The sequence below is a fragment of the Bufo gargarizans genome, chromosome 6 (assembly GCF_014858855.1).
Source record: "Bufo gargarizans isolate SCDJY-AF-19 chromosome 6, ASM1485885v1, whole genome shotgun sequence".
Lineage (NCBI taxonomy): Eukaryota > Metazoa > Chordata > Amphibia > Anura > Bufonidae > Bufo > Bufo gargarizans.
The window spans coordinates 75,588,859-75,660,947 of record NC_058085.1 but is presented as its reverse complement, the minus strand read 5'-3'; the positions used below and the strand labels follow the sequence as shown (position 1 = coordinate 75,660,947).

The following is a 72,089-nucleotide window of genomic DNA, read 5'->3' as shown; positions in this document are numbered from 1 at the left end:
ATCTGTGCGCTTTCTGCAGAAGACTGGGTGGGAGATAATGTGAACGTGCTGGATCCACTGTCGGCCACCCAATTGACTAATGCCTGTACCTGCTCAGGCCTTACCATCCTTAGAACGGCATTGGGCCCCACCATATATCGCTGTAAATTCTGGCGGCTACTGGGACCTGAGGTAGTTGGTACACTAGGACGTGTGGATGTGGCAGAACGGCCACGTCCTCTCCCAGCACCAGAGGGTCCACTAACACCACCACGACCATGTCCGCGTCCCTTACTAGATGTTTTCCTCATTGTTATCGTTCACCACAACAACAAAAATATTATTTGGCCCAATGTATTGTATTCAAATTCAGCTGAATATAAATTTGAGGCCTAGTATTTAGGCGCTGGGTGACCGGTATGGATTTACTGACAGAATTAGACTTGGAAATGCACAGTAGCGTGTGTGTGAAGTTATTCTGAATGACCCTATGTGCACCTTGAATATTATATACCCTTTTAGGGATAGATTTCAAATAGCTCTGATACAGCAGAAACCACTAAATTATGAAATTGCTAAATTGGGAATTGTATTTCAACCCAGAACAAAAAATGTGCTTTGACGGACACTAAATAACTTGCCCAGCCAGAACAGTACAGCGGTAACGACAGATTTAGCGGGATATAAATTTGAGGCCTAGTATTTAGGCGCTGGGTGACCGGTATGGATTTACTGACAGAATTAGACTTGGAAATGCACAGTAGTGTGTGTGTGAAGTTATTCTGAATGACCCTATGTGCACCTTGAATATTATATACCCTTTTAGGGATAGATTTCAAATAGCTCTGATACAGCAGAAACCACTAAATTATGAAATTGCTAAATTGGGAATTGTATTTCAACCCAGAACAAAAAATGTGCTTTGACGGACACTAAATAACTTGCCCAGCCAGAACAGTACATCGGTAACGACAGATTTAGCGGGATATAAATTTGAGGCCTAGTATTTAGGCGCTGGGTGACCGGTATGGATTTACTGACAGAATTAGACTGGGATATGGCCAAAAAATAACCACACTATTGCTGGTTAAATGCTCTTGGTGTGACAGCTTGACCAACCACACTACTGAGGGTTAAATGCACTTGGTGACAGGCGCAGCTTGCCCCTGATGTAGTATATGGCCAAAAAATGAACAGACTATTGCTGGTTAAATGCACTTGGTGTGACAGCTTGACCATTCACACTACTGAGGGTTAAATGCACTTGGTGACGGGCGCAGCTTGCCCCTGATATAGTATATGGCCAAAAAATAAACAGAATATTGCTGGTTAAATGCAGTTGGTGTGACAGCTTGACCAACCACACTACTGAGGGTTAAATGCACTTGGTGACGGGCGCAGCTTGCCCCTGATGTAGTATATGGCCAAAAAATAAACAGACTATTGCTGGTTAAATGCAGTTGGTGTGACAGCTTCACCCTGATGTAGGCTTTAGCCAAAAAACAACCACACCATTGAGGGGTTAAATGCACTTGGTGACAGGCGCAGCTTGCCTCTGATGTAGTATATGGCTAAAAAATGAACAGACTATTGCTGGTTAAATGCACTTGGTGTGACAGCTTGACCAACCACACTACTGAGGGTTAAATGCACTTGGTGATGGGCGCAGCTTGCCCCTGATGTAGTATATGGCCAAAAAATGAACAGACTATTACTGGTTAAATGCAGTTGGTGTGACAGCTTGACCAACCACACTACTGAGGGTTAAATGCACTTGGTGACGGGCGCAGCTTGCCCCTGATGTAGTATATGGCCAAAAAATAAACAGACTATTGCTGGTTAAATGCACTTGGTGTGACAGCTTCACCCTGATGTAGGCTTTAGCCAAAAAACAACCACACCATTGAGGGTTAAATGCACTTGGTCGCAGCTTGTGCTGGCGCACCACAAGACACAAAATGGCCGCCGATCACCCCAGAAAAAAGTGACTGACAAACGGTCTGGGCAGCCTAAAAACAGTGAGCAATTGAGTATCAGCAGCTCAATGACCCACAGCTGCAGATCGATCAATTAATCAAGTCCTTTGGAGGAGTTAATCTGCCTAATCTCGCCCTACTGTCGCAGCCGCAACCTCTCCCTATGCTGATCAGAGCAGAGTGACGGGCGGCGCTATGTGACTCCAGCTTAAATAGAGGCTGGGTCACATGGTGCTCTGGCCAATCACAGCCATGCCAATAGTAGGCATGGCTGTGACGGCCTCTTGGGGCAAGTAGTATGACGCTTGTTGATTGGCTGCTTTGCAGCCTTTCAAAAAGCGCCAAGAAAGCGTCAAAAAGCGCCAAGAAAGCGACGAACACCGAACCCGAACCCGGACTTTTACAAAAATGTCCGGGTTCGGGTCCATGTCACGGACACCCCAAAATTCGGTACGAACCCGAACTATACAGTTCGAGTTCGCTCATCCCTAGTATACAACACTCCTGTAAAAAGAAGACGGTAGCCGTAAAAACAGATAAAAAATTAAAAAGTGCAACCCTTCTTGTTTTTGAATGTACACTTCTGGTGTTGAGGGAAATTCCGTTTAAAAAAGCCATGATAAAAGATTAAAAAGGGAGGGGTGATTGTCCTCTTACCCAAGCACAGCCTCAGCAATCCTCCACAAAGCCAGAGATCTCGCTGTCGCTCCCATCGCCATACATTCCAGATTCCATCGTACACACCGTTTTCAGAGACTCGGCCGGAGAGGAGCTGCCTTCGCTCAGCTGACCCCCCTCATATATGGCAACCTGCACGGGACCCCACACTGTATTTACAGCTAGCGTCTTGGGTGTCGGAGGCACAGTGTCACTCCCCTCCCTTTCCGGGGCAGGGGTTTCGTCCAGAGCCGTTTCCGGGACGTACTGCTCTAACGGAGGTTCTACTTGCTCCCCCTCCCCCCCAACAGGATGGGGGGAGTCTCATGTGGGTCAGGGGGATCAACGGCTGGTCCCCCAGCCGTATTCCTCCCGAGACCCGTTTTTAACGCACCTGCGTAATCTTTACGCTTTTTGGACACCGTGACTCCACCTAGTTCCTCTGCACAGTCCCCAGGTTGCCCGGGAACCGAGTGCGGGCCAGGCGGATCAGCATCACTCGGTTGGCCCCCACTACCCATTTCTGGGGGGGGCTTGTCCGTCCGCTGATCACTGGACTTCTGTTTATTTTTACCGCATCTCTGCTCTCTCGGTTCCCCTTGTTGAAGGGGTCTGCTGGTATCCATCTGTTCAGAATCCGCCTCCTGCTCCTCTCCTTGGGGGCCGGCTTGGTGGTCATCTCGTTTCTCCGCTTCCTCTGGTTGTGTTGGACGCTTTGGCCGTGCTCCGGGTTCCGCCTTTGGGTCAGCATGCCTGCTAGGACAATCACGGAAGAGATGCCCTATTAAACTACAAAAATGAAAAAAAAATTCCCGCACTGCATTCACTGGCATCATGCTCTGAACTTCCACAGTTTCTACAGGTACTAAAACAATTCTCCGCGATATGACCATAATTCTTACATCTCTTGCAGTATGGTGGCATATTGGAAAAAAACATATCTCCCACCATATCTCCCAACTTAAAACGTGCCAGAAGTAAAATAATCCCTACTGAAGAGTTTGGGTCATGGTAACATATTACTTTGTATCTCCACTTTGAGGTCCATATCCCTGGTCCATATCCCTGCTGAATTGATAATTTTCCCCATAAAAACAATTGTTTTAAAATAATTTGCTAAAAAGGATCTTACTACGTGTTCATCTGCAAAGGGGCAATACATTTTAATAACCACAATTTTACTATCATCAATTTCATGTTTATAAAATTCTATACCATCCACTCTAGGGTCACTTAATTTAGAAGGAAGGGCTACTACGAAATCCTTAAAAATACCTGTATCAGTAAAAGTGACATCATATACTCTACGTTTCGGGTAGTCTTGGATGGCAAGGATTTCCCTTTTCTGGATACTAAATACTTTGACTAAGACCACAATTACTAAATAATTTAAATCATACTCCTCTTTTTTCCTCGCTGTTATGTATAATCGCACAGAATTTTTAATTCGGACATACTCTGGTATTGCACTTTCCTCTGCTCCTCTGGTTTCTCGTCTTGGTTTTCCTTCTCTGGCTCTTTCTCCATCATCTCTGGCTCCATCTCTTTTATTTGCTCCATCTCCTCCGGTTTCTCTAGGTTCCTCTCCTCCAACAGGTCTCCCTCCTCCTCCTCCTCCAACAGGTCTTCCTCCTTTTCCTCCAACAGATCTTTCTCCTCCTCGGGCAGGTCTTTCTCCTCCTCCTCCTCCAGGTCCTCCTCCTGGGTCATCTGCCATAGTTGTTGCTTCGGCGCTTTCTTCTACGTCTAAACGCAAAGAAAAAAGTGCTCCCTCAGCAGTCCAGAGACTACTAAGGGTAACGGGGATCGCAACTCGATGCCCCCGGGACTAAGCCTCTCTCCCAATAGCAGCAGGGGGGTGAAGTCCAGGCAATGCACCTTGGACGATCCCCCCAGGCCGAGAGAGAGGGTACCCGAGAGCTACCTTCTGACAGCAGACCAAGTGCAGCACACAAGATTTTTTTTTTTTTTTAGTTGATGCGTCAGAAGATGCGGCATAATTGTATTAAACAAATTTATGCTCCACGCTTCATCATTCGTCTCCCAACTTTTATTTTTTACTTTTTATTTATATTTCTTATTTTCTTTAAAAAGCAACAAACATAAGGACAAAACAAACAAACATACAATTCTTCTTCCATATCAAATACAATAGCCGTTTTTGAGTAAACAGCCCGCCACCAAACGTGTAGTAACAGGAGGTAACCTCCCCCTTTCCCACTGACTCGCTACTCTTGTTTTAAGTCATGTCCATAAACTCTTCCCCAGCGTCAAGCAATTCTCCCCATACTTTCTGCTTCATTTCTTCAAAACTTTTGCTTCTACCACGTGTTTCGAATTCTTTCAGAAATAAATTTGACTCTTCTTCCATACTCAAAGCACTTGGACACTCTTTTTTTTCCCACACACTTTCCTCAACATCTTCTCTTCAGTTTTCCTTATCACAGTTCCTTCTTCCATTTTTCCAGATTCAATATTTTTCTCTTCTTTACTTTCTTTTTTCTTTTTATTTTCTTCTTCCTTCTGATTACTTTCTCCTTTCCTCTTTCTTTTTGTTTCTTCTCCCTTCCTTTTAGGGCAGGACCAAAAAATGTGACTGTCATCACCACATAGATTACACCTTCTGTTCTCTTTACATGTTGCCGCTTTATGGCCTTCTTTTTCGCATCTGGAACGCCATTGGTTGGTACAGATCTCTTTTCCATGACCATATTTTTTGCAGTTCTTACAAAATTCTGGCATCCCGTTGAAAAACAGATCGCCATTTATAGGCCCCAATTTAAACCGACTTGGGGGAAGAAGTACTTCTCCCCCAAAATCTTCTTTAAATTCCACCAAGAACTTCCACTTTGTGGACCAAATTCCGTATTTATTGTAAATTTTCCCTTTACAGTCAACTTTTTTGCAAAATCTCCTCAGAAACACCACAATATTTTCCTCAGGGACGTAAGGACTATACATCCTAACTGTCACAATTTTCTCCCTTCTTGGAAAATGCGGGATTACTTTAACCCCATTCAAGATAGGATTCAGTTTAAAATGTTCCAATCTTTTCAGAACCGTTGCACAAATATCTTCTGAGAAAAATGCCACGTCAAATAGACCCCGCTTGGGAAATTCAAGCATAGAAAATATTAGTTCTTTTCATACCTCAATAAGTCCGTACAACACCTCTTCCACCAAAAAGGTAAGGCCTTTTTCCTTCTTCTGAAGGTCCAATAACACAAAGCGTATACAATGCTTAATTTTTTCGTGCTCCGGAATCTCCTCCATCACAGGACTCGGAATTTCCATCTCTGGCATCGTCCAGGTAAGGATCACGGTACCAGGCTAGAAAACTCCCTACCACAAAGTAGTAGGCGTGTGATCGCTTCCCGTTGCCTGGGGACTAAGCCTCCTGCCCTATAGCAGCAAGAGTTAAAGCTCTGGCGATCAACCAGGAGCCGCCCTCAAGGCCGAGCAGTTGGGTACCCAGGCACCTTCTGACCAAGACCCGTGTATCCCTACACTTGATCTTAGCCAAAAGGCCGAGAAGCGATAACCAGAAAAGGGTTCGCCCTACAGGCCGACGGTCCCCAATGCAGAACACTTGTGATGGCGATAGCCTATACAGGCCCCAGCTGCAGAGACAGTCCGGGAGGCTTCTTTCTCTGACAAACCAGGAAAAACGTGCTTGCTACGCTCTGGAATCACCATAATGCTACACTTCGTGTTTTTCGTATCTGCATAGCTCCGCCCACCACTGTTGGTAACACCTTTCCTTCGCACGCAATTCCGGATGCCAAAGCACGCCAAGCAGAAAGACTAATAAGGAGTGAATGGAGAGTACTGAGAAAAAAAAAACTAAACAAAAAAAAAGGATGTAGGCATTGTTGATTGTGATGTCATGGCCCCATTGTTGAGTGTTCCATCAGGGCCCTTGTGATGTCATCCACTGACCTGACCTTACAAGCCGCTTGTGACACTTGCAGTGTTTCGTCCATTGGCCAGACAAGGTAGGTCCAGCTATTGCTGATACATAGGAAGTGCTGGACTACTTTTTAGCCTCCAAGTCATCCATCCAGTTTACAAGATCCACAAGAGGGAGACACAGGCAAACAAATTTTACTTATTTACTAAGCACTACAAAAGATATATTGGTTACATCCAGCCAACTTGCTACAAAAGGGGCAATTCACAGGAACAAGTCAGCAGCCTGCACAGGTGTGCACAACAGGCCCAAATCAAAGCCATGGTGCGTGGAGTGGAGGTAGGTGCGTGGAGTGGAGGTCCAAACAATGCAGTCCGGTGATATCAAAACAATTCATTCAGGTGATAAGCCAATTACCCTAACAATTAAGCCATCAATCTTAATTGGATTTGGGGTGTTTGGAGAGGTGACTGGCTGGCTGGGTTGCTTGGTGCTGGAACAAACCCACACACAGCTGATGCAATTAGGAGATTGACAGGCTAGATGCAGGTATGCAGAAAGCAGCACAGCACAACCCTCACAGGGGAGAAGCTGAAGTGCAGACTCCTGAGGCAGGACACAGCAACTTCACACTTGCTTTCTGGCAGGATGCTTACAATCCATCTCTCAATTTCATTCTGTTTTTTCATACTGGAATAGAAAGGGTGCACCGGTCCCGGAGGTACTGCAATACCAGGTCAATGCGTGGAGTGGACAGAGCAAGCTCTTTTTCCATCTCCCTGTTCGAAAAATCCATTTAATATATGGTCCCCAGATAGGGGACGTATCATATATTAAACTGATAAGAACAGATTTTTTTTAAGTTGACTACCCCAAGGGGGTATATTTTATTTAAAACAATTTATACATACAGAAATAACTTATTATCTCATAAAAAAATTATTTCTCAAAACATAAATAGCATGTATAAAGTCATATAATAGACCCCCATTCTCGTAAAAACAATTTGTTGCACATAAAAGGAGCGTTTTTCTTGTCCAATAAATAATACTTGTACATTTCTAAAATATTTTCTACAGAGATAACTTCGTGCTTAAAACATAAAATGTTCCTGGCCGCCCAAAGAGCTGCTTTAACGCAATTGGTGATCTTCCATGCCATCGTCTTCTTGGTCCTTGAGGGGGACTCCAGACACCCATAAAACACACCGTCCATGGTTAAAACTTTTAGTCCAGTTATCTTCTTTATTAAGGGGAGCATTTTAGTCCATACCAATTATGCAAAATAGCAATTCCAGAAAAGATGAAAGACGTCCTCCTCCTCTCTGCATGCTCCCCTGGGACATTCTGCGGTGCCAATCAATCCTCTTCGGTGCTGGAATGCCCGGCATGGAAGACACTCATGTGCGCAGCTCCAGGCCAGGTCCTTCTGCAAATTAAAAAGATAATTAATATTGACCTCCTTCCATGCTTGCTTACATTTTGCTTCATTAAAATTCCTTATGGGGGCCATCAATTTTTCGTCACTAATCTCTTTTAAAATTGCCTTATTATTTTTTAAAATATCAACCCTTTTCTGGCTTAATTTAAAACAAATCGTTATTTTCTCTAAAATCTGATAAGAATGTGACAGGTTAAAAGAATATGGAGAATTTAAAACTGTTTCAAACCACGCATTCTTTCTCATAAAAAACCTGTAAAATAACGAATAAAATAAGACCAATAGTTATCTTTAAAAAGGGTATTAAGACAAAAACAAAAATACTTTATTAAAACAAACGCTTTAATATCCGGGAAATCCTTTCCGCCTTTGAACTTGGGAAGCATCACCGTATTCCTCTGTAGCTTATCCATTTTGGAACCCCAAAAGAAATTAAAACAAGCTTTTGATTTTTTTAAGAATACGGTCCGATAGAGGGAACACCATGCTTAAATATAATAAAATAGGTAAAACTATCATCTTGATAATTAAAACCTTTCCCTCCATCGTCAGCTTCCTCAAGTTCCACATGCACAATTTCTTATTTACCTTTTCTGTCACCGTGTCCCAATTCCTGAGGCCATCATTAGACTCACTGAAAGAGATACCTAAAATCTTTACAGACTCTGACTCAGGAATGTCACCAACATTTAAAACGCTGCTCTTATTAAAATTAACTTTAAAACCGGAGGTACAACAAAAATGTTCCACCTGTTTTGAAGCTTTCTGAACTGATGGGGTGTCCCTACAGATTATCGCAACATCGTCCATGTACCCCACTACTTTGGCCTCCAGTCCCGCCCCCACCGGACAGGGGGACTCCACGTATTTGTTTGTTTTTCCGTAACATAATTAAAAGAGGCTCAATGGCGCATATAAAAAGTAGAGGGGACAAGGGACACCCCTGCTTCACACCCGATTTTAAAATAACATCCTGAGTCTTAAAACCATTTATTAAAATTTTGCTAGTACAATGGTCATAAAAAGCTTTTAAAGACTGTAAAAACCCTTCCGGTATACCCATTTTCTTTAAAACTTTAAAAAGGTAAAAATGAGACACTCGGTCAAAAGCCTTTTCAAAATCTAAAGATAAAATGGCAACTTTTGCTTTTCTTTCATTTGTATCATTAATAATATCTTTTAAAAGGTTTAAATTATCCCAAATACATCTCCCGGGTACCCCACAAACTTGATTCTGGTGGATGATTTTGCTTATTATTTTCTTCATCCTGTTGGCACAAATTTTGTCCATTATCTTATAATCACAGCATAGAAGGGTGATGGGTCTCCAATTTTTGATGTCCGTCTTATCGCCTTTCTTATATAATAGAGACACCTCACCCTTCTTCCAGGATCCCGGGAGAGTCTTGGACCTAAAAACCTATTTAAAAAGATAAAACAAGTCTTATTTTAAAATGCCATAAAAGGTAACATAAAACTCAATAGGTATACCGTCAGGGCCAGGAACTTTCTCCTTCTTAAAACTCTTAATAGTTTCTAAAACCTCTTGTTCGGTAACGTCCTGTAATAAAAATTGTTGAGATTCACAGTCTAAAATACTTTCAATCGCTTTCAGTGAGTCCTTTAAGAAAACCTTATCTATTTTCTTTTCACTGAATAAATTAGAATAAAAATCATGGGCTATTTTTAAAATTCCCTCTATATTTTTCTCACACCCGAGCTCCTCAATCTGGGTACGTTTGTCTTGTACTTTTTTTTAAAAAAGTACCTGGAGCAGGTCTCGTTCTCCTCTAAATGTTTGATTTTAGAATGAAAAATTATTTCTTTTCTTCTCTGCTCCAGGTACTGAGCTATTTCTTTTTTACTATCTGAAATCTCTTTCTCCATGTTTATACCCAGATCTCAGAGCTTATATTGCGTCTGCAGACGGGTATTTAATTTCTCATAGTACTCTCTTTTCTCTTGGGCTCTGCATTTCCCTTTATTGATAAAAAAAGTTTTAATTTTAATTTTCATCATTTCCCACCATTTAACAATAGATACATGGGGATTTCTTACCCGTCTGCAGTGCTTATAAAAGGTGGTAAAATCTGATAAAATCTTTGGATCTTTTAAAAGGGAGACATTTAGTTTCCATGTTCTTTTCTTTTTATAGTTGCCGCTATACTGCACCTTAAAAGATAATAATTTATGGTCCGAGAAGAAATTAGATAAAAGCTTACAATAAGATGGCAGTATCTGATAAGAGCAGAGGATAAAATCTATTCTTGACTTACAGTTTGCGCTACTCCAGGTGGCGCCGGCCTCTTCCGGTAAAGTATTGTTACATTTTTTTAAAACGTCAGTAAGTTTAAAATCTAAAATAATATTTTTTAACAGAGAGGAGGAGGCGTCATAGTTTCTACTTACTGCGTTCGAGAACCGGCGCTCACCTCTTAAAATACAATTAAAATCCCCTGCTAAAATCAAAGGTTCAGAGTCATTAATAAAATAAGGTAAAATTTCTAACATTTCCATTCTTTTCTTTTTCTCTGTAAAACCATAAAAATTTAAAAACTGCCACTTAATGCCATCAATAAAAGCTTTTACTAATAAAATTCTTCCCGGTAAAATTTCTTCAACATGGTCTATTAAAATATTCCCCTTAAATAAAATGGCTACACCCCCCGACCGGCCTTCGTTTGACCCGGACCAGACTGATGGTCCGAGTTTCCAGTCTTCTTTGTATTTTTTATAATTTTGTCTGTGGGGGATGCAGCATTCCTGTAAAAAAAACACTGAAGCAGTAAAAACAGAAAGATAATTAAAAAGCGCAGTTCTTCTCGTCTTAGAATGAACACTTCTAGTGTTTAAGGAGATTCCTTCTAAAATAGCCATGTTAAAAAAATAAAAAGGGGAATTATATTCTTCTTACCTGGGCACAACTTTAGACAGCATCAGCTAAACCAGAGGAGTCACTTTCGCTCTCGCTCTCGCCGCCTGCTGCCCCAGAGGTCACCGATATCATTGTACTCGCAGGAGAGGAGCTACCATCACTCAGCCGAGCCATTTCCTGCAGCCGTTCACCCGTCCAGACTGAGCCTATCCGCATCCCCTCAGGTAACAGAGCCACGGCGTCGAGCCCCCCCCTTTCCAGGGCAGGGGACCCTTCCAGAATTGTATCTGGGATAGTATACCTGGTTAACTCTTCCTCACCGCCTGGCTGGGGAAGAACAATCTGCGGGGTGCCCTCGGCGTCAGCCTTGGGCCCCCCAACAGCACTCTCCCCCGGGCCCTTTTTTACCACCACACTGCTGTTTTTCCATTTTGTTGACGCCGCGGCCCCACCTGGGTCCTCTGACGGGCTCACTGGCTGCCCAGGGACCGAGTGCGGGCCAGGCCGATCAGCATCATCCGGCTGACCCATAATCTCCGTTTCCGGGGAAGGTTCAGCAGTCCGCTGATCACTGGACTTCCGCTTTTGTTTCAACCGTCTCTCTCTCGGTTCATCTGGGTGTGGGGGTCTGCTTGATGTGTCTATCCGCTCAAGCTCCTCTCTATTCGTCTGCGACTCAGCTGTTTCCTCTCTCCGTTCCTCTCTTGGGGGTTGTGGTTCCGCCCGCTCCTCTGGTCGCGTCTGCTGTCCTGGTTGTGCCCTAAAATTGGTTTTACGGGGACAGTCCCGAGCAAAATGACCGAAATTTGCACAATAAAAGCATTTTTTCCCAGCTGTGCAATTACTGCTCTCATGATCTGTGCCCCCACATCTCTTACATGTACCTGGACAATTAAAATTGTTATGTCCGTATAACTTACAAATCCTGCAGTATGACGGCATCTTATCAAAGAACATGTCACCTACCATGTCCCCCAGTTTAAAACGGGCTGGGGGTAACCTGACGCCTGCAGAATGTGCTGGATCACGGTGACAGATCACTCTGAATACCCACTTGGAGGTCCAAATCCCGGCAGTATTAAGAACTCTTCTCACCGACACAATTTTCTTAAAATAAAGAGTAAAACATTTTAAAACATTGTTAAGATCAGCGAAGGGACAATACATCTTAACAACTATGTTTTTAACCTCATCCATCTCATGTTCATAGATCTTTAATCCTTGCAACCGACTATCATTTGACTTTGATGGGATTTTTGCAATAAAATCTTTAAAAACACCACCTTGTTCAAAAGTTACATCATATACCCTTTTAGGATAGTCTTGGATAGCTAGGATCTCATTTTTTTGAATGTTAAAAACTTTGTATAAGACAGTCTCGATTAAATACATTAAATTATACTCCTCTTTTTTCTCTTCTGTAACACATAACTGCACTGTGTTTTTTATCCTCGCATAATCTGGGATTTGGTAGACATCTCCATCAACTTTATCATCTCTGGCTCCTCCTCCACTGGTTCCTTCTCCTCCTTGGGCTCTTCCATCAATAGGCTTTTTCTTTTGGGGTTCCTCTTTCTTCTTTCCTGCTACTGTTGCATAACTTCTGTTTTCCGAAACATTTCCTCCTCCGACTTCTCCTCCGATTCCTCCTCCTCCGACTTCTCCTCCTCCTTCCTCCATAGGGTCCCCTCCTCCTCCTCCGGGGTCTTCTGCCATGGTGTTATTCGGCATTTGTGTTTTTTTCTCTCTGTAGATCAAAAAAAACTAATGCTCCCCTAGCCGTCCGGAGACTTCTAGGGGTAACGGGGATCGCAACTCGATGTCCCCGGGACTAAGCCTCTCTCCCAATAGCAGCAGGGGGGTGAAGTCCAGGCAATAAACCTAGGACGATACCCCCAGGCCGAGAGAGAGGGTACCCGGGTCCTACCTTCTGACGCAGAAACAAGTGCAGCACCTCACAGTACTACACTTGATCTTAGCCAAAAGGCCGAGAAGCGATAACCAGAAAAGGGTTCGCGCTACAGGCCGACGGTCCCCAATGCAGAACACTTGTGATGGCGATAGCCTATACAGGCCCCAGCTGCAGAGACAGTCCGGGAGGCTTCTTTCTCTCACAAACCAGGAAAAACGTGCGTGCTACCCTCTGGAATCACCAGAATGCTCCACTTGCAGAAAGCAGCACAGCACAACCCTCACAGGGGAGAAGCTGAAGTGCAGACTCCTGAGGCAGGACACAGCAACTTCACACTTGCTTGCTGGCAGGATGCTTACAATCCATCTCTCAATTTCATTCTGTTTTTTCATACTGGAATAGAAAGGGTGCACCGGTCCTGGAGGTACTGAAATACCAGGTCAATGCGTGGAGTGGACAGAGCAAGCTCTTTTTCCATCTCCCTGTTCGAAAAATCCATTTAATATATGGTCCCCAGATAGGGGACGTATCAGATATTAAACTGATAAGAACAGATTTTTTTTTTATTTTTTATTTAATTCATTTACAACACTAAAAACTTACATACAGCACAAACAAATAGAAGAAAATACACACCGTATTAACATTACATCATTAACCTTAATATTTAATCAAGGATCACCATTTCGTGAATTTCCAAATTCCCTCTGAGTCTATCCCACCTCCCTTTCTCCTGTCCCACCAATAAATCACATAAAGCCTAGATAAGAAGATTTTAACACATTCTTTCTCAGACACCTTTTCCCTTTTAAACACTAACAAATTCCTCACATCCCACAGACTTTCCATTACACATACGATAATGAACCATAGCATTCTGTTATTCACCCTTCCACACGCACCAATACCACACATAGCCACCTTCCAATTCATATACTCAACACCCGTCAAAGCTTTAACTAGTCCTCCCACTCTTTTCCATACCTCATTCGCATACGCACAATTCCAGAATAAGTGTCTTACTGACTCAGTCTCTCCACAACCTTCTCTTGGGCAAACTTCTACCCTGATCAGAACTCTTTTCTTCTGAACCTCACGCACCGGCAGTATATTCTGTAGACCCATCCATACAACGTCTTTTTGTCTGTTTGTTACACCTGTTATTGCCAACTTCTTCCACACAATTGACGCCTCACCCGACCTTAGGCCCACTATATCACATACAGTTTCCTTTTCTCTAAATTTAGCCAACACTCTCCTCTTATCCTTAAACTCATTCATTCCAATTGACCATAACTCATGCTTTCTTATAAACCTCTCAATCACTTCATACCACACAGGACATTTAAACGACACAGGCACTTTCACATCCCTTTCACGCCACTTCAAACCATACATCATCCACCCAGCCATATATCGCACCATATAAGCACTTTTGCTCTGTTTTTCTACCAAAGTCACAAACATTTTAATATAATTTAAACCCAGAAATAATTCAAAATTAGGAAAATCCAAACCTCCGTTCATTCTTTTCTTGCACACATATTCCCTCTTAAGCTTTTCCATGCGACTCCCCCAGAGAAAAGTAAAAACTAGTTTCTCCGCCTTCATAATTTTCCTTGAACACCCTGGAAATACCCCTGCCACAAAAAGAATAATGGGCAAAATGACTGCTTTAATAATTAGTATTTTACCAGTTAGCGACAGCTACCTCATCCTCCAGAAATTTAGCTTCTTCTCGATCTTCCTACCACATTCATCCCAACTCTCGTTCCCTTTCAAATCATCATTCAGCCAAATCCCTAATACCTTCACCTCATCCTTCTCATTCTTCACATCTTCCAGACACACACTCTTATCCCCAAAACATTTAAACACAGACTTACTCCAGTTGACCTTAAACGCAGATGCACTACAAAACATATCCAACCATAATTTTCCTCTCCTCATAGTCGCTAAGTTAACACTTTCACACATTTACCCATGCTCCCTGGTATCAACAAACCTTTTACCACTTTGTCCTTTCTTATTAAACATAATAATATCTCAATCACACTAATGAAGAGTACAGGAGACATCGAGCACCCTTGTCTCACTCCACTACGCACTTCCACCTTTTTACTCAGCCACCCATTTACCAAAAATTCACTCGACACATCATCATACAAACTTTTCACACTATCCGCAAATTTCTTAGGAAACCCCATTTTCTCCAGGACCACAAACATGAAATTATGTGCCACTCTGTCATAGGCCTTTTCAAAGTCTATTGCCAGCAACATACACTTCTGTTTTCTAGTCAAGCAGTCACCAATCACATCTCTCAGCAAAATTAAATTTTCACACATCCTTCTTCCTGGCACCGCACATACCTGATCTTCATTCACAACACTACCAATCACTTCACGTATCCTATTTGCTAAAACATTACTGAACACCTTGTAATCCGCGTTTAGGAGGGTAATAGGCCTCCAATTTTCTAGTCTATTCTTCTCACCTTTCTTCTTCAAAATCAGAACCACAACTCCTTCTTTCATTGAGGTACTTATTACCCCCTTCTCCCACATGTATTGACATACCTTTGCAAAGTCATTACCAATCAAATCCCACACTTTCACGTACAATTCAATTGGAAGTCCATCCTTTCCAGGTGTTTTGTTTCTTTTACAGCTCCACACAACCTTCTTTATTTCTTCTATAGAAACATCTTCGCACAAACACTCTTGATCTTTCACACTTAATCTTTCATCCAAAACTTTCAACACCTCCAACATTAAGCCCTATCAATCCATTTCTCACTATACAGATCACTATAGAAATCCTCAACCACCCCAATCACACTTTTACCCTTCACACACTAACCTTTATTATTAATTACTTCCTGCATATCTTCCTTCTTACCACACACCTTCTTAACCTTCCTAGCGGTATTCCCGAGCATGACTCGGGGTTAATTTTCGCTGCCAGGAGCGGTAACCCCGAGTCACGCTCGGGGTAACATTGAAAAGTTGTCAGCGAAGTCCCCTTACCTTCTCCGCTGTGATCGCAAGCGAGTGCGCCGGCCGGCATCTGACTTCCTGGTTCCGTTCCCTGCGAGCACCTGCGGCGCATGGGAGCGGAACTGGGCGGGAAATTCAAAATTTTAAAGTGACACACACACATAAGAGGTAATACATTGTAATCTGAGAGAATTGCACTGTATCACCTCAGATCTGACAGTTGATTACTGTAAAGTGCCCTTTGCCTGCCATTTTACTGCCATTTGTGCTTATTTATAACATACAATACATAACACCAAATTTCCATGCAAAAAATGGTACCACTTTTGGTACAAAATTCCTGACATAATCATACCGCCAGGGAGGTTAAAGAAGAATCTCGAGCATTTTTCATTCTTTTCAATATTCTCGACCTTGGACCTAAACATTATCTCTTTCCCTTTTCTCTCTATGATCAACTTCTTTTCCCTTTTTGCTTCCTCCAACAAATCTTTAACATCCACACCCATTCCATTCAGTTCTATCATTCAATCCTCTTATTTAATTCAGTATATTTATTCTTCAGTCTCCTTGCTCTCTTATATCCCTGTCCCCTAAAAAAAAAATTTATTCTAGACTTCACCCACTCCCACCACCGTAACACATTCACAAAATCATTCTTCCTCAACTTCCATCTTTCATACTGATACCTAACGGCTTTCATTATTCTCTCATCCTCCAACAAAATCATATTTAGCTTCCATACCCCTCTACCATACACGCACTCTTCCTCACTTTCCACACAAACAGACAAACACATATGACCAGTAAACAAAGCATCATACTGTACCATTTTTGTACACTTTACATTTTTTGAAATAAAAACATAATCAATCCTTGAGGTAATACCACCTTTATCCGAAATAAAGGTAGCAGGTAGTGGCTTTCCTAGAACTCAAGCAGAATCAAAAAAGGAAAAATCAGAGATTATTTTCTGTAACTTACTTCCCGTTACATCCATCTTCTCTCCTTCAATACAACAATTAAAGTCACTTAAAATAAAGGTCGGGACTCTACCTACTAAAAAGAAATACAATTTGTCCAACAATTCTAATCTTTCTTTTTTCTCGGTTGGACAATAAACATTTATTACCCTAAACCGCCACCCTTTATAATTAATAATAGCTATAATACACCTCCCCACCTCCACCACAGTGTTACTTTCAATAGAAAGGTCTTTATGTCCCAACACAATCCCCACACCATCATTCCTGTTAGTACAAGAACCCGACCATATTGATTCTCCATATGGCCATTCATTTGCACAAATAGAATCATTAATACCACACTTTTGGAGGCATGCTACATCAGGACTGTGGTTTCTGATATAGTCCAAAATTGCAGTACGTCTTGACCTGGTCTTCAATAGTCTTACATTTAGGGATAAGACATGAACTGCAATTTGTCTCCCCATTGCATAACTGGGTGCGTCCTGGAAAAAAATAAGTTCTCTGTCCTTACCCAGAGTAAAACATTGAGGTGGATGACTCATACCACCCGGCCCCGAGGGGTCAGGACGGAACCGAACAAAGTATTTATGTTTCTCCGTCCAGAGTCCATGAGTACCCATCACTTTGTGGGAGTAGACAACCCTCTCGCAGAACTTGGACAAAAAAAGGTAAATATCATCTTTATCCACATAAGGATTAAACATAAAAACGATCAAGTGGACATCTCTGTTATACAGCACAGTAAATGTTAAACCGTCCAATTCAGGATTGTTCTTATTTGCCTCCAAAAAAAGATAAAGATTGTGACATGCAGCCGTAGATTGCAAAACCAAAGTCCGTCTTCCTCCAATACGGTCTTGTAAACACAAAATGTCAGATTTGTTGACGTGCAGTATCTTTAAAAGCACCTCCTTGACCAGGAATTCGTCAGTAAACTTGGCTCTCTTTTCTTCCTCCACGTAGATTCCGAAAGCATTCTTGACCCGGCAAAGTCTATCCTCACGCCCATCTTCGCTTGGTGATCGCCTTCCCAGGTAATTCGGGACTAAGCCGCTCCCCTATAGCAGCAGGGAGGTAAGACGCTGGCTATAAACCAGCGCCCCCCTCCCAGGCCGAGGAGTCGGGTACCCTCACCACCACCTCTGACTAGATTTTTTTTTTTTTTTAGACTTTTCAGTACGTATTCAGCACTCAGTATAATCATCATGGCATCTTTAAAAACACCAAATCTATAAAGAGTACTTTCACGTCATCATCATAGTCCCTTTTTTTTTTTTATCAAACAAGAATGAATCTCCACTTCTTATATTTCCACACCCCCTCACTGTCTAAACCACCACCGTACTCACTATCCCATTTATAAACAAAATACAATTTAGAAACAAAAAGTTTCACACACTCCTCCACGTCTACAGCCTCTCTCTTAAATACCCACAAATTCCTCACATCCCATAAACTTTCCATCATACAAAACATTATAAACCATAATAATCTAGAATTCTGTTTACCACTCGCTCCAATACCACACAACGCCACTTTCCAACTCATCTGCCTAACACCCGTCAATTCTTTCACCAAACCTCCAACCCCTTTCCATACTTCTTGTGCATACTTGCAGCCCCAAAACAAATGTCTTACACTTTCACTCTCACCACAACTTTCTCTTGGACACACTTCAGATCCAATCAACCCTCTCCTCTTCTGAACCTCTCTTACCGGTAACGCATTCTGCAAACTCAACCACACTATATCTTTTTGCCTATTTGACGTACCTTTAATTGAAAAATTCTTCCATACCCTTTCAGCCTCACCCGAACCCAACCCCACAATATCACATGCAATTTCTCCCTTTCGCCATACATTCAACACATATTTCTTATTCTTAAACTCATTCATCTTAACACTTAACAGATCATACTTCTTAATAAAAACCTCTATTACCATGTACCATTTTGGACATACAAAGGCCACCGGAACTCTAGCATCCCTCTTCTCCCATCTCAACCCATACAACATCCACCCTGCCATGTATCTCATCATATATGCACACTTACTCTCTTTCCCAATCAGAACCACAAAACTTTTAACATAACTTATACCAAATGACACCTCAAAATTCGGAAGATCCAACCCACCGTTCTCTCTCAACTTTTGCACATACTCCCTTTTCACTTTCTCCATTCTGCTCCCCCATAAAAAGGAAAACACAATTTTCTCCACCTTTTTAAACATCACAACATTCATAGGATACACACCAAACACAAAGAGTATAATAGGCAATACCACTGCTTTCACTACTAAAATTTTCCCAGTCAACGTCAACTCTCTCAATTTCCAAAAATTCAGCTTCCTTTCAATCCTTTTCCCACACTCAATCCAACTTTCATTTCCTTTCATATCATCATTAAATAACACTCCCAGTATTTTAATCGGCCCTTCCTCATATCTTACATCCTCCATTCTTACTCTATTATCCCCAAAACATTTAAACGAACATTTATCCCAATTCACTTTAAACCCTGACCCTCCACAAAACAAATCCAAAATCAGTCTTCCTCTCCTCATTGCAGCCATATTATCACTCAATATCACTATATCATCCATATAACCTAATACATTTACACACTTCCCCATACTCCCTGGTATTAACAACCCTCTCATCACTTTATCCCTCCGTATCATACACAACAAAACCTCAATCACACTAATAAACAAAACCGGAGACATTGGACACCCTTGTCTCACTCCGGATGCCACCCTTATCTTACCACTCAGTTCCCCATTTACCAGAATCTCACTTCCCACTCCTTCATACAACATCTTCACACATTTCAAAAACCTCTCTGGATATCCCATTCTCTTCAATACTTCAAACATAAATACATGTGCTACTCGGTCAAATGCTTTTTCAAAATCCACTGATAACAACATACATTTACTTTTCCTTTCTTTGCAATCTCCAATCATATCCCTTAATAAAAACACATTCTCTAACATACTTCTCCCAGGTACCGCACACACTTGGTCCTCTTGCACCACCTTACCAACCACCTCACGCATACGATTCGCCAAACATTTACTAAAAATTTTATAATCTACATTCAACAAAGTGATCGGTCTCCAATTACTCAAACATCTTTTGTCACCCTTTTTAAACAACAACACAACCACTCCTTCTTTCATTGAGTCACTCAGGACTCCATTTATCCACATATATCTACATACCTTACACAAATCCTTCCCCATCCAATCCCATGCAGCCACATACAATTCTATCGGAATTCCATCCTTCCCTGGAGTTTTATTCTTTTTTATCCCACACACAATCTTCTTAATCTCCTCATCCGTAATATCCTCACACAACACATCCTTATCTTCCTTACCTAGAGTACTTTCAATACAACTCAATGCATTACCCATCAAGCTCCTGTCTATCCCCTTATTTGCATACAAATTTGCATAAAACTCCTCCACTTCTCCCATCATTCCCTCTCCACTCACACATACCCCAGCCTTATTCAGAATTTCACACATATCTTCCTTTTTCCCACACACCTTTTTAAAGAAAAATCTCGTACACTTCTCATTCTTCTCCATCCATTCAACTTTTGACCGAAAAATAATTTCTTTCCCCTTTCTCTCAATAAACAGTTTTTGTTCTTCCTTAACATTCTTGATTAAATCATTCACTTCCACACCTAATTCCTTCAGTTTTCTCAACCATTCCAACCTCATATTCAATTCATTATACTTATTCCTTGTCAACCTCGCTTTTTTACATCCCCAACTCTTAAAAAAAACTCTTATCCTCCCTTTCAACCATTCCCACCACTTCAGGATATCATCAAACTCCCCCATTCTCCTCTTCCACTCCCCATATTGAAATCTGAAAATACCCATAATCCTTTCATCCTCTAACAGACTTACATTTAGTTTCCAAACACCCTTGCCATACATATTTTTGCACCCACCTTCCACTCCAACTTTCAAACATTCATGATCTGTGAAAAACACCCCACTCTGTGAAAAACTTATACAATTAAGATTTTTTGAAATAAAAATGAAATCTATCCTAGATTCTATGCCCCCTCTATCCGAAATATATGTGCTTGGTGGTGGTTTCCCCATTACCGCTTCAGCCGTATCTAAAAGAGAAAAGTCACTTGTTACTTTTTTTAATTGCACACCTGATATATCTCTTTTCTCACCCTCAACCGCACAATTGAAATCACCTACTAACATACACGGCATCCTCCCCACCAAAAACACCCCCAATTTACTCAATAAATTCACACGCTCTTCTTTTTTTGTTGATCCATACACATTCACCACTTTTATCCTCCACTTTTTAAACTTCACCACCACCATCAAACATCTCCCAGGCTCCACCACCGTATAGGACTCCACACTCATACTTTTGTTATTTAACAAAACCCCCACCCCCACATTCCTATTCCCACTCGCCCCAGACCACACAGATTCGCCATACGGCCACTCATCAGCACTTAAAGGTGCTGTAATCCCGCACTCCTGCAGGCAAATAATGTCAGCGGCTTGGTTTTTGACAAAGTCAAGTACTACCGCTCTTCTGGCTCTTGATGTCAGTAATCTCACATTCAGGGATAGGAGATATAAGGAAGATCCTCCTTCCACTTTTTGAGCCATCTAATAATGTACCTCCCGATCCTCCACCTAGCAATCATCCGAACCCTTCGGGATTGTGGCCACTTAAGGTACAATCCCCAGTCCCGGCTCCGTCTAAAAAAGCGACCTCATTAGCGGCGTCGGACGGGTAAACACGCTCATCCCCGGAGCTACCGAAGTCGCTCACCGGGGACCAACCATATCTGGCTTTTTTCAAGGCCGCCTGATCCTCCTCCTCCTCCTCATCAGACCCTCTGCCTCTGGTGAAATCACCCTGCTCGCCTGTGACTCCCACCGGACTCTCGTCACTCCATACCAACGGCGTCACCGGGACAGCACTCTCTGACTCCCCAACCCCCCGGAGGCCAGTCGCCTCATCGGACGGAAGGGGAAGATTTTCCACCTCATGGGAGCACTCCATCACTCCCTCCTCCTCACCCACCTCCACCCGCTCTGGCACCGGAGCTGGGCGAGGTTCCTGAGACCTCCGAAATCTCTCCGGGACCTGGGCGATTACTGTAACGGCTCCCCCAGCGCCTCCTTGGGCGGCATCCGCATAGGTCTTTTTCCGCGGCCGCGGATTCAGCGGACAATCCCTAAACATGTGGCCCGACCTCCCGCACATATTACATATCACCGGGTTCGTACAGGCATTAGCAAAATGCCCCTCCTTATTGCACTTGGCGCACACCTTAGCTGTAACACTACAGTTCTCCACAGTGTGGCCGTATACTCGACACCTCCGACAAAAGCTCGGCGCCCCCTCAAAGAATAGTAAGCCTCTGTCTCTTCCTATTGAGAATGATTCGGGTGGGTAGCACATTCCACCGGCACATGAAGTATCACCTTTGAACTTCACAAAGTACTTGTGCTTTCCAGTCCATAGACCTTCCGAGTTTAGGATTTTATGTGAATATCTCACCACCTCACAGAATCTCGACAGGAAGAGCATAATTACATCCACAGACACATACGGGCTATACATATACACAACAAGCGGTACATCGTCATTGTATAGTAATGTGAAGCACAAACCATCCAAGGCAGGATTGTTCTCATGACTTTTCAGCCACATATGCAAATTATGGCAGGCCTGAGCACTTGTTAACACGAGGGTATAGCGTCCCTTCCTTGGGTCCTGCAGGCATAATATGTCCTCACGGCTCACATGTAATAAATTGAATAATACCTGCTGGACAAGGTGCCCCATCGTAAAGATACTTTTCTTCTCCTCCGCCACGTCTATCCCAAAACCATTACGGACCCGGAAATCTCCGTCCCCTGCCGAGCGTATGATGACGCCCATCCTTCAGCCGTACGCCGTCCGTCCGTCCTCCACCGCCTATCGTCCGCCGTCCGTCCGTCGATCGCCCTCTCAAGCCTCAGCCTTGGCTGCGTCCGGACAAGCCATGATCGCAGCCAAAAGGCCGAGAAGCGATAACCAGAAAAGGGTTCGCCCTACAGGCCGGCGGTCCTGAATGCAGAACACTTGTGAAGGCGATAGGCTACAGGCTCCAGCTGCAGAGACAGTCCGGGAGGCTTCTTTCTCTCACAAACCAGGGAAAACGTGCGTCCTACGCTCTGAAATCAACAGCATGCTCCACTTCGTGTTTTTTGTATCTGCATAGCTCCACCCACCACTTTTGGTCACGCCTTTTCTTCGCACAAAATTCCTGGTGCCAAAGCGCGCCTAGCAGAATGACCGATAAGAAGTCAATGGAGAGTAGTGAGAGAGAGAAAAAAAAAAAGGTATCTATGCATTGTTGATTGTGATGTCACGGCCCCATTGTTGAGTGTTCCGTCAGAGCCCTTGTGATGTCATCCAGTGACCTGACCTTACTTGACCTCTGACCTGACAGGCCTCTTGTGACACGTGCAGTGTTCCGTCCATTGGCCAGACAAGGTAGGTCCAGCTGTTGCTGATACATAGGAAGTGCTGGACTACATTTTAGCCTACACAGTCATCCAGTTTAATAGATCCACAAGAGGGAGACACAGGCAAACAAACTTTACTTATTTAATAAAGAACTAGGAAAACAAAATTGGTTACATCAAGCAAACTTGCTACAAAAGGGTCAATTCAAAGGAACAACTCAGCAGACTGCCCAGGTGTGCACAACAGGCCCAAATCAAATAAGAGGTGCACAGAGTGGAGGGAGGTCCAAAAACTGCATTCAGGTGATATCCTAACACTTCATTCAGGTGATAAGCCAATTAACACAACAATTAAGCCATCAATCTTAATTGCATTTGGCCTGTGAGGAGAGGTGACTGGCTGGGTTGCTTGGTGCTGGAACAAACCCACACACAGGTGATGCAATTAAGAGATTGACAGGCTAGATGCTGCAGCACCAGGGATGCAGAAAGCAGCATAGCAAAACCCTCACAGAGGAAGGAGAAAAAAGCTCAAGTGCAGGACTGCTGAGGCAGGGCACAGCAACTTTCCACTTGCTTGCTGGAAGGATCCTTGACATCCATTACTCAATTTCATTCAGTTTTTTCTATACTGGAATAGAAAGGGTGCACCGGTCCTGGAGGTACTGCAATACCAGGTCAATGCGTGGAGTGGACAGAGCAAGCTCTTTTTCCATCTCCCTGTTCGAAAAATCCATTTAATATATGGTCCCCAGATAGGGGACGTATCAGATATTAAACTGATAAGAACAGATTTTTTTTTTTTTAAGTTGACTACCCCAAAGGGGTATATTTTATTAAAACCAATCAATTTATACAGGAATAAAAACTCGTTATAACATTAAAACATTAATCATCACATGTTATAAAAAAGAGTTTTAAAATATTATATAACCGAGCCCCATTCCCTTAAAAACCATTTGTGACACATAAAAGGAGCCCGCTTTTTATCGATTAAATAATATTTATACATTTCGTCTAAAACCATCTTTAAAACATTTTCCACAGAGATAATATCACGCTTAAAACATAAAATGTTCCTGGCCATCCATAGAGCTGCTTTTACACAATTCGTGATCTTCCATGCCATTGTCCTTTTAACTCTTGAAGGGCATTCCAGACTTCCATAAAATACACCGTCCTTGGTTAGAGTTTTTAATCCTGATATTTTTTCCATTAGAGGGAGCATTCTTGACCATATTCTTTGTGCGAAGAAGCAAAACCAAAACAGGTGGAACACGTCTTCATCTTCTCTGCATCCACCTCTTGGGCATTCGGCGGTGCCAATCAAACCTCTTCGGTGCTGGAATGCCCGGCATGGAAGACACTCGTGCACGCAGCTCCAGGCCAGGTCTTTCTGTGGGTTAAAAAGATAGTTAATATTTACCTCCTTCCATATTTGTTTGCATTTGGTTTCATTAAAATTTTTTATCGGGGTAGTCATCTTGCTGTCTTTTATTCCTTTTAAAATAACTTTACTATTTTTCAGTTCTTCTACCCTTTTCCCGCACAAGTTAAAAGAGACCACTATTTTTTCTAAAATATTATAATAATTAGGCAGGTTAAAAGCATAAGGGGAATTTAAAACCGTCTTAAACCATTGATTCCTCCTCATAAAATAACCTGTGTTGTATCTAATAAAATATGACCAGTAGTTCTCTTTAAAAAGGGTATTAAAACACATAGTAAAATATTTAATTAAAAGGAATGTCTTAAAATCAGGGAAATCCTTACCACCTTTTACCTTAGGAAGCGTTACTAGGTCTCTCCGCAGTTTATCCATCTTCGAGCCCCATAAAAAATTAAAACACACTTTGTTAATTTTTTTTAAAAGCCGATCAGAAGGGGGAAAAACCATGCTTAAATACAATAAAATCGGTAAAATGACCATTTTTGTAACTAAAACTTTCCCTTCCATTGTTAGCTTCCTAAGGTTCCACATGCATATTTTTTTATTTATTTTCTCTGTTACCATGTCCCAACTTTTCAGCCCGTCATTTGACTCATTGAAGGTGACGCCTAAAATCTGCACGGATTCAGACTCAGGAATAGAAACGTCTCTTAAAATCATATCTCCAATTTTTAAAATACTGCTTTTATTAAAATTAACTTTAAAACCAGAGGAGCCACAAAAGTATTCTATTTGCTTGGAGGTTTTTTGAACCGACGGGGTGTCCCTACAGATCACTACCACATCGTCCATATACCCCACCACCTTTGCCTCTAGTCCCCCTCCGCCTGGCAGGGGGACACCGCGGATCTGCTTGTCTCGTCTTATCGCACACAGAAGAGGCTCGAGTGCACAAATAAAAAGTAGTGGGGATAAGGGACACCCCTGTTTAACTCCAGATTTTAAAAAGACGTCCTGAGTTTTAAAACCATTAACTAAAATCTTACTCGTGCAGCCGTCATAAAATGCTTTCAGGAATTTTAAAAAACCATCCGGTATACCCATTTTCTTTAAAACCTGAAAGAGATAAAAATGTGATACTCTATCAAAGGCTTTTTCGAAATCTAAGGATAAAATTGCTGCATTCCCATTTCTTTCATTAATATTATTTATTATGTCTTTTAAAAGATTTAAATTATCCCATATACTCCTCCCGGGTACCCCGCAAACTTGATTATGATGAATAATTTTTTGTACTATTTTTTTCATTCTATTAGCGCATATTTTTGCCATTACTTTATAATCGCAGTTTAGCAAGGTAATCGGTCTCCAGTTCCTTATGTCATCTTTATTTCCTTTTTTATATAAAAGAGACACTTCCCCTTTTTTCCAGCTACCCGGGAGGATTTTGGTATTAAAAATTTCTCTAAAAAGGTAAAATAAATCTTCTTTTAAGACACCATAAAAAATAACATAAAATTCAATGGGTATACCGTCCGGTCCAGGAACTTTTCCTGTTTTAAAACTTTTAATTGTCTCTAAGACTTCTTTTTCTGTGATGTCCTGTAATAAAAACTCCTGAGATTTATGATCTAAAACATTATCAATCACCTTCAGTGAGTCCTTTATAAAACATTTGTCAACCTTTTTCTCATTAAAAAGATCCGAATAAAAATCATGTGTTTTATCTAAAATACCTTTTATATCCTTTTCTCCATCAAGCTCCTCGATCTGGGTACGTTTATCCTGGATTTTTTTAAAGAAATACCTGGAGCAGGTCTCATTTTCCTCTAGAAACTTTATTTTGGAGCGGAATAAAATTGCATGATTTTCCTATTCTATGACGTAAAGTCATGATTTTATTAAAGACACGGAGGCGAGTATTGCATCACTCTTTCTTTACTAAATCCTCAGCAGCAAAGAGTTAACATAAAAAATCAAGGACAAACCCCCAAGTAACCCCTCCCATAAACAGTCCATAAATAGGTCTTCCCACTACATATCTTCCTCTTTCTTTGATGGGAATAGCCAAACCAAACACGAAACTCGAACACTCTTCCAAGCGAACTCTGGTCCGGATCCGTGGAACTGGAAACTGAACCTCAGAACCTATCCGGAATAGCGGTCAACTGGAACGACAACCTTCACGGAACCATAACAGGACGAAGAAACCAAACTCAGCCTAAGGAAACAATAGAAACAGAAGACGGTAATACGTAGAAACCGAAAAGCGTCCCAATCATGTAGTGAAAGGCATCAAATATAAAATACAAACGGAATCAAATATAAAAAATCACAATACAATATAATATAATGTAAACACCAGATAAATAAAATAAATAATAATATAAATAATATAAATAATACCTGGTAAAAAGAAAAACCCCGAACCCGAACTAAAAGGGTGGGCGAAGCAGGGTGGGCAATACTCGCCTCCATGTCTTTAATAAAATCATGACTTTACGTCATAGAATAGGAAAATCATGCAATTTTATGACAAGACACGGAGGCTTCGTATTGCAAGTTTAAAGCTACGACATTACCGAAGAAAAAGCGTGAGGGGGCAGCCTGAAGTAGAACTCCCGAAACGTAGAAGCCCTAGACCAGTCCGCCAACCGAAGGACATCCTCCAAGCGAGCACCAGCAACAGTCATGGAGGTAGCAGAGGCTCCCCTAACCGAATGAGCCGTGAAAATAGAGGTATCAATTCCGGCCAGAGACAAAATCCACTTAACCCAACGGGATAAGGTGACAGCCGAAACCGGCCGAAAAGGCCTACGGAAAGAAATGAAGAGTGGAGGAGAGAGCGGATCCCGTAAAGAAGATGTGCGGTTTAAATATTCCTGCAAACAGTGCACCGGACAAAGGGAAACGTTATCCGGGAAAGCCGGATAGGAAACCGACCGGATATTAGTTTTGGTGTGGCGAGAGATGTTAAAGGACACCCCGCTAGGAGTAAAAGATAAGGCATTGAAATCCAAGGCTCGCACGTCCGAGACCCTTTTGCAGGAAATCAAACAAAAAAGGGTGACCAGCTTTGCCGAAATCTGGCGAAGGGATAAATCCGAATTGAGGGGCCAACCCGAGAAAAAACGAAGGACCAGCATAACATCCCATGAAGAAGTGAAACGGGGCCTGGGCGGGCGAGGTAACCGAGAGCCTTTAAGAAGACGACAGACCAAGGGATGACGACCCGCGGGACAGCCCGCAAAACCCTGGTGGCGAGAAGATATGGCAGATTGGAAGAGGTTAATGGACCTGTAGGCTTTACCTTCCTCGAACAGGGACGACAGGAACTCAAGCATGTCCGTCACAGGCGCCGAAAAGGGATCCAGACACTGGCCCACGCACCAATCAGACCAGCGCCTCCAGGCCGACTGATAAGCCCGTCGGGTGCCGGCGGCCCATGCGTTTTCCAGTAGGCTATGAGCTGTTCTCGATAAGCCTGAGACCATCCATTGACCCCCGAAACCCTGCATGCAAGGAGAGTGAGAGAGCCGTCAAATACCAGCGGGTGACGTTGGCCCAGGGGCCCTTGAAGGAGATCCGGAAATGATGGAAGGAGTCGGGGATCCTCCCCTAGAAGCTCCAGGAGCTGAGGAAACCACGACTGGGCCTGCCAAAAGGGCACCACCAACACCAAGTCCGCCAGCTGACGACGCACCTGCGACAACACCCGTGGGATGAGAGCAAATGGAGGGAAGGCGTATGCTCGATGATCCGACCAATCCTGGAGGAGGGCGTCCACCGCTTCCGAAAGGGGGTCTGGCCTCCAACTGTAAAACCGTGGAAGCTGCGCGTTCCAACGAGACGCAAAGAGATCTATAGACAGGGGCCCCCAAATCGACGAAATGGATGAGAACACCGTTGGATCTAACCTCCAGTAGCTGAAATCCGATGAGTGGCGAGAGCTCCAGTCCGCGAAGGTATTGTGAAGCCCCGGAATATGCTCCGCGACCACCGTGAAGCCCTTGTCGAGGCAAAAGGCCCAAAACTCCTTCGCCAGATGGGTCAGAATCGAAGAATGGGTGCCCCCCATGGCATTCACATAACACACAGCCGACACGTTGTCCATCCTGAGCTTGATGCACGCCGAAACCCTGTCGCTGGTGAAGCTGCGAATGGCGAAAGATCCTGCCAATAGTTCCAGAGCGTTTATATGGAGGTGAGTTTTGTTGCCTGACCAGGACCTCCGGTGGAGACTCCATTGCAATATGCACCCCAGCCGAGAAGACTGGCATCTGACTCCACCACCAGATCGGGTTGTGGTCCCACGATGGCCTTGCCGTTCCACGCGTCGAGGTTGGATATCCACCACGCCAGTTCGTCCCTCGTCTCGCGATCCAGAGTCACCAGATCCGCATAGGAAGCTCCCGCTTGCAAGTGGGCAATCTTCAGTCGTTGCAACGCTCGGTAGTGAAGAGGAGCCGGAAATATCGCCTGGATGGAGGAGGAGAGGAGACCGATAATGCGAGCTAAGTGACGAAGCGACAACTGAGAAAGCGTAAGAGCGTGACGAAGCTCCTTCCGTATGGACTTGATCTTGGTTCGTGGCAGGAAGAGGGAAAGTTCGGTGGAGTTCACAACAAAACCCAGAAACTCCAATGACCTGGAGGGCTGCAGACAGGACTTCTCGGTGTTGATGACAAAGCCCAGACCTGTAAGGAGGGACATTGCCGAGTGCAAGTGAGACAGGAGCTCGGAAGGGGATTGAGCCATGAAGGGGATATCGTCTAAATAAATCACAAGACGAACACCCTGACTGCGAAGCCAAGCCACTACCGGTCTCATCAACTTGGTAAAACACCAAGGGGCTGACGAGAGGCCAAACGGCAGGCACGTGAACTGCCAGAGGAGGCCGTGCCAGCGAAATTGCAGGAGAAGTCTGGACTGGGGGGAGACCGGCACCGTCAGGTAGGCATCCTTCAGATCTAACTTCGCCAACCAGTCTCCCGGAAGCAGAAGGTCCCTGAGTAGATGAATCCCCTCCATTTTGAAATGGTGGTAACAGACGAATCTGTTCAGACTCCGTAAATTTATCACCGGATGGAATTGGCCTCCTTTCTTTTCTACTAAAAAGATAGTGCTGATCACCCCGACCGTATGGGGAGGGGCTCTCTCTATCGCCCCTTTGACCATAAGGGAATGGAGTTCTAGGTCCATGAGAGATCGGGCCGAGTCCGCCAAGACCAGCGGATGAGGCTCCGGAAGTGACAGCTGAGCAACTACCAAGTCTATCTGGAAGCTTTGAACCGTGGCCAGCACCCACGGGTCGGATGTGACACGGCTCCAAGCGGGCAAAAAATGTCGGAGTCTGCCCCCGATACAATGGCTGGAAGAAAAGCATAGATTTTGAGGACTTATCGAGTGGACGTCTCGAGCCAACAGCGCCTCTGAAGCCTCTGGGACGGTAAGACTGACCCCTGGAAGGGAAGAAGGAGGAGGACTGCTGCCTCTGGTCTTGGGATGAAGAACGTTGATGGTAGGAGCCTCGAGCGTTTCCACGCGACTGGAAGTGGACACGGCCGGACAGACGGCCCCTGAAGCTGCCGGCCCTGCTAGAGACACGCCCCTGGAAAACCCTGCGCATGGAGCTTTGCGCCTTGTCAAGAGCGGTAAACGCTCCCACAAACTTCCCTAAATCTTTGATGAAGCCATCCCCGAAGAGGAGCCCCTGAGCCTCTTTGCCCGCCTCAGTTAGCGCCATATTGGACAATTTGGGCTCAATCTTCCTCCGTTCAATGGAGAGAGAGGAATTGACATTTCCTATTAAACAAATGGCGCCGGAAACCACAATAAGGTACAAGGACAAAACCAAGGGGGGGAAAAAGGGGGGGAGCGATAAGAGGACAAAAGCGCTCAACGAGCGAAGGAAACAAAAGGTTGAATTAGGCAAGAAGATAAAACTAAATAAGATAGAAAATATTCTGGACAAGGGAAAAAAGGGGGGCAAAAGACCAAGAAAAAGGGGTCAAGATAAACCCCCACGTCCCACACAAACAATGATAGTGCAATATAACTAAGAGGTACTATCTAATCCAATACCATATAATAAGAGAACAATACAAATGAGAGGTACTTATCTGCTGGGGAGCAGCAAAGAAAAAGGAAGATATGTAGTGGGAAGACCTATTTATGGACTGTTTATGGGAGGGGTTACTTGGGGGTTTGTCCTTGATTTTTTATGTTAACTCTTTGCTGCTGAGGATTTAGTAAAGAAAGAGTGATGCAATACGAAGCCTCCGTGTCTTGTCATAAAATCTCTTTCCCTCTCTGCTCCAGGCATTGTGCAATTTCCTTTTTGCTTTCCAAGATCTCTTTCTTAACATCTATACCCAGATCTCGGAGCTTGTACTGTGTCTGCAGGCGGGTATTTAATTTTTCAAAAAAATCTCTTTTTTCCTGAGCCTTCCTCCTCCCCACCTTAATAAAAAAGGATTTCATTTTAATTTTCATTTCTTCCCACCATCTTGTTATGGGTATATAAGGGTCTTTTACCCGCCTGCAGTTCTTATAAAAGGTAATAAAATCAGATAAAACTTTTGGATCATTTAAAAGGGAGACATTCATCTTCCAAGTTTTTTTCTTTTTACTTTTGCCACCATTCTGTACTTTAAATAACAATAACTTATGGTCAGAAAACACGTTAGATAAAAGCTCGCAATTAAAAGGCAGTACTTGATAAGAACAGAAGATAAAATCAATACGGGATTTACAATTTGCATTACTCCAGGTAACGCCGGCCTCTTCAGATGAATTTCTATTACATGTTTTAAAAACGTCAGTGAGTTTAAAATCTAAAATTATATTTTTCAACATGAAGGAGGATTTATCATAATTCCTACTCACTGCGTTGGAGAGCCGGCGTTCCCCTCTTAAAATACAATTAAAATCTCCTGCTAAAATCAAGGGTTCGGAATCATTGATAAAAAGAGGTAAAATTTCTAGCATGTCCGCTCTCTGCTTTTTATCAGTAAAACCATAAAAATTTAAAAACTGCCATTTAATACCATCTATACAAGCCTTTACCAATAAAATTCTCCCCGGTAAAATTTCGCATACATGCTCTATTAAAACATTCCCTCTAAATAAAATTGCAATACCACCAGACCTAGCTTCGTTTGATCCTGACCACACTGAGGGTCCATGCTTCCAATCTTCTTTATAATTTTTATAGCTTCTTTTGTGTGGAATACAGCATTCTTGCAGGAAAAAAACAGTAGCAGTAAAAACAGATAAATAATTAAAAAGAGCTACCCTTCTGGATCTGGAATGAACGCTTCTGGTATTAAAAGAAATGCCTGTTAAAAGAGACATGATAAAAATGTAAAAGGGGAGGTTTGTCTTCTTTACCAGAGCATGGCTTCAGGCATCTTCAGCAAGGCCAGATAACTCGCTCTCGATATCGGCTTCACCACCTAACGCCCCCGAATCCATTGTATCCACCGTATCCATCGTACCGGCTGGAGAGGAGCTGCCATCATCACTCAGCTGACCCCCCACGTCTCTCGGGAAACCTTCCAGGCACGAACTCCAAACCGCCCTCTCGCACTCACTATCGGGTATCTGGGCCGTGGTGTCGCTCCCCTCCTCTTCCGGGGCAGGGGTTCCATCTATGATGGTTTCAGGTACGACCTGTTGCTCCGTGGAGTACCCAGTCAGCACCCCCTCCCCACTTGAATGAGGAGGGAGACTCTGATTTGGAGCCGGGGGATCTGCCGCTGGTCCCCCAGCTGGCATCCTCCCCGGATCCCCTTTTACCGCTCCAGCATAGGTCTTTTCCTTCTCTTTTCTTCTCTTTGACACCACGGCTCCACCCGGGTCCTCGGCGGAGTTCGCTGGTTGTCCAGGGACCGAGTGCGGGCCAGGAGGATCAGCATCATTCGGATCACCCTTTGCCTCCATCTCTGGAGAGGGGCCATCCGTCCGCTGATCACTGGACTTCCGCTTGTGTTTTGCGCGCCTCTGTTCCCTCGGGTCCTCTGGTTGGGGGGGGTCTGCTGGTATCCATTTTCTCCTCGGCTCTTGGCTCCTCTCCTTGGGGTTGTGGTTTCGCTCGCTCCTCTGGCCGCTTCTGATGCCCTGACCATGCTCCGGTTTTTTTAAAAGGGCAGTTCCGAGAAAGGTGGCCTAAGCGTAAACAAGCATAGCATTTTTTACCAGCTGTACATTCACTAAAATCATGCTCAGAACTGCCACAGTTTTTACAGGTACTTATGCAATCTTCTTTATAATGACCATATATTGCACAGCGTCTACAGAATGGTGGCATTTTATCAAAAAAGATGTCTCCCACCATTTCTCCTAATTTAAAACGGGCTGGTGGTACTCTATATTCCCCAGGAAAAGTTGGGTCATGGTCACATTTTACTTTATATAGCCATTTGGAAGTCCAAATCCCCATATTATTATAAACTTTTCTTACATCTAAAATTTCCTGAACATGAGATAATATAAAACTGGTTATAATTCTTTCTTCAGCAAACGGACAATACATCTTTACAGTCAAAATTTTTGTCTCACCAAACTCATGCTCCTTAATTTTTAAGCCTTCTACCCTATCTACCTGCGGAATTTTTGTAACAAAATCTTTAAAAATACCTGGTTGGTTGAAAGTAATATCATAGATACGACGCCTAGGGTAGTCTTGAATAGCCAAAATTTCTTTTTTCTATATGCCAAAAATATTATATAAAACAGTTTTTACCAAATATTCTAATTTATATACTTCTTTCTTATTCTCGGACACAACGAAACGTACTGTGTCCTTAATTTTGGCATAGTCGGGGATTGAACATTCCTCCTCTCTCCTTGGTACATTCTCCTTTAGCTCCTCTGTTCCGCCTCTTGTTCCTCCTCCACTGGCTCCTTCTCCGGACTTTCCATCTCTAGCTTCTCTTCTCTTAGATTCCTCTTTCCCTTTTGCTTTTCCTCTGTCTCCGTCTCCTTCCTCCTTAGAATCTCGTCTCTTTGCTTCTTCTCTTTTCTTGTCTCGTCCTTTCCGGATCACCTCTGAATATTCTCCTCCATCCTCGTCTCCTCCTCCTCCTCCTCCTCCGGGGTCCTCTGCCATGATGTTACTTGGCGTTTTTGTGTTTCACTCTGCAATCAAAGGAAACGTGTGCTCCCCTAGATGTCCAAGGACTCCTAGGGGTAACGGGGATCGCAACCCGACGCCCCCGGGACTAAGCTTCTCTCCCAATAGCAACAGGGGGGTGAAGTCCAGGCAATGAACCTAGGACGATCCCCCCAGGCTGAGAGAGAGGGTACCCGAGAGCTACCTTCTGACAACAGACCAAGTGCAGCACACAAGATACTACACTTGATCTTAGCCAAAAGGCCGAGAAGCGATAACCAAAAAAGGGTTTGCCCTACAGGCCGATGGTCCTCACTACAGAACACTTTTAAAGGCGATAGGCTACAGGCCCCAGCTGCAGAGACAGTCCGGGAGGCTTCTTTCTCTCACAAACCAGGGAAAACGTGCGTCCTACGCTCTGAAATCAACAGCATGCTCCACTTCGTGTTTTTCGTATCTGCATAGCTCCACCCACCACTTTTGGTCATGCCTTTTCTTCGCACAAAATTCCTGGTGCCAAAGTGCGCCTAGCAGAATGACCGATAAGAAGTCAATGGAGAGTAGTGAGAAAAAAAAAAAGGTATCTATGCATTGTTGATTGTGATGTCACGGCCGCATTGTTGAGTGTTCCGTCAGAGCCCTTGTGATGTCATCCAGTGACCTGACCTTACTTGACCTCTGACCTGACAGGCCTCTTGTGACACGTGCAGTGTTCCGTCCATTGGCCAGACAAGGTAGGTCCAGCTGTTGCTGATACATAGAAAGTGCTGGACTACATTTTAGCCTACACAGTCATCCAGTTTAAAAGATCCACAAGAGGGAGACACAGGAAAACAAACTTTACTTATTTAATAAAGAACTAGGAAAACAAAATTGGTTACATCAAGCAAACTTGCTACAAAAGGGTCAATTCAAAAGAACAACTCAGCAGACTGCCCTGGTGTGCACAACAGGCCCAAATCAAAAAAGAGGTGCACAGAGTGGAGGGAGGTCCAAAAACTGCATTCAGGTGATATCCTAACACTTCATTCAGGTGATAAGCCAATTAACACAACAATTAAGCCATCAATCTTAATTGGATTTGGACTGTGAGGAGAGGTGACTGGCTGGGTTGCTTGGTGCTGGAACAAACCCACACACAGGTGATGCAATTAACAGATTGACAGGCTAGATGCAGCTGCACCAGGGATGCAGAAAGCAGCACAGCAAAACCCTCACAGAGGAAGGAGAAGCTGAAGTGCAGGACTGCTGAGGCAGGACACAGCAACTTTCCACTTGCTTGCTGGAAGGATCCTTGAAATCCATCACTCAATTTCATTCTGTTTTTTTAGACTGGAATAGAAAGGGTGCACCGGTCCTGGAGGTACTGCAATACCAGGTCAATGCGTGGAGTAGACAGAGCAATGCTCTTTTTCCATCTCCCTGTTCGAAAAATCCATTTAATATATGGTCCCCAGATAGGGGACGTATCAGATATTAAACTGATAAGAACAGATAAGGTTTCAACATAACTTTATTAAAGTATAAGATTATACAAAAAGGAAACCAGATGTATCATAAAAGCATAAATATTACATTACATTAAGACAACGGTAAAGAATAGAAATTATAATACAATTGTGTTCCAGGCTGCTAAACACCAGTGGCGTACCTACAATAGAGGCAGACCACGCAGCTGCTATGGGGCCCGTGAAGGGGGGGGGCCCGGAGTGGATGGAAGGCCCCGCCCCTAATTACACTAACATAGCTGCTGTGACTCCACTATCACTTCTCCTGTGCTCAGGGCCCCCCTCCCCTTACATATTTTTATCAATCTTCCTGCCGGCTCCTGCAGTGACAGACAGTCCTCAGCCAGCCTATGACAGTGCGCTTCTCTCTGTCTGTCTGCCGGGTGTTGAACTGGCCAATCAGCATTTAGCAGCGTTAATAGCCTGCTGCTGATTGGCTAGCCTAGCTCAGTAGAGTAGACAGAGACAGGACTGAGCGGGCGGGATGCTGGACTTCAGAAGTTCACAGCACTGCCTGCCCGGCTCAGTGATTTATAACCACCCAGAGACGAACTCCAATCCCCACAGACTGATAATGGCGTGCCCTGCACAGTTACAGACAAAGTAAGTGCTGTGCAGCTGTGCACTGTCAAAAGTTAAAAAAAAAAGTTAATGGGGGGGGGGGGGGGGCACACTGCCCTCTACATAATCTTATCATATAGAGAAGAGACTCAGTGTGCCTCAAACGGCCCCCCCATGAACGCTGCTCGCTATTGATGCTTATATAGACAATGATGCCCCAGCAGCCACCCCCCAATAAACTCTGTTGCATTAGCATTAAGAAGAGTTCATGGAGGGGGGGTGCTGTGCAGAGTGGTCATAAGCAGGAGGAACGATGCTATGCAAGCTCCTGCCCTGCGCTCCTTCAGCTCTGCTCTCATATAAATCACTCTTCCTGCCTGTTCCAGGCTTTAGCAGACAGGCAGGAAGAGTGATGTGTGCTGTACATCGCTCGCTGCAGCCCTAGTGAAATCTGTACTTCTGTACACCACTGTCATATCAGCGGTGTATGAAAGTATGGGAGAAAGTAATCTTATGGCGCTTATAATAGGTACTAATAAACTTCATTTAGTTTATGTGTACTTTAAGTTAGGGTTGTCCAACCTGCGTTCCTACAGCTGTTGCATGATGGAATTTGTAGTTTTGCAGTAGCTGGACGGCTGCAGGTTGGACATCCCTGCTTTAAAGGGTTATTCAGGTTCTTTCAAGTTATCCCCTATCCACGAAAATGGAGGCCCTGTACTCTCTGAAGCCTGAAATGAACTGAGGGGCCAGTTGCACATGTGCACGGCCGTTCTATAAATTTCTATGGGAATTCCGGAGATATTTGAGCAGTGTACACATCCTGTGGATAGGGAATAGTTTGAAACGAGAATACCCCTTTAAGGATTTATATTGTCAGTAGTAGGCTACATACGCATGGAACCATGTCTACTTCAAAATACGTTAATAATTTCCAGAGCAAAACCTTACGGGAAAATATTATTTTAGTTTGTTTTTAAGTTATTTATCCCTAACGGTTTAATTAGTAGTGGAATGGGCCACAGGTGGGTAGTGGGTGGGGTTAGGGGGGCCCAATTCAGATTTTTGCTATGGGGCCCAATGATTTCTATGTACGCCCCTGCTAAACACCATAAAGAATTAGCTTCTTTTGTGCCCATATTTTTCTTATCTCTTAAAAAATAAATATATAATTCGCTTAAAGCCATTTTCATACAATTTCTTACATCAATGTTATCACGCTTAAATATTAAAATATTTCTAGTCTTCCAAATGGCATTTTTAAAACAGTTAATAATCATCCAGCAAACTCTTTGTTGCTTGGGTGTAGGGCAAGTAAAAAGTCCATATAAAACGTATTTGTGATTAAAATCTTTAAGACCACATATCCATTTAAAAAGAAGGGCCGCTCTCTTCCAAATCTCCTGAGCGTAGTGACAGTTCCAGAACAAGTGTAACACCGTCTCATCTTGTCCGCATCTGTCCCTTGGACATCTGGCTCTCGCCACCAGCCCTCGCCTATATTGAAACTCACGGGTAGGGAGGCACTAGTGAGCGATTGCCCAGGATAGATCCTTGTGGATATTCGCCAGGAACTTCCCGTACACGTTCCGCCACACTTTTTTGGATCTATCCTGTGAAAAATTGGAAACTGTCACTACCTCTTCATTCCTTCGACACAGTTTAGACACTTTTCTCTGGTCCCCCAAAATGTCAGGCTCTAATTCTTGGAGGCGTAGGAGCCTGACAGTTTTTTCTAGGACCGCATAATGTTTAGGGGGACACAGAAGAACAGGAGCATTTAGAGAGATACCGAACCATCTTTTAAAAACCATGCCCGTTGCATATTTTAAAAAATAACTAAAAATGCCATTGGATTTAAACATCTTAAAACAGAAACAGAAATATTTAATATAAAAGAAGTTAAAAAAATTAGGAACATCTTTACCGCCATTGAATCTACTTTTATACTTACTTTCACGTTTTAATTTTTCCATTGATGAACCCCATAAAAACTTAAAACAGATACGAGTTACTCTTTTAATATATAAAGTTGAGGGGGGAAAAACTATTGCTAAGTATAATAAAATAGGAATTAAAACCATTTTTATTATTAAAATTTTCCCCTCCATTGTAAGACTTCTCATGTTCCACATTAAAACCTTTTTCTCTATTTTATTAATTGCAATGTCCCAAATCAAACTCCATTATTAGCCTGATTAAAAATAACCCCTAAAATTTGTATTTGGTCTTGCTGCATTTGGATTCCAGGTGTTATTGAAGAATCCCAATCCCCTATATAAAAACAGTCACTTTTATTTACATTTAGTTTAAAACCTGATGCTTCACAGAAAAAAGCGGTGTTCATTAGTGTACGTCTTAGTGTCGGGGAGCTTGGACATAATACTGTAACATCGTCCATATAACTTAAAACCTTCAATTGATTGCCCCCTCCCCCCGGGATGGGTACCCCCCTCACCATCTTGTCTTGTCTTAACATGGCCAGAAGGGGTTCTATTACACAAAAAAATAGAAAGGGGGATAGGGGGCATCCTTGTTTTATCCCTGATCAAAAAGGGACACCTTTTGTTAAAAAAACATTAACGGAAATGTGACTAAAACAAGAGTTATATAAAAGTTTAATTTTGTTTATTATAAAATCAGGCAAACATAATTTTTTTAAAACTATAAAAAGATATTCATGGGACACTCTGTCAAAGGCTTTTTCGAAGTCAAGTGATAAAATGGCAAGGGTCTGATTTCTATTTTTAAAATACCAAATTACATCTCTTAAAATATTTAATGCCTCAGCAATTGACCTACCAGGTACACCACAAACCTAGTTAGGATGTATTATTTTATCAATAAAAGGTTTAAGACGTAATGCTAAAAGTTTGGCTAAAATTTTATAGTCTACGTTTAAAAGTGTAATGGGTCTCCAATTTTTAAGCTGATTTTTGTCCCCTTTTTTAAATAACAAAGAAACTATCCCTTTCCTCCAGGACTGTGGCAGTTCTTCAACAGTAAAAGTTTCTTTGTATATTAAAACCATGTTGCTTTTTAAAATTTCCCAAAAAGTTAGATAAAATTCTACAGGGAGTGCAGAATTATTAGGCAAATGAGTATTTTGAGCACATCATCCTCTTAATGCATGTTGTCTTACTCCAAGCTGTATAGGCTCGAAAGCCTACTACCAATTAAGCATATTAGGTGATGTGCATCTCTGTAATGAGAAGGGGTGTGGTCTAATGACATCAACACCCTATATCAGGTGTGCATAATTATTAGGCAACTTCCTTTCCTTTGGCAAAATGGGTCAAAAGAAGGACTTGACAGGCTCAGAAAAGTCAAAAATAGTGAGATATCTTGCAGAGGGATGCAGCACTCTTAAAATTGCAAAGCTTCTGAAGCGTGATCATCGATCAATCAAGCGTTTCATTCAAAATAGTCAACAGGGTCGCAAGAAGCGTGTGGAAAAACCAAGGCGCAAAATAACTGCCCATGAACTGAGAAAAGTCAAGCGTGCAGCTGCCAAGATGCCACTTGCCACCAGTTTGGCCATATTTCAGAGCTGCAACATCACTGGAGTGCCCAAAAGCACAAGGTGTGCAATACTCAGAGACATGGCCAAGGTAAGAAAGGCTGAAAGACGACCACCACTGAACAAGACACACAAGCTGAAACGTCAAGACTGGGCCAAGAAATATCTCTGGACTGATGAAATGAGAGTGAGTCTTGATGGGCCAGATGGATGGGCCCGTGGCTGGATTGGTAAAGGGCAGAGAGCTCCAGTCCGACTCAGACGCCAGCAAGGTGGAGGTGGAGTACTGGTTTGGGCTGGTATCATCAAAGATGAGCTTGTGGGGCCTTTTCAGGTTGAGGATGGAGTCAAGCTCAACTCCCAGTCCTACTGCCAGTTTCTGGAAGACACCTTCTTCAAGCAGTGGTACAGGAAGAAGTCTGCATCCTTCAAGAAAAACATGATTTTCATGCAGGACAATGCTCCATCACACGCGTCCAAGTACTCCACAGCGTGGCTGGCAAGAAAGGGTATAAAAGAAGAAAATCTAATGACATGGCCTCCTTGTTCACCTGATCTGAACCCCATTGAGAACCTGTGGTCCATCATCAAATGTGAGATTTACAAGGAGGGAAAACAGTACACCTCTCTGAACAGTGTCTGGGAGGCTGTGGTTGCTGCTGCACGCAATGTTGATGGTGAACAGATCAAAACACTGACAGAATCCATGGATGGCAGGCTTTTGAGTGTCCTTGCAAAGAAAGGTGGCTATATTGGTCACTGATTTGTTTTAGTTTTGTTTTTGAATGTCAGAAATGTATATTTGTGAATGTTGAGATGTTATATTGGTTTCACTGGTAAAAATAAATAATTGAAATGGGTATATATTTGTTTTTTGTTAAGTTGCCTAATAATTATGCACAGTAATAGTCACCTGCACACACAGATATCCCCCTAAAATAGCTAAAACTAAAAACAAACTAAAAACTACTTCCAAAAAAATTCAGCTTTGATATTAATGAGTTTTTTGGGTTCATTGAGAACATGTTTGTTGTTCAATAATAAAATTAATCCTTAAAAATACAACTTGCCTAATAATTCTGCACTCCATGTATAGGGAGCCCATCCTCCCCCGGCGTTTTCCCCTTAGAAAAACTTTTAAAAGCAAATAAAAGTTCCTCTATGGTAAGATCTAAAATATCTAACTTAAAATCAAGGGAATTAATAACATCATTTAAAAAGGACATGTCAATAGATTTTTTGTTAAAAAGAAGTTGATAAAAATTAAAAGTTGAGTTTAGCATTCCATTTACTGTAGTTTCCCCTTCTAGATTTAAAATTACATCACGCCTTTTATTTATTTTTTTGAAAAAGAAACTGGAACACTTTTCATCTTCTTCTAAATATTTCACACGGGAGTTAAAAATTATTTGTTTGCCTTTGTCTTCAATACATTTTTTAATCTCAGCTTTTAAATTAACCATATCTAGATCTACCTCCATACCAACTTCTTTTAATTTAAACAGGACATTAAGATGTTTGTTAAGAACATTATACCATTGTTTCTTTTCCTTTGCTTTCTTCCTACCTGCTTTAATAAAAAATAATTTAATTTTAGGCTTTATGCCCTCCCACCAGTGCAGCACCGATTCACGGGGGTTTCTTTCTTGCTGCCAGCACTGGTAGGTCCGCACAAAATCTGCCTTAATTTCAGGATCTTCTAATAGTAAAACATTCAGCTTCCAATAACCTTTATTTACCTTTTGTTCGTCCTCTGTTTCTAGCTGTGTTGATAAAAGCTTGTGGTCTGAGAAGATATTGTCAATCAGTTCACATTTCAAGGGAGAAAAATTATTGGAAGCGAACATAAAATCGATTCTGGAGTTCACTCTCCCATTGGACCAAGTGGCACCTGGGTCCGCCGGCAAGAGTGACCTCCAGCAATCCCTTAAATTAAAATCCTCAATAAAATTTTTAAGCAGGTCCTTCCTATTCCCATCACCCCCTTGCCTGGTTTCGCCTTCATGAATACAATTAAAATTACCTCCTACCAGCAAGGGGGCGGAACCTGTACAAAACAATAGTAAAATGTTAAAAAGCGTATATATTTAAAACACGGCATAAAAGACCCTTAAAACATAGATGTATTAAAATTGCTCTGCCTGGTAAAATTTCGATAACAGATAGTACTTGTATAAAATTACCACGACACAGCACACCAACACCAACGGATCTATTATTGTTTGCCCCGGACCACACTAAAGGGCCCAGCTTCCAGTCTTTTTTAATATCGTTATACTCCATTCGATTTGGGATTCCGCATTCTTGTAATAGGCAAATGTCAAAGTCCAAAGTCTCTAAAAAAGAAAATAAAACCGCCCTGCGAACAGGACTCTTTAATGACCTCACATTCAGTGAGGAAATTTTTATGGACAATGGTGACATAAATATCAAGGAGAATCCGTTTCTAGCTCCGAAGATTCTGCCTCCTCAATTTCTTGGGAGCAGGAGACACCATGGTCCGGACAGATAGAAAAGAGGTCGCTTTGGTCAAGCTCGGAGATGTGCTGTGATCCAATATTATCTCTAACCTCCTCCTCTTTTGAGCTACGAAGTTTGGCTTTTCTCTGTGATCCAGATCCTTCTTCCTCTCTTGTCCTTTTCGTGGTACAGGAGGTGTCCATTGCGTCGCCCACCGCTCTCTTTACTTTGGCATTGTCATCTTGGACCTCTTTTTTCGTCTTTCCGCTCGGCCTCTGCGAAGTTCCCGTATCTCTCCGATTATCTTTTACCGGAGTTCCCTCCACCACCGTCGTAGAGGGACTTGACTCCGGGTATCTCTCCGAATGCTGCCGTTCAGCATCAGAGGTCCTCCGCATCAGACCCGACTTAAATGGGGTCACAAGGCCCGTCTGGGAAGCCTCCGCGCCTTCCGCACCTTCCGCACCTTGGCCTTTCTTTGCCCTGCCCTGTACCCGTGATGTACCAGGGCTAGGCTCAGGGCCGCTCCACAAGCTTTCGGCTTGTGCAATAAGACCTTGGGGACACTCCTCCCTCGTCCTCAAGGAGTGTCTTCTGTCCGACCTTCCCACCGTCAGGTTGCTGGGGTCTCCCATAGGGCTCACCCCAGCCTTACTTATTTCGCTCAAATTGTCTTTGGCCGAATCCTCCGAATGGGTTACAGAGGATCGCCGACTCTTATTCTGGCCCGACTTGGCTAGGGATCTTGCGGTCCTTGCAGAGCTAGTACAGCTCTGTTTAGACTCTCTGTTACATTTATCGCCAGCCTCTACTTCCTCTCCCATCGGACCGCCCGGTGGCGCTTTAGAGGACCCTGGCTTGATTTCACCGGCCGCCTTCGGCTCAGATCCCGGGGCATTACCAACAGCACCCAAATCTGTTATGGGCTGCTGCCTTGGCCCTGGTCTGGATGTCCCCTGCCCAGGCACCACAGTGGACGCTCTATACGTGCGAGCCTTGAGAGGACAATCCTTATATTTGTGACCATTTTCGCCACATAGGTCACAGGCGCTGCAACCTGAGGCCACATGTCCCTCACTACCGCATCTGTTGCAACGCCTTACCCCCGAATCGCAGTTATCTCTTGTATGCCCGAATCTTTGGCAACCTCTGCAAAACGAGGGCATTTGGGAGTACAGGAGGTAACCCCTGTTCCTCCCTATGGCAAAGTTCGATGGTGGATGAGAGAGACCCCCAATGCCTGCAGGGTCTTAATCAAATTTCACGAAGTACTTTCTTTTGCCGTTCCAGAAATTTTCTGAATTTTTAACTTCGTGTGAGAAGTGTACTTCTCGACAATACCGCCTGAGGAATAAGGTGACATCTTCCTCTGGTACAAATGGGTTATACATGCATACAACCAAATGTACCGACTCCTCACCATAGAGGAGCACAAAGTGGAGACCGTCAAGACGGTCATCGGCCTTGTCCGCAGCCTGCAATGCTGCATAGATATTATCACAGCATGCTTTCGTGCAGAAGGTGATGGTGTATAGGCCCTTATATTCCTGGTCTTGCAGACACAGGATGTCCTCCCTTTTGACCTGAAAAACACCGTTCAGGATTTCGGCCACAATATATTGTAGCGTCTTTCGAGCCTGGAATTCTTCCGCAACCTCAATCCGGATGGACTGATAAATATGGGTTTCCCCATCTGCACAGTCAAAGGAGAACGGCATCTCCACGCACCAAGGCCTAATCGAGACCCCGAAAACAAAAAAGGATACACACCCAGCGAGATGAGCCTCCAATCCAGTCCGGGGACGGGGACCTCAGATGCTTAAACGCCCAGATGATCACGCTCCAAAAACAACAAACAAAAAACGCTCCCAGCGATAAATACCACTGACAAGCGCGATCGCTTCCCGTTGCCTGGGGACTAAGCCTATCCCCTATAGCAGCAAGGGGGCACAACACAGGCTATAAACCCGTGCCGTCCCCCAAGGCCGAGGAATCGGGTACCCCAGGCACCTTCCAGCCAAGACCCTGTGTATCCCTACACTTGATCTTAGCCAAAAGGCCGAGAAGCGATAACCAGAAAAGGGTTCGCCTTACAGGCCGGTGGTCCTGAATGCAGAACACTTGTGAAGGCGATAGGCTACAGGCCCCAGCTGCAGAGATAGTCCGGGAGGCTTCTTTCTCTCACAAACCAGGGAAAACGTGCGTCCTACGCTCTGAAATCAGCAGCATGCTCCACTTCGTGTTTTTTGTATCTGCATAGCTCCACCCACCACTTTTGGTCACACCTTTTCTTCGCACGAAATTCCTGGTGCCAAAGCACGCCAAGCAGAATGACCGATAAGAAGTCAATGGAGAGTAGTGAGAGAGGAAAAAAGAAAAAAAAAGAAAAAAGTATCTATGCATTGTTGATTGTGATGTCATGGCCCCATTGTTGAGTGTTCCGTCAGAGACCTTGTGATGTCATCTAGTGACCTGACCTTACTTGACCTCTGACCTGACAGGCCTCTTGTGACACGTGCAGTGTTCCGTCCATTGGCCAGACAAGGTAGGTCCAGCTGTTGCTGATACATAGGAAGTGCTGGACTACATTTTAGCCTACAAGTCATCCAGTTTAAAAGATCCACAAGAGGGAGACACAGGAAAACAAACTTTACTTATTTAATAAAGAACTAGGAAAACAAAATTGGTTACATCAAGCAAACTTGCTACAAAAGGGTCAATTCAAAGGAACAACTCAGCAGACTGCCCTGGTGTGCACAACAGGCCCAAATCAAAACAGAGGTGCACAGAGTGGAGGGAGGTCCAAAAACTGCATTCAGGTGATATCCTAACACTTCATTCAGGTGATAAGCCAATTAACACAACAATTAAGCCATTAATCTTAATTGGATTTGGACTGTGAGGAGAGGTGACTGGCTGGCTGGGTTGCTTGGTGCTGGAACAAACCCACACACAGGTGATGCAATTAACAGATTGACAGGCTAGATGCAGCTGCACCAGGGATGCAGAAAGCAGCATAGCAAAACCCTCACAGAGGAAGGAGAAGCTGAAGTGCAGGACTGCTGAGGCAGGGCACAGCAACTTTCCACTTGCTTGCTGGAAGGATCCTTGAAATCCATCACTCAATTTCATTCTGTTTTTTTAGACTGGAATAGCAAGGGTGCACCGATCCTGGAGGTACTGCAATACCAGGTCAATGCGTGGAGTGGACAGAGCAAGCTCTTTTTCCATCTCCCTGTTCGAAAAATCTATTTAATATATGGTCCTCAGATATTAAACTGATAAGAACAGATTTTTTTTCAAGTTGACTACCCCAAAGGGGTATATTTTATTAAAATTCATCCATTTTACAGAAATAAAAACTCATTATAACATTAAGACATTAATTACAATATGTTATGTAAAAGAGCTTTTAAATACATTAAATAACTGAACCCCATTCCCTTAAAAACCATTTATGACACATAAAAGGAACCCGTTTTTTATCAATTAAATAATATTTATACATTTCATCTAAAATCATCTTTAAAACATTTTCCTCAGAAATAAAATCTTGTTTAAAACATAAAATATTCCTGGCTGACCATAGAGCTGCTTTCACGCAATTTACTGTCTTCCATGCCATAGTCTTTTTTATCCTGGATGGGCATTCCAGACCACCATAAAACACACCGTCCATTGTTAAAATTTTAAGACCAGATATTTTCTTTAGTAGGGGGAGCATCTTTGTCCAGATTCTTTTAGCGAAGTAGCAATGCCAGAATAGATGGTACACGTCTTCATCTTCCCTACATCCTCCTCTTGGACATTCGGCGGTGCCAGTTAATCCTCTTCGGTGCTGGAATGCCCGGCATGGAAGACATTCATGTACGCAGCTCCAGGCCAGGTCCTTCTGCGGGTTAAAAAGATAATTAATATTCACGTCCTTCCATATCTGCTTGCATTTTGTGTCATTAAAATTTTTAATTGGGGCTGTCAACTTTTCATCTTTAAAACTCTTTAAAATACTCTTACTATTTTTAAGCTCATGCACCCTTTTCCCACTTAAATTAAAAGAGGTCACTATTTTATCTAAAATTTTATAATAGTCGGGCAGGTTAAAAGAATAAGGGGAATTTAAAACAGTCTCAAACCACTGATGCCTCCTCATAAAATAACCTGTATTATACCGAATAAAATAAGACCACGCATTTTCTTTAAAAAGGGCATTAAAACATAAGCTAAAATATTTAATTAAAAGGAACGCTTTGATATCAGGAAAGTCCTTTCCACCTTTGTTCTTAGGAAGTATTACCAACTCTCTCCGCAATTTTTCCATTTTTGATCCCCATAAAAAATTAAAACAAGCCTTATTAATTTTTTTTAAAATACGCTCTGGGGGAGGGAAAACCATGATTAAATTGGTAAAATGATAATTTTTGTAATTAAAACCTTTCCTTCCATTGATAACTTCCTAAGACTCCACATACATAATTTCTTGTTTACCTTCTCTGTTACAGCATCCCAGCTTTTGAGCCCATCATTTGACTCACTGAAGGTGATTCCCAAAATCTGTACCGACTCAGACTCAGGAATAAGAACATCTGTTAAAACCAAGTCTCCGATATTTAAAACATTACTCTTATTAAAATTTACCTTAAAACCGGAAGAGCAGCAGAAATACTCTACTTGCTTTGAAGCCTTTTGTATTGATGGGGTGTCCCTGCAAATTACCGCCACATCGTCCATGTACCCCACTACCTTTGCCTCTTGTCCCCCTCCACCTGGCAGGGGGACTCCACGTATCTGTTTATCTCTTCTCAGGGCACATAAAAGAGGCTCTAGCGCACAAATAAAAAGTAGTGGGGACAAGGGACACCCCTGCTTCACACCTGATTTTAAAAGAATGTTCTGAGTCTTAAAACCATTAATTAATATCTTACTTGTACAGTTATCATAAAAGGCTCTCAGAGATAATAAAAAGCCCTCCGGTATACCCATTTTCTTTAAGACCTGGAACAGATAAAAATGAGAAACACGGTCAAAGGCCTTTTCGAAATCCAGGGATAAAATCGCCGCCTTTCCTTTTCTTTCTTTAATATTATTGATGGCATCTTTTAAAAGATTAAGATTGTCCCATATACTCCTCCCGGGCACCCCACATACCTGGTCATGATGAATTATTTTGGAAATTATTTTCTTCATACGATTCGCACATAATTTTGCCATAACCTTGTAATCGCAGTTTAAGAGGGTAATGGGTCTCCAGTTTTTAATATCAGTTTTATCTCCTTTCTTAAATAATAACGAGACCTCTCCTTTTTTCCAGGAGCCCGGGAGCGATTTTGTATTAAAAACTTCTTTAAAAAGACAAAACAAATCCTCTCTTAAAATACCATAAAATATTAAATAAAATTCAATGGGTATACCGTCGGGTCCGGGAACTTTCCCTTTTTTAAAACTTTTCACTGTTTCTAAAACTTCTTTCTCTGAGACGTCCTGTAATAAAAATTCTTGGGAATCTTTATCTAAAATATTATCAATCACCTTCAGTGAGTCTTTCATAAAATACTTGTCAATTTTTTTCTCATTAAAAAGATCAGTGTAAAATTCATGCGCTTTATTTAAAATACCTGCTGTATTTTTTTCGCCATTTAGCTCCTCGATCTGGGTACGCTTCTCCTGTATTTTTTTGAAGAAATACCTGGAGCAGGTCTCGTTCTCCTCTAGGTGTTGCATCTTAGAACGGAAAATAATTTCTTTTCCCTTCTGCTCCAGGCATTGCGTTATCTCTTTCTTTATTTCAGTAATATCATTCTCAACATCTATACCCAGATCTCGGAGCTTATATTGCGTCTGCAGACGGGTATTTAACTTTTCATAAAATTCTCTTTTCTCTTGGGCCTTACGCTTTCCCATATTTATAAAAAAAGTTTTTATTTTGATTTTCATTTTCTCCCACCACACGGCTATAGATTCTTCGGGGTCTTTTACCCGTCTGCAGCGCTTGTAAAAAGAGATAAAACCAGATAAAATTTTAGGATCATCTAGTAAGGAGACATTTAATTTCCAACTCTTTTTCTTTTTGCACTTACCACCGTACTGCACCTTAAAAAGCAATAATTTATGGTCAGAAAATAAATTAGATAAAAGCTGACAGTTAAAAGGCAGTATCTGACACGAGCAAAAAATAAAATCTATTCTGGACTTACATGTTTCATTGCTCCAGGTAACGCCGGCCTCTTCAGATAGATCATTATTACATTTTTTAAAAACATCTGTAAGTTTAAAATCAAGGACTATATTTTTAAGCATAGAGGAGGATTTATCGTAATTCCTACTTACAGTGTTGGAGAACCGGCGTTCCCCTCTTAAAATACAGTTAAAATCCCCTGCTAAAATCAAGGGTTCCGTGTCATTGATAAAAAGGGGTAAAATCTCTAGCATCTTGATTCTTTCCTTTTTATCTGTAAAACCATACACATTTAAAAACTGCCATTTAAAACAGTCAATAAAAGCTTTTACTAACTCCTTCGTTATATCTGCATAGCTTTTAATCCTTTTGGAGGCCGCAGCTCCACCCGGATCCTCTACCGTGCTTTGCTCAGGGACCGAGTGCTGGCCAGGCGGATCAGCATCATTTGGTTGACCCCCGTATCCCATTTCTGGGGGGGGCTTGTCCATCTGCTGATCACTGGACTTCCGCTTTTGCTTCGCTCTTTGCTCTCTCGGTTCACCTGTTTGGGGGGGTCTGCTGGTATCCATCTGTTCGGTCTCGGCAACTAGCTCCTCTCCTTGGGGTCCGGTTGGTGGCTCCTCTCGCTCCTCTGACTGCCTCCGATGTCCTGGCGGGACAAAACCGCATCAGGTGACCAAATTTTTGACATGCATGACATCTTTTCCCTGCTCCACACTCTCTTACATCATGATTTGGACTCCCACAATTTTTACACATACTTTCACAACTCTCTATATAGTGTCCATATTTTTTACATCTCCTACAGTACGGTGGTATGTTGGCAAAAAAAATGTCTCCCACTATTTCTTCTATTTTAAAACGGGCTGGGGGGAGTATAAATCCCCCATCGTAGTCTGGGCTGCGGTAACAGATAACTTTATAAAGCCATTTTGAGGTCCAAATACCAGCGCTGTTCAAAATTTCACTGGTATAACCTTCTTAAAATATTGACTTAAAAACATAGTTATATCATGCTCCTCAGCAAATGGGGAATACATTTTAATTGTAATAATTTTGGACTCATCAATTTCATGCTCGTATATTTTTAAACCATCTAATCTTTTATCTTGTAATCTTAACTGGATTTTAGCCACAAAATCTTTAAAAATTACATTTGAAATAAAATCTGCATAGCTCCAGCCACCACTTTTGGTCACGCCTTTTCTTCGCACGAAATTCCTGGTGCCAAAGCACGCCAAGCAGAATGACCGATAAGAAGTCAATGGAGAGTAGTGAGAGAGGAAAAAAAAAAAAAAAAAGGTATCTATGCATTGTTGATTGTGATGTCACGGCCCCATTGTTGAGTGTTCCGTCAGAGACCTTGTGATGTCATCCAGTGACCTGACCTTACTTGACCTCTGACCTGACAGGCCTCTTGTGACACGTGCAGTGTTCCGTCCATTGGCCAGACAAGGTAGGTCCAGCTGTTGCTGATACATAGGAAGTGCTGGACTACATTTTAGCCTACAAGTCATCCAGTTTAAAAGATCCACAAGAGGGAGACACAGGAAAACAAACTTTACTTATTTAATAAAGAACTAGGAAAACAAAATTGGTTACATCAAGCAAACTTGCTACAAAAGGGTCAATTCAAAAGAACAACTCAGCAGACTGCCCTGGTGTGCACAACAGGCCCAAATCAAAACAGAGGTGCACAGAGTGGAGGGAGGTCCAAAAACTGCATTCAGGTGATATCCTAACACTTCATTCAGGTGATAAGCCAATTAACACAACAATTAAGCCATCAATCTTAATTGGATTTGGACTGTGAGGAGAGGTGACTGGCTGGCTGGGTTGCTTGGTGCTGGAACAAACCCACACACAGGTGATGCAATTAACAGATTGACAGGCTAGATGCAGCTGCACCAGGGATGCAGAAATCAGCACAGCAAAACCCTCACAGAGGAAGGAGAAGCTGAAGTGCAGGACTCCTGAGGCAGGGCACAGCAACTTTCCACTTGCTTGCTGGAAGGATCCTTGAAATCCATCACTCAATTTCATTCTGTTTTTTTAGACTGGAATAGAAAGGGTGCACCGGTCATGGAGGTACTGCAATACCAGGTCAATGCGTGGAGTGGACAGAGCAAGCTCTTTTTCCATCTCCCTGTTCGAAAAATCCATTTAATATATGGTCCCCAGATAGGGGACGTATCAGATATTAAACTGATAAGAACAGATTTTTTTTAAAGTTGGCAATCCCTTGTGCAGGGATAACACTTTTTATTTAAAAACCAACAAATTTATACAACCATTCACATCATATAAGAAATATGAAACAGTTATAAATTACACAATTAAAATGACATGGTGGCACATTACATTATTGTATTCCAATCATTTAAAAACCATTCCCTTGCAAGGGTGGCGTTAGTTTTTTTTATCAATCAAATAATAAATATATAATTCACACAGACAGAGACCTAAAATATCTTCAACTGATAAAACCTCCTGTTTAAAAGTTAAAATGTTCCTGGCCTTCCATAGAGCTTCTTTTGAGCAATTCACCGTCTTCCATGCCTTTATTTTGTGGGCAGCTGATGGGCATTCCATAAAACCATATAAAATCAAGTTGTAATTAAAAGTCCTTATACCGGCGATTTTTTCTATAAGTGGGTGCAATTTTCTCCAGAAGGCTTGTGCAAAGGAGCAGGTCCACAGAAGATGGTGCACGGTTTCCACTTCTTGGCATCCTTCTCTTGGGCAGATTTCTGATCTTACGTAGCCTCTTCTGTATTGGAATGCCCGGCATGGAAGACATTGGTGAATGCAGATCCAGGCCAGGTCCTTCTGTGTATTAAAAAGGTAAGAAATATTGATTAGATTCCAGGTATTAGTACATATTTCTTCACTAAAATTCCCTACCTCACAAACTCTCTCTCTGTCTTTTATTTCCTTTATTAATTTTTTTACTATCTTTTAGTTCGTTTACACTTTTATTTTTAAGATTAAAATCGGTCACTATTTTTTCTGAAACTTGATATTTTACAGGTAATTTAAAAGCATAAGGTACGGATAAAACTGTGTTAAACCAACCGAACCTTCTCATAAAAAAAACCTGTATTAAAACGTATAAAATATGACCAATAATGATCTTTAAAAAGTGCATTAAAACAGAAACTAAAAAATTTATTAAAAGGAACCTATTAAAATCAGGAAAATCCTTGCCACCCTTGGATTTTGGTTTCATCACAATCTCTCTTCTCAGCTTCTCCATTCTGGAACTCCAAAAGAAGGTAAAACAAGCTTTGGTTATTTTCCTTAAAAGCACAACAGGAGGGGGGAAGACCATACTTAAATATAATAAAATAACCATTTTTATAATTAAAACTTTACCTTCCATAGTTAATTTCCTCATGTTCCACATACATATCTTTTGATTAACTTTTTGTGCCACCATGTCCCAACTATGGATGAGCGAACTCAAACTGTATAGTTCGGGTTCGTACCGAATTTTGGGGTGTCCATGACACGGACCCGAACCCGGACATTTTCGTAAAAGTCCGGGTTCGGGTTCGGTGTTCGTCGCTTTCTTGGCGCTTTTGTGACGCTTTCTTGGCGCTTTTTGAAAGGCTGCAAAGCAGCCAATCAACAAGCGTCATACTACTTGCCCCAAGAGGCCATCACAGCCATGCCTACTATTGGCATGGCTGTGATTGGCCAGAGCACCATGTGACCCAGCCTCTATTTAAGCTGGAGTCACATAGCGCCGCCCGTCACTCTGCTCTGATTAGCATAGGGAGAGGTTGCGGCTGCGACAGTAGGGCGAGATTAGGCAGATTAACTCCTCCAAAGGACTTGATTAACTGATCGATCTGCAGCTGTGGATCATTGAGCTGCTGATCCTCAATTGCTCACTGTTTTTAGGCTGCCCAGACCGTTTGTCAGTCACATTTTTCTGGGGTGATCGGCGGCCATTTTGTGTCTTGTGGTGCGTCAGCACAAGCTGCGACCAAGTGCATTTAACCCTCAATGGTGTGGTTGTTTTTTGGCTAAAGCCTACATCAGGGTGAAGCTGTCACACCAAGTGCATTTAACCACCAATAGTCTGTTTATTTTTTGGCCATATACTACATCAGGGGCAAGCTGCGCCTGTCACCAAGTGCATTTAACCCTCAATGGTGTGGTTGTTTTTTGGCTAAAGCCTACATCAGGGTGAAGCTGTCACACCAAGTGCATTTAACCAGCAATAGTCTGTTCATTTTTTGGCCATATACTAAATCAGGGGCAAGCTGCGCCCGTCACCAAGTGCATTTAACCCTCAGTAGTGTGGTTTATCAAGCTATCACACCAAGTGCATTTAACCAGCAATAGTCTGTTCATTTTTTGGCCATATACTAAATCAGGGGCAAGCTGCGCCCGTCACCAAGTGCATTTAACCCTCATTAGTGTGGTTGGTCAAGCTGTGACACCAAGTGCATTTAACCAGCAATAGTCTGTTCATTTTTTGGCCATATACTACATCAGGGGCAAGCTGCGCCCGTCACCAAGTGCATTTAACCCTCAGTAGTGTGGTTGGTCAAGCTGTGACACCAAGTGCATTTAACCAGCAATAGTCTGTTCATTTTTTGGCCATATACTAAATCAGGGGCAAGCTGCGCCCGTCACCAAGTGCATTTAACCAGCAATAGTCTGTTCATTTTTTGGCCATATACTACATCAGGGGCAAGCTGCGCCCGTCACCAAGTGCATTTAACCCTCAGTAGTGTGGTTGGTCAAGCTGTCACACCAAGTGCATTTAACCAGCAATAGTGTGGTTATTTTTTGGCCATATCCCAGTCTAATTCTGTCACTAAATCCATACCGGTCACCCAGCGCCTAAATACTAGGCCTCAAATTTATATCCCGCTAAATCTCTCGTTACCGCTGTCCTGTTGTGGCTGGGAAAGTTATTTAGTGTCCGTCAAAGCACATTTTTTGTTCTGGGTTGAAATACAATTCCCAATTTAGCAATTTCATAATTTAGTGGTTTCTGCTATATCAGAGCTATTTGAAATCTATCCCTAAAAGGGTATATAATATTCAAGGTGCACATAGGGTCAATCAGAATAACTTCACACACACGCTACTGTGCATTTCCCAGTCTAATTCTGTCACTAAATCCATACCGGTCACCCATCGCCTAAATACTAGGCCTCAAATTTATATCCCGCTAAATCTCTCGTTACCGCTGTCCTGTTGTGGCTGGGAAAGTTATTTAGTGTCCGTCAAAGCACATTTTTTGTTCTGGGTTGAAATACAATTCCCAATTTAGCAATTTCATAATTTAGTGGTTTCTGCTATGTCAGAGCTATTTGAAATCTATCCCTAAAAGGGTATATAATATTCAAGGTGCACATAGGGTCATTCAGAATAACTTCACACACACGCTACTGTGCATTTCCAAGTCCAATTCTGTTAGTAAATCCATACCGGTCACCCAGCGCCTAAATACTAGGCCTCAAATTTATATCCCGCTAAATCTCTCGTTACCTCTGTCCTGTTGTGGCTGGGAAAGTTATTTAGTGTCCGTCAAAGCACATTTTTTGTTCTGGGTTGAAATACAATTCCCAATTTAGCAATTTCATAATTTAGTGGTTTCTGCTATATCAGAGCTATTTGAAATCTATCCCTAAAAGGGTATATAATATTCAAGGTGCACATAGGGTCATTCAGAATAACTTCACACACACGCTACTGTGCATTTCCCAGTCTAATTCTGTCACTAAATCCATACCGGTCACCCAGCGCCTAAATACTAGGCCTCAAATTTATATCCCGCTAAATCTCTTGTTACCGCTGTCCTGTTGTGGCTGGGAAAGTTATTTAGTGTCCGTCAAAGCACATTTTTTGTTCTGGGTTGAAATACAATTCCCAATTTAGCAATTTCATAATTTTGTGGTTTCTGCTATATCAGAGCTATTTGAAATCTATCCCTAAAAGAGTATATAATATTCAAGGTGCACATAGGGTCATTCAGAATAACTTCACACACACGCTACTGTGCATTTCCAAGTCCAATTCTGTTAGTAAATCCATACCGGTCACCCAGCGCCTAAATACTAGGCCTCAAATTTATATCCCGCTAAATCTCTCGTTACCGCTGTCCTGTTGTGGCTGGGAAAGTTATTTAGTGTCCGTCAAAGCACATTTTTTGTTCTGGGTTGAAATACAATTCCCAATTTAGCAATTTCATAATTTAGTGGTTTCTGCTATATCAGAGCTATTTGAAATCTATCCCTAAAAGGGTATATAATATTCAAGGTGCACATAGGGTCATTCAGAATAACTTCACACACACGCTACTGTGCATTTCCCAGTCTAATTCTGTCACTAAATCCATACCGGTCACCCAGCGCCTAAATACTAGGCCTCAAATTTATATCCCGCTGAATTTGAATACAATACATTGGGCCAAATAATATTTTTGTTGTTGTGGTGAACCATAACAATGAGGAAAACATCTAGTAAGGGACGCGGACGTGGACATGGTCGTGGTGGTGTTAGTGGACCCTCTGGTGCTGGGAGAGGACGTGGCCGTTCTGCCATATCCACACGTCCTAGTGTACCAACTACCTCAGGTCCCAGTAGCCGCCAGAATTTACAGCGATATATGGTGGGGCCCAATGCCGTTCTAAGGATGGTAAGGCCTGAGCAGGTACAGGCATTAGTCAATTGGGTGGCCGACAGTAGATCCAGCACGTTCACATTATCTCCCACCCAGTCTTCTGCAGAAAGCGCACAGATGGCGCCTGAAAACCAACCCCATCAGTCTGTCACATCACCCCCATGCATACCAGGGAAACTGTCTTAGCCTCAAGTTATGCAGCAGTCTCTTATGCTGTTTGAAGACTCCGCTGGCAGGGTTTCCCAAGGGCATCCACCTAGCCCTTCCCCAGCGGTGAAAGACATAGAATGCACTGACGCACAACCACTTATGTTTCCTGATGATGAGGACATGGGAATACCACCTCAGCATGTCTCTGATGCGTCTTTCTGCAGTGTGCAGACTGAACAGGAGGTCAGGGATCAAGACTGGGTGGAAGACGATGCAGGGGACGATGAGGTCCTAGACCCCACATGGAATGAAGGTCGTGCCACTGACTTTCACAGTTCGGAGGAAGAGGCAGTGGTGAGACCGAGCCAACAGCGTAGCAAAAGAGGGAGCAGTGGGCAAAAGCAGAACACCCGCCGCCAAGAGACTCCGCCTGCTACTGACCGCCGCCATCTGGGACTGAGCACCCAAAAGGCAGCTTCAAGGAGTTCCCTGGCATGGCACTACTTCAAACAATCTGCTGACGACAAGACCCGAGTGGTTTGCACGCTGTGCCATCAGAGCCTGAAGCGAGGCATTAACGTTCTGAACCTGAGCACAACCTGCATGACCAGGCACCTGCATGCAAAGCATGAACTGCAGTGGAGTAAACACCTTAAAACCAAGGAAGTCACTCAGGCTCCCCCTGCTACCTCTTCTGCTGCTGCCGCCTCGGCCTCTTCTGCTGCTGCCGCCTCGGCCTCTTCCTCCGCCCAGCAAACAGGGGATGTACCACCAACACCACCACCACCACCTCCGTCACCAAGCGTCTCAACCATGTCACACGCCAGCGTTCAGCTCTCCATCTCACAAACATTTGATAGAAAGCGTAAATTCCCACCTAGCCACCCTCGATCCCTGGCCCTGAATGCCAGCATGTCTAAACTACTGGCCTATGAAATGCTGTCATTTAGGCTGGTGGACACAGACAGCTTCAAACAGCTCATGTCGCTTGCTGTCCCACAGTATGTTGTTCCCAGCCGGCACTACTTCTCCAAGAGAGCCGTGCCTTCCCTGCACAACCAAGTATCCGATAAAATCAAGTGTGCACTGCGCAACGCCATCTGTAGCAAGGTCCACCTAACCACAGATACGTGGACCAGTAAGCACGGCCAGGGACGCTATATCTCCCTAACTGCACACTGGGTAAATGTAGTGGCAGCTGGGCCCCAGGCGGAGAGCTGTTTGGCGCACGTCCTTCCGCCGCCAAGGATCGCAGGGCAACATTCTTTGCCTCCTGTTGCCACCTCCTCCTTCTCGGCTTCTTCCACCTGCTCATCCAGTCAGCCACACACCTTCACCACAAACTTCAGCACAGCCCGGGGTAAACGTCAGCAGGCCATTCTGAAACTCATATGTTTGGGGGACAGGCCCCACACCGCACAGGAGTTGTGGCGTGGTATAGAACAACAGACCGACGAGTGGTTGCTGCCGGTGAGCCTCAAGCCCGGCCTGGTGGTGTGTGATAATGGGCGAAATCTCGTTGCAGCTCTGGGACTAGCCAATTTGACGCACATCCCTTGCTTGGCGCATGTGCTGAATTTGGTGGTGCAGAAGTTCATACACAACTACCCCGACATGTCAGAGCTCCTGCATAAAGTGCGGGCCGTCTGTTCGCGCTTCCGGTGTTCACATCCTGCTGCTGCTCGCCTGTCTGCGCTACAGCGTAACTTCGGCCTTCCCGCTCACCGCCTCATATGCGACGTGCCCACCAGGTGGAACTCCACCTTGCACATGCTGGACAGACTGTGCGAGCAGCAGCAGGCCATAGTGGAGTTTCAGCTGCAGCACGCACGGGTCAGTCGCACTACAGAACAGCACCACTTCACCACCAATGACTGGGCCTCCATGCGAGACCTGTGTGCCCTGTTGCACTGTTTCGAGTACTCCACCAACATGGCCAGTGGCGATGACGCCGTTATCAGCGTTATAATACCACTTCTATGTCTCCTTGAGAAAACACTTAGGGCGATGATGGAAGAGGAGGTGGCCCAGAAGGAGGAGGAGGAGGAAGAGGGGTCATTTTTAGCACTTTCAGGCCAGTCTCTTCGAAGTGACTCAGAGAGAGGTTTTTGGCAACAGCAGAGGCCAGGTACAAATGTGGCCAGCCAGGGCCCACTACTGGAGGATGAGGAGGAGGTGGAGGAGGATGAGGATGAAGCATGGTCACAGCGGGGTGGCACCCAACGCAGCTCGGGTCCATCACTGGTGCGTGGCTGGGGGGAAAGGCAGGACGATGACGATACGCCTCCCACAGAGGACAGCTTGTCCTTACCCCTGGGCAGCCTGGCACACATGAGCGACTACATGCTGCAGTGCCTGCGCAACGACAGCAGAGTTGCCCACATTTTAACCTGTGCGGACTACTGGGTTGCCACCCTGCTGGATCCACGCTACAAAGACAATGTGCCCACCTTACTTCCTGCACTGGAGCGTGATAGGAAGATGCGCGAGTACAAGCGCACGTTGGTAGACGCGCTACTGAGAGCATTCCCAAATGTCACAGGGGAACAAGTGGAAGCCCAAGGCCAAGGCAGAGGAGGAGCAAGAGGTCGCCAAGGCAGCTGTGTCAATGCCAGCTCCTTTGAGGGCAGGGTTAGCATGGCAGAGATGTGGAAAACTTTTGTCAACACGCCACAGCTAACTGCACCACCACATGATACATACGCAACGTGTTAGCAGGAGGCAACATTTCACTAACATGGTGGAACAGTACATGTGCACACCCCTCCACGTACTGACTGATGGTTCGGCCCCATTCAACTTATGGGTCTCTAAATTGTCCACGTGGCCAGAGCTAGCCTTTTATGCCTTGGAGGTGCTGGCCTGCCCGGCGGCCAGCGTTTTGTCTGAACGTGTATTCAGCACGGCAGGGGGCGTCATTACAGACAAACGCAGCCGCCTGTCTACAGCCAATGTGGACAAGCTGACGTTCATAAAAATGAACCAGGCATGGATCCCACAGGATCTGTCCGTCCCTTGTCCAGATTAGACATTAACTACGTCCCCTTAACCATATATTATTGGACTCCAGGGCACTTCCTCATTCAATCCTATTTTTATTTTCATTTTACCATTATATTGCGAGGCTACCAAAAGTTGAATGAACCTCTCCTCTGTCTGGGTGCCGGGGCCTAAATATATGCCAATGGACTGTTCCAATGTTGGGTGACGTGAAGCCTGATTCTCTGCTATGACATGCAGAATGATTCTCTGCTGACATGAAGCCAGATCCTCTGTTACGGGACCTCTCTCCTCTGCCTGGGAGCTGGGCCTAAATTTATGAAAATGGACTTTTACAGTGGTGGGTGACGTGAAGCCTGATTCTCTGCTATGATATGAAGACTGATTCTCTGCTGACATGAAGCCAGATTGTCTGTTACGGGACCTCTCTCCTCTGCCTGTGTGCTGGGCCTAAATATATGCCAATGGACTGTTGCAGTGGTGGCTGACGTGAAGCCTGATTCTCTGCTATGACATGCAGACTAATTCTCTGCTGACATGAAGCCAGATTGTCTGTTACGGGACCTCTCTCCTCTGCCTGGGTGCTGGGCCTAAATTTATGACAATGGACTGTTGCAGTGGTGGGTGACGTGAAGCCTGATTCTCTGCTATGACATGCAGACTGATTCTCTGCTGACATGAAGCCAGATTGTCTGTTATGGGACCTCTCTCCTCTGCCTGGGTGCTGGGCCTAAATTTATGACAATGGACTGTTGCAGTGGTGGGTGACGTGAAGCCTGATTCTCTGCTATGACATGCAGACTGATTCTCTACTGACATGAAGCCAGATTGTCTGTTACGGGACCTCTCTCCTCTGCCTGTGTGCTGGGCCTAAATATATGCCAATGGACTGTTGCAGTGGTGGCTGACGTGAAGCCTCATTCTCTGCTATGACATGCAGACTAATTCTCTGCTGACATGAAGCCAGATTGTCTGTTACGGGACCTCTCTCCTCTGCCTGGGTGCTGGGCCTAAATTTATGACAATGGACTGTTGCAGTGGTGGGTGACGTGAAGCCTGATTCTCTGCTATGACATGCAGACTGATTCTCTGCTGACATGAAGCCAGATTGTCTGTTACGGGACCTCTCTCCTCTGCCTGGGTGCTGGGCCTAAATTTATGACAATGGACTGTTGCAGTGGTGGGTGACGTGAAGCCTGATTCTCTGCTATGACATGCAGACTGATTCTCTACTGACATGAAGCCAGATTGTCTGTTACGGGACCTCTCTCCTCTGCCTGTGTGCTGGGCCTAAATACAGTCATGTGAAAAAATTAGGACACCCTTTGAAAGCATGTGGTTTTTTGTAACATTTTTAATAAAAGGTTATTTAATCTCCGTTTCAACAATACAGAGAGATTAAAGTAATCCAACTAAACAAAGAAAACTGAAGAAAAGTCTTTTCAAGATCTTCTGTAAATGTCATTCTACAAAAATGCCTATTCTAACTGAGGAAAAAGATAGGACACCCTCACATGTATTCCCTCTTAAATTGGCTCAGATCTCACACAGGTATATCACACCAGGTGCACATAATTAGTAGATCGTTACTCTGCATGTTGAATGAGGCTTGCCCTATTTAAACCTCAGACATTTAGTTTGGTGTGCTCCTGACTGTTGAAGTGAGAGTGAGCACCATGGTGAGAGCAAAAGAGCTGTCAGAGGACTTCAGAAAAAAGATTGTAGCAGCCTATGAGTCTGGGAAGGGATTTAAAAAGATCTCAAAAGATTTTGAAATCAGCCATTCCACTGTCCGGAAGATAGTCTACAAGTGGAGGGCTTTCAAAACAACTGCCAACATGCCCAGGACTGGTCGCCCCAGCAAGTTCACCCCAAGAGCAGACCGCAAGATGCTAAAAGAGGTCTCCAAAAACCCTAAAGTGTCATCTCGAGAACTACAGCAGGCTCTGGCTACTGTTGATGTAGAAGTACATGCCTCTACAATCAGAAAGAGACTGTACAAGTTTAACTTGCATGGGAGGTGTGCAAGGAGGAAACCTTTGCTTTCCAAGAGAAACATCGAGGCCAGACTGACATTTGCCAGAGATAAAGTTGACAAAGACCAGGACTTCTGGAATAATGTTCTTTGGACAGATGAGTCCAAAATTGAATTATTTGGACACAACAGCAGAGGACATGTTTGGCGTAAACCAAACACAGCATTCCAAGAAAAGAACCTCATACCAACTGTGAAGCATGGAGGTGGAAGTGTCATGGTTTGGGGCTGCTTTGCTGCAGCAGGACCTGGTCAGCTCACCATCATAGAATCCACGATGAATTCTACTGTGTATCAGAAGGTGCTTGAAGAACATGTGAGACCATCAGTTAGAAAATTAAAGCTGAAGCGGAACTGGACCATGCAACATGACAATGACCCAAAACATACTAGTAAATCAACCAAAGATTGGCTGAAAAAGAAGAAATGGAGAGTCCTGGAATGGCCAAGTCAAAGTCCAGATTTGAATCCCATTGAGATGCTGTGGGGTGACTTGAAAAGGGCTGTACGTGCAAGAAACCCCTCAAACATCTCACAGCTGAAAAAGTTCTGCATTGAGGAGTGGGGTAAAATTTCCTCAGACCGATGTCGAAGACTGGTAGATGGCTACAAGAACCGTCTCACTGCAGTTATTTCAGCCAAAGGAGGTAACACTCGCTATTAGGGGCAAGGGTGTCCTATCTTTTTCCTCAGTTAGAATAGGCATTTTTGTAGAATGACATTTACAGAAGATCTTGAAAAGACTTTTCTTCAGTTTTCTTTGTTTAGTTGGATTACTTTAATCTCTCTGTATTGTTGAAACGGAGATGAAATAACCTTTTATTAAAAATGTTACAAAAAACCACATGCTTTCAAAGGGTGTCCTAATTTTTTCACATGACTGTATATGCCAATGGACTGTTGCAGTGGTGGCTGACGTGAAGCCTCATTCTCTGCTATGACATGCAGACTGATTCTCTGCTGACATGAAGCCAGATTGTCTGTTACGGGACCTCTCTCCTCTGCCTGTGTGCTGGGCCTAAATATATGCCAATGGACTGTTGCAGTGGTGGCTGACGTGAAGCCTCATTCTCTGCTATGACATGCAGACTAATTCTCTGCTGACATGAAGCCAGATTGTCTGTTACGGGACCTCTCTGCCAGAGATAAAGTTGACAAAGACCAGGACTTCTGGAATAATGTTCTTTGGACAGATGAGTCCAAAATTGAATTATTTGGACACAACAGCAGAGGACATGTTTGGCGTAAACCAAACACAGCATTCCAAGAAAAGAACCTCATACCAACTGTGAAGCATGGAGGTGGAAGTGTCATGGTTTGGGGCTGCTTTGCTGCAGCAGGACCTGGTCAGCTCACCATCATAGAATCCACGATGAATTCTACTGTGTATCAGAAGGTGCTTGAAGAACATGTGAGACCATCAGTTAGAAAATTAAAGCTGAAGCGGAACTGGACCATGCAACATGACAATGACCCAAAACATACTAGTAAATCAACCAAAGATTGGCTGAAAAAGAAGAAATGGAGAGTCCTGGAATGGCCAAGTCAAAGTCCAGATTTGAATCCCATTGAGATGCTGTGGGGTGACTTGAAAAGGGCTGTACGTGCAAGAAACCCCTCAAACATCTCACAGCTGAAAAAAGTTCTGCATTGAGGAGTGGGGTAAAATTTCCTCAGACCGATGTCGAAGACTGGTAGATGGCTACAAGAACCGTCTCACTGCAGTTATTTCAGCCAAAGGAGGTAACACTCGCTATTAGGGGCAAGGGTGTCCTATCTTTTTCCTCAGTTAGAATAGGCATTTTTGTAGAATGACATTTACAGAAGATCTTGAAAAGACTTTTCTTCAGTTTTCTTTGTTTAGTTGGATTACTTTAATCTCTCTGTATTGTTGAAACGGAGATGAAATAACCTTTTATTAAAAATGTTACAAAAAACCACATGCTTTCGAAGGGTGTCCTAATTTTTTCACATGACTGTATATGCCAATGGACTGTTGCAGTGGTGGCTGACGTGAAGCCTCATTCTCTGCTATGACATGCAGACTGATTCTCTGCTGACATGAAGCCAGATTGTCTGTTACGGGACCTCTCTCCTCTGCCTGTGTGCTGGGCCTAAATATATGCCAATGGACTGTTGCAGTGGTGGCTGACGTGAAGCCTCATTCTCTGCTATGACATGCAGACTAATTCTCTGCTGACATGAAGCCAGATTGTCTGTTACGGGACCTCTCTCCTCTGCCTGGGTGCTGGGCCTAAATATATGCCAATGGACTGTTGCAGTGGTGGCTGACGTGAAGCCTCATTCTCTGCTATGACATGCAGACTAATTCTCTGCTGACATGAAGCCAGATTCTCTGTTACGGGACCTCTCTCCTCTGCCTGGGTTCCGGGGCCTAAATATCTGAGAATGGACTGTTCCAGTGGTGGGTGACGGGAAGCCAGATTCTCTGCTATGGGACCTCTCTCCAATTGATTTTGGTTAATTTTTATTTATTAAATTTTTATTTTAATTCATTTCCCTATCCACATTTGTTTGCAGGGGATTTACCTACATGTTGCTGCCTTTTGCAGCCCTCTAGCCCTTTCCTGGGCTGTTTTACAGCCGTTTTAGTGCCGAAAAGTTCGGGTCCCCATTGACTTCAATGGGGTTCGGGTTCGGGACGAAGTTCGGATCGGGTTCGGATCCCAAACCCGAACATTTCCGGGAAGTTCGGCCGAACTTCTCGAACCCGAACATCCAGGTGTTCGCTCAACTCTAATAAAAACCACTATTAGACTTATTAAAGGAGATACCTAAAATTTTTACGCTGTTTGATACAGGAACTGGTATATCCCTTAGTTCCATGCTTCCGATGTTTAAAACACTGCTTTTGCTAAGATTTATTTCAAAACTGGACGCACAACAATAAAATTGAATTTGTTTCAGTCTTCTGAACCGAAAGGGTGTCCCTGCAAAGTACTGCAACATCATCCATGTACCCCACTGCTTTTGCCTCTACTCCCCCCCCTCCTGGCAGGGGGACTCCTCGGATTTGCTTATCACGTCTAATTGCGCACAATAGAGGCTCTAACGCACATATAAAAAGCAGTGGGGACAAGGGACACCCTTGTTTCACCCCAGACTTTAAAAATATATCTTGTGTTTTAAAACCATTTACTAAAATTCTACTTGAGCAGTCCTTATAAAAAGCTTTTAAAGACAGTAAAAAACCTTCTGGTATACCCATTCTCTCTAAAACCTTAAAAAGATAAAAATGGGAGACTCTGTCGAAAGCTTTTTCAAAGTCAACTGATAAGATAGCTAGTTTGTTATTTCTGGACTTTGAATCATCTATGCAGTCTTTAATTAAATTAAGGTTATCCCAAATGTTCCTTCCTGGAATTGCGCACACCTGGTTTGGATGAATTATTTTGTCAATTATGGCTTTCAATCTATTTGTGCATATTTTTGCTATAATTTTATAATCTGTATTTAAAAGGGTTATTGGTCTCCAGTTCTTTAGATCTGTTTTGTCACCTTTTTTTTAAATAAAAGGGAGACCTCATCTTTTTTCCAGGATTTGGGTAAAACCTTAGAATTAAAAACTTCGCTAAAAAGACTATAAAAATCATCTTTTAAAAGGCTATAAAACTTCACATAAAACTCACTGGGTATACCATCCGGCCCAGGTACTTTACCTGCTTTAAAACTTTTGACTGTCTCAAGGATTTCCTGCTCCGACAGATCTTGTAATAAAACCTGTTTTGAAGCAGGATCTAAAAAGGTGGTGATCTCCTTCAATGAGTCCTTCATAAAATTGTGATCCACAGGTTTCACACTGAAAAGGGAAGTATAAAAACCATGCACTTTATTTAAAATACTTTGCACATTAAAATCGCCTTCAATATTTTCGATTACATTTTTTTATGTGTTTTTTTAAAAAAATACCTTGAACAGGTTTCATTCTCCTCCACAAATTGCACCCTAGAACGAAAAATAATTTCTTTGCCCTTCCGTTCTAAAAATTGCGTAATTTCTTTTTTTAAATCTTCTATTTCTTTATCAACATTGATATCACAGTCTCGGAACTTATATAAAGTTTGCAGACGGATGTTTAAAATTTTAAAAGAGGCTCTTTTTTCTTTAGCTTTGTATTTACTAACTTTAACAAAAAAATCTTTAATTTTTTTCTTCATACCCTCCCACCACACACTGGTGGGAGTATCTAGCTCTTTTTTCCGTCTGCATTCTTTATAAAACTCACTAAAATCAGTTAAAACCTGTGGATCATCCAATAGGGAAATGTTCATTTTCCAGGATTTTTTACCGTAAAACTTATTAAGATCATGCTTTATACTAAAATATAAAAGCCTATGATCTGATAACATATTAGTTAAAACTTCGCATTTAAAAAGCAGTAACTGTTCATTACAAAAAATAAAATCAATCCTTGATTTGCAATTAATGTTACTCCAGGTAACGCCGGCTTCCTCCGGGCTATCCCTGTTACACTCTTTATACACATCTAACAGATTAAAATCATTCACGATATTTTTCAATAGCCCGGAGGTTTTGTCATAATTTCGACTCACAGAACTTGACCGCCGGCGTTCCCCTCTTATTACACAGTTAAAATCACCTGCAAATATAAAAGGGTCAGTGGTGTTAATAAAAAGAGATAAAATTTCCAACATTCTTGCTCTCTCATTTTTGTCAGGTGATCCATAAAAATTTAAAAACTGCCATTTAACACCGTCTATAAAAGCTTTAACTAATAAAATACGACCTGGTAAAATTTCATTAATATCATCAATTAAAACATTTTCCTTAAAAAGTATGGCGACCCCACCCGATCTGGACTCATTTGATCCAGACCAGATGGATGGCCTGTGCTGCCAATCTTCTTTGTATTTTTTATAGGAGATAGCATGTGGGATGCCGCATTCCTGTAGGAAAAAACTGATGCAGAGAAAAAGGATAAAAAATTAAAAAGTGCAATCCTTCTACTTCTCTGTTTGGCGCCCCTTACATTAAAAGTAATGGCTTTTAGTTCGTTATCCATTTTTTATAAAAAGGGAAAAAAAACAACACTAAAAATAAATACCAGCGGGACCAGAAATCTAATTGCCGTTCACGTCCCTACCATATGATGACACTGTGAGCAGCGACTCGGGAGAGGAACTGCCCTCGCTCAGGTAGGTGCTGGCAGCCGCGCACTGGTAAACCAGCAGGCAAGCCTCAGACAGTTCCGGCTGGGACTCTATTCTCTGACCATTTAGGTCCTCTTCGTCAGGTGGGTCCCCAGCGGGATCCGACCTTCCCCCCTCGTCCTGAGATGACTCAGGTCCTTCAACAGGGGGACGCTGCGCGCATGTCAGCGGATCGGAGGCCTCCAGGGTGTCCATGCCCTCCCTGGTCAGGCAGGGAGGAGGTTTCAGGGGGAGCCACATCCGCCTTTACCGCCAGGCCAGACGTTTCCATCTACTCTCCCCTGCCCAGGTTCCTAAACGAGCGCCTCCTATTGCCTCGCTTTCGGGGACCCTCCTGTTCTTGTTCGCTCTCCTCAGAGTCGATGTCGCTCTCTGGAGACCCAGCCTGTGGAGCAGGCCCGATTGCCCCCTCCTGCGCTTCTATCAGGGGCAACTCGGGCTTCTCGCTTCATTGCTCCCTGTCATGCTTGCGTTTCGCCGTTCTCAGTGCCTGAGACCTGCTTTTACCCTTTCTGCCTTGTATCTGCCAGGCACCTTCCTTCGCCCCTTCCTCTTGACCGTCATGGGCTTCGGCTTCTTGTTGGCCCGGGGCATCATACGTTTGTTCCTCTCCCTCGGGGTGGGTTGGTCCCGCTGGCTTTCCCTGGGGCGCCTTGGATTACCTCTTTTCTTTCTGTGTTTTCCTATGAGGACAAGAAAAAAAGAGATGGTCACGTTCTTGACAGAAGCTGCATTTTTTTCCTTGCTGGCAATCTTTGTTTTCATGTTCTTCACTTCCGCAATTTTTGCATTTCACACCGCATTTTGCTTGTTCGTGACCATACTGCCCACATGACCTACAGAAATTTGGCATCTCTGCAAAGAAGAGGTCGCCATTAACTTGCCCGATTTTAAAACGTGCTGGGGGTGCTTTAAAACCGAGAAAAAAATTATCTTTGATGCAAGTAACTAAGAATCTCCACTTAGACGTCCAGATATCACACTCGTTCATAATCATCCCTTTACATTGTACGTCTTGAAAATACACAGACAGAAAGGCTTGCACTTCAAACTCCTTCACGTAAGGGGAATTAGACTTAATCACCACAAGTTTTTTGTTTTCAAAGCAGTGTTCGACGATTCGGAACCCCCCCATCTTGGGATCATCCTTCACTTTCTCAGCCTTTTTCAAGACATCATTGAAAATTCCGTCACCCGTAAAAGTAATGTCGTAAATGCCGCGTTTGGGGTAGTCCTGAATCGCCAAAATCTCGTTCTTGCCGACACGGAGTAGATCGCCCAGTACAACTTCTACCAGATATTTAAGCTTCTCCTTCTTATTGTCCGGGTGGACAGCTCCAGTGAGAATTTCTCTCACTGAGTTTTTTAGGCGAGCATATTCCGGCACGTAGCCGGGATCATCGCCCATGGTGCTTCGCTCGCTCGCAACAACTGCTCGCAACCGTCGCAGCGCCTTCTGGATTCGGGTTAACCACACCAGAAGGCTAGGGGGTATCGCAACTTGTTATTTAGGGGACTAATCCCCCTCCCCAATAGCAGCAGGTGGGTGAAGCCCGGGCTATAAACCCGGGCGATCCCACCAGGCCGAGGAGAGGGGTACCCCCAAATACCTTCTGGCTAGACCAAGTGATGAAAATAAAATCACATACATTTGATCTTAGCCAAAAGGCCGAGAAGCGATAACCCGCTCGGCCTCGACAACGGGGCCGCTGTTTGCAAACGCAGAGCACTTCTCAAGGCAACAGTCTACAGGCCTCAGCCCTAAACACAGTCCGGGAGGCTTCTCTCTCTCACAAACCAGGGAAAACGTGCGTCCTACGCACTGGAATCACCAGCATGCTCTACTTCGTGTTTTTCGCATCTGCATAGCTCCGCCCACAACTTCTGGTTACGCCTTTTCGTCGCACGCAATTCCTGGTGCCAAAGAATGCCAAGCAGAAACACGGATAAGGAGTGAATGGAGAGTAGTGTGAAGAAAAAAAAAAAGGTCTCTATGCATTGTTGATTGTGATGTCACGGCCCCATTGTTGAGTGTTCCGTCAGAGCCCTTGTGATGTCATCCAGTGACCTGACCTTACTTGACCTCTGATCTGACAGGCCTCTTGTGACACGTGCAGTGTTCCGTCCATTGGCCAGGCAAGGTAGGTCCAGCTATTGCTGATACATAACAAGTGCTGGACTACATTTTAGCCTACCTACAAGTCATCCAGTTTAATAGATCCACAAGAGGGAGACAGAGGCAAACAAACTTTACTTATTTAATAAAGAACTAGGAAAACTAAATTGGTTACATCAAGCAAACTTGCTACAAAAGGGTCAATTTAAAGGAACAACTCAGCAGACTGCCCAGGTGTGCACAACAGGCCCAAATCAAAACAGGGGTGCACAGAGTGGAGGGAGGTCCAAAAACTGCATTCAGGTGATAGATATCCTAACACTTCATTCAGGTGATAAGTCAATTAACACAACAATTAAGCCATCAATCTTAATTGGATTTGGACTGTGAGGAGGAGAGGTGACTGGCTGGCTGGGTTGCTTGGTGCTGGAACAAACCCACACACAGGTGATGCAATTAACAGATTGACAGGCTAGATGCAGCAGCACCAGGGATGCAGAAAGCAGCACACCAAAAACCTGACAGAGGAAGGAGAAGCTGAAGTGCAGGACTGCTGAGGCAGGGCACAGCAACTTTCCACTTGCTTGCTGGAAGGATCCTTGAAATCCATCACTCAATTTCATTCTGTTTTTTTTATACTGGAATAGAAAGGGTGCACCAGTCCTGGAGGTACTGCAATACCAGGTCAATGCGTGGAGTGGACAGAGCAAGCTCTTTTTCCATCTCCCTGTTCGAAAAATCCATTTAATATATGGTCCCCAGATAGGGGACGTATCAGATATTAAACTGATAAGAACAGATTTTTTTTTAGTTGATAGCGTCAGAAGACGCCACATATTTGTATTTACAACAAGTTATGTATAGCGCTTCATCATCAGTTTTCAACTTTTTTTATACTTTTTATTCTTTATTTTCCATATTTTCTCCTTTTTTTTTTTTTAAGCATTTAAAAACATCCAACAAGACAATACAACAACAAAAATGTCCAAATTATCTTATAAACTTTCAACCTGGTTTTAAGCCACCCATCCAAGCATAATATGCCATCCGGGACTAAGCCGTCCCCCCAATAGCAGCACTGGCTTCCACCGCAGCTATAAACTACGGCTTCCGCCAGAGGCCGAGGGTCCGGGTACCCGGGGCACCTCAGGCCAAGACCAAGGCAGCACCTCTCGATACTACACTTGATCTTAGCCAAAAGGCCGAGAAGCGATAACCAGAAAAGGGTTCGCCCTACAGGCCGACGGTCCTCAATGCAGAATACTTGTGAAGGCGATAGGCAACAGGCCCCAGCTGCAGAGAGAAAGAGACAGTCCGGGAGGCTTCTTTCTCTCACAAACCAGGGAAAACGTGCGTCCTACGCTCTGAAATCAACAGTATGCTCCACTTCGTGTTTTTCGGATCTGCATAGCTCCGCCCACCACTTTTGGTCACGCCTTTTCTTCGCACGAAATTCCTGGTGCCAGAGCGCGCCAAGCAGAATGACCGATAAGAAGTCAATGGAGAGTAGTGAGAGAAAAAAAAAAGGTATCTATGCATTGTTGATTGTGATGTCACGGCCCCATTGTTGAGTGTTCCGTCAGAGCCCTTGTGATGTCATCCAGTGACCTGACCTTACTTGACCTCTGACCTGACAGGCCTCTTGTGACACGTGCAGTGTTCCCTCCATTGGCCAGACAAGGTAGGTCCAGCAACTGCCCAGGTGTGCACAACAGGCCCAAATCAAAACAGGCATTCAGGTGATATCCTAACACTTCATTCAGGTGATAAGCCAATTAACACAACAATTAAGCCATCAATCTTAATTGGATTTGGACAGTGAGGAGGAGAGGTGACTGGCTGGCTGGGTTGCTTGGTGCTGGAACAAACCCACACACAGGTGATGCAATTAACAGATTGACAGGCTAGATGCAGCAGCACCAGGGATGCAGAAAGCAGCACAGCAAAACCCTCACAGAGGAAGGAGAAGCTGAAGTGCAGGACTGCTGAGGCAGGGCACAGCAACTTTCCACTTGCTTGCTGGAAGGATCCTTGACATCCATCACTCAATTTCATTCTGTTTTTTTATACTGGAATAGAAAGGGTGCACCGGTCCTGGAGGTACTGCGATACCAGGTCAATGCGTGGAGTGGACAGAGCAAGCTCTTTTTCCATCTCCCTGTTCGAAAAAATCCATTTAATATATGGTCCCCAGATAGGGGACGTATCAGATATTAAACTGATAAGAACAGATTTTTATTTTTTTATTTTTTTTATTGAAAAGTAACAAAATACACAACATAAACCATGTCATAATACAGTACAAAAATATCAGTATGGCCTACATTTTAGGCTCTACAAAAACACAGCATAAACAAATTCATAAAATCATACAATAATACAACAACATAAACCTTTTATATATCAAGACTTATCATACCACACCCCATCTCCCACCTAATCACACAAAAAGAAACATTGAATTTAATCATTCTTTAACTTCTGATAACTTTCCTTTTTCTGAAAGAAAAGAACATAATTACTTATCATAACCAGAACCGCCATTTTTTGAACTTCCAGACGCCTTCAGCGTCTACTGTACCCATCCTTTCCCTATCACAAAGTACATAAAGAAACAACTTACTTCGGATCATGCCCAAACATTCATCCACCGCAACCTCATCCTTTCTGAACACTAAAATATTACGTACATCCCATAGAACCTCTTTCACACAATTAACAACAAACCACAACACTCTTGCTTTTTCTCTACTTATCCCACACAAACCATACATCATCATATAAAAAGTTATTACTTCAACCCCAGTCAATCCTTTCACCAATTTACCCATTCTTCCCCAAACACTCTTTGCAAACTCACAATCCCAAAGTAGATGTACATAATTCTCACACCCTCCACATCCAACCCTTGGACACACTTCCCTATTTATAATCCCTCTCCTGCGTTGTAACTCTCTTGTTGGCAGACACTTATGAGTTACTGCCCATGCCATATCCTTTTGCCTATTTGTTAATTCCTTATTGCACACATTCTTCCATACACGCTTACTCTCATTTTCTGTCAAACCACTCCACAGTCTCTCTAGCTTCCAATTTCTCTATAACTTTTCTACTTTCACACCTGTCCTGCTTACTCACATCCATCAGTTCATTCCTCCTAATACACCTCTCCACCCTTACATAAAACCACGGAGCGTCAAAACTTATTGGCACTCTCAAATCCGTCCCCATCAATTTATACTTTACCAACACTCTACCAGCCAAATATCTCAACATGCAACCATACACATTTTCTTTCATACTAACAGTTACACAAAAACTCACATACTTAACTGCCAAGAACCTTTCAATATTCATCAAACCTTTCCCACCATCCACTCTCTTTTTCACCACTTTCTCACGTTTCAACTTCTCTGCTTTCGAATTCCAAAAGAAACAAAAAAACATCCTGATAATCTTTGCCAGACCCCGATCTGGTGGGGGAAAAACATAATTAATATATAACAAAATGGGTAAAATAACTGATTTAATAACTAATACCCTACCTTCCATAGACAAAGTCCTAGTAGACCAAAAGTTTATCTTGTTTTGTATCCTAACAGCTGCCCTCTCCCAACTCTCTTTTCCATACAAATCCTCATCAAATATAACACCTAGTATTTCCATACCCCCCTCTCGCACCGGCCATACACATATATCATTCTCTCTCCAATCTCCAAAAAACTTACACTCACTTTTATCAACATTTAACTTAAAACCACTCATCAAACAAAAACACTCAATCAATAACTTCGACCTTCTTACTGCTGCCATTGACTTACATACTACCGTCACGTCATCCATATACCCAATCACACGCACATCCTTACCTCTACTCCCCGGAATCTCCACTCCCCTCATCACGTTGTCCCGCCTAAACATCCCTAACAACGGCTCAATCACGCAAATAAATAATATTGGTGATAACGGACACCCCTGCCTCACCCCAGATCTAACACACACATTCTTACTTAGAAAACCATTCACTTGAATCCTGCTCCCAATCCCTGCATACAAACATCTAATCCAATTAATCATTCTCCCAGGCACTCCCATTCTCTCCAAAATTTTAAACATAAAATCATGCACTACTCTATCATACGCTTTTTCAAAATCAACCGCAACAACAGCCACACCTTGCTTCCTACTTTTGCAATCATACAACACATTCCTCAAACCTAACAGACACTCTGAAATTCTCCTACCTGGTACTGCACACATTTGTTCTTCACCCACCATGCATTCTACCACCCTCTTAAACCTGTTTGCTATTAATTTTGCAATGATTTTATAGTTGCAATTCAAGAGCGCTATCGGCCTCCAATTTTTTTAAATGTCTCTTCTCTCCTTTTTTGAAAAACAACACAATTATACTGTCTTTCATACTTTTAGTTAAGTTTCCCCTTTCTAACACCTCCTTACACACATTCCACACATAGTCTCCAATCTCATTCCAAAACGTACAATAAAACTCTACAGGCAAACCATCACTCCCAGCAACCTTCCCTTTCTTCATTCCATTCACTGCATCTTCTATCTCACTTTTCCTTACATCACTACTCAAAAAATCCTTATCCACACAATTCAAATTCCCATCCATATAACTTAAGCATTCCTTTTCCAAACTGTGGTCACGATTTTTCTCCGAAAATAACTCAGAATTAAACTGTCTTTTTTTTAAACGCCTTTTTGAAGAAAAATTTGGTACACTTCTCATCTTTTTCCTTAACTTCCACTCTTGCTTGTGCAATAATTCTCTTTCCCCTCTCATCCAAGCATCTCCTTACATTCTCTTTAGTATCCTCTATCTCACGCTCCACATTTATACCTAAACGCTTCACTTCATTCAAATAATCCAATCTTCTTTGCCACCTTTCATACTCTTCCCTCTTCTTCCTTGCCTTCTCACATCCTTTCTTTATAAAA

General features: G+C 43.2%; 5 non-coding genes and 6 pseudogenes across 5 annotated transcripts; all 11 read right to left on the bottom strand.

The window, feature by feature from the left end:
• Positions 1 to 7,221: 7,221 nt before the first annotated feature.
• LOC122942754 lies at positions 7,222 to 7,406 on the bottom strand. Its single transcript, XR_006390692.1, has one exon. It is a non-coding gene; the product is annotated as a U2 spliceosomal RNA (small nuclear RNA).
• Positions 7,407 to 13,151: 5,745 nt separating this feature from the next.
• LOC122942701 lies at positions 13,152 to 13,351 on the bottom strand. Its single transcript, XR_006390654.1, has one exon. It is a non-coding gene; the product is annotated as a U2 spliceosomal RNA (small nuclear RNA).
• A 10,545-nt stretch (positions 13,352 to 23,896) lies between these two features.
• LOC122942954 lies at positions 23,897 to 24,086 on the bottom strand. Its single transcript, XR_006390792.1, has one exon. It is a non-coding gene; the product is annotated as a U2 spliceosomal RNA (small nuclear RNA).
• Positions 24,087 to 33,946: 9,860 nt separating this feature from the next.
• LOC122942890 lies at positions 33,947 to 34,037 on the bottom strand (annotated as a pseudogene).
• Positions 34,038 to 35,102: 1,065 nt separating this feature from the next.
• On the bottom strand, positions 35,103 to 35,306 carry LOC122942723 (annotated as a pseudogene).
• Positions 35,307 to 44,965: 9,659 nt separating this feature from the next.
• On the bottom strand, positions 44,966 to 45,135 carry LOC122942816 (annotated as a pseudogene).
• Positions 45,136 to 50,051: 4,916 nt separating this feature from the next.
• LOC122942695 lies at positions 50,052 to 50,271 on the bottom strand (annotated as a pseudogene).
• A 16,274-nt stretch (positions 50,272 to 66,545) lies between these two features.
• LOC122942882 lies at positions 66,546 to 66,689 on the bottom strand (annotated as a pseudogene).
• A 1,082-nt stretch (positions 66,690 to 67,771) lies between these two features.
• Positions 67,772 to 67,964, bottom strand: LOC122942965. The gene has a single exon (XR_006390800.1). It is a non-coding gene; the product is annotated as a U2 spliceosomal RNA (small nuclear RNA).
• Positions 67,965 to 68,196: 232 nt separating this feature from the next.
• Positions 68,197 to 68,338, bottom strand: LOC122942879 (annotated as a pseudogene).
• An 864-nt stretch (positions 68,339 to 69,202) lies between these two features.
• On the bottom strand, positions 69,203 to 69,391 carry LOC122942715. Its single transcript, XR_006390661.1, has one exon. It is a non-coding gene; the product is annotated as a U2 spliceosomal RNA (small nuclear RNA).
• Positions 69,392 to 72,089: the final 2,698 nt, after the last annotated feature.